The sequence below is a fragment of the Mus musculus genome, chromosome 11 (genome assembly GCF_000001635.26).
Source record: "Mus musculus strain C57BL/6J chromosome 11, GRCm38.p6 C57BL/6J".
In the NCBI taxonomy this organism is placed as follows: domain Eukaryota; kingdom Metazoa; phylum Chordata; class Mammalia; order Rodentia; family Muridae; genus Mus; species Mus musculus.
The window spans coordinates 17,908,114-17,969,061 of record NC_000077.6 but is presented as its reverse complement, the minus strand read 5'-3'; the positions used below and the strand labels follow the sequence as shown (position 1 = coordinate 17,969,061).

The 60,948-nt window shown below is 39.4% G+C and overlaps 1 protein-coding gene and 1 long non-coding RNA gene across 4 annotated transcripts; one reads left to right on the top strand and one right to left on the bottom strand.

Annotated features, from left to right (window-relative positions):
- Positions 1-9,479: 9,479 nt before the first annotated feature.
- Etaa1os (Ewing tumor-associated antigen 1, opposite strand) lies at positions 9,480-15,092 on the bottom strand. Of its 2 annotated transcripts, NR_131915.1 has the most exons (3): positions 14,977-15,092; positions 12,324-12,429; positions 9,480-9,811 (listed from the first exon to the last, which is right to left on the bottom strand). It is a non-coding gene; the product is annotated as an Ewing tumor-associated antigen 1, opposite strand (long non-coding RNA). The 2 variants fall into 2 exon arrangements; NR_131916.1 differs by lacking the exons at positions 9,480-9,811; positions 12,324-12,429 and adding an exon at positions 13,960-14,269.
- A 94-nt stretch (positions 15,093-15,186) lies between these two features.
- Positions 15,187-30,309, top strand: Etaa1 (Ewing tumor-associated antigen 1). Of its 2 annotated transcripts, none has more exons than NM_001362970.1 (6): positions 15,187-15,499; positions 16,359-16,479; positions 16,734-16,810; positions 21,175-21,287; positions 21,495-23,455; positions 28,712-30,309. In NM_001362970.1, the coding sequence occupies exons 4-6, from the start codon at positions 21,199-21,201 to the stop codon at positions 28,834-28,836; spliced, it is 2,175 nt and encodes a 724-aa protein (NP_001349899.1). In that variant the 5' UTR covers positions 15,187-15,499; positions 16,359-16,479; positions 16,734-16,810; positions 21,175-21,198; the 3' UTR covers positions 28,837-30,309. The 2 variants fall into 2 exon arrangements, with proteins under 2 accessions (NP_001349899.1, NP_080852.2); NM_026576.4 differs by having other exon boundaries at positions 16,359-16,484.
- Positions 30,310-60,948: the final 30,639 nt, after the last annotated feature.

The following is a 60,948-nucleotide window of genomic DNA, read 5'->3' as shown; positions in this document are numbered from 1 at the left end:
CCTCTTTCTCCACATCCTCGCCAGCATCTGCTGTCACCTGAATTTTTCATCTTAGCCATTATGACTGGAGTGAAGTGGAATCTCAGGGTTGTTTTGATTTGCATTTCCCTGATGATTAAGGATGTTGAACATTTTTTCAGGTGCTTCTCAGCCATTCAGTATTCCTCAGGTGAGAATTCTTTGTTCACCTCTGAGCCCCATTTTTTAATGGGGTTATTTGATTTTCTGGAGTCCACCTTCTTGAGTTCTTTATATATATTGGATATTAGTCCCCTATCCGATTTGGGATAGGTAAATATCCTTTCCCAATCTGTTGGTGGCCTTTTTGTCTTATTGACGGTGTCTTTTGCCTTGCAGAAGCTTTGCAATTTTATGAGGTCCCATTTATCAATTCTTGATCTTACAGCACAAGCCATTGCTGTTCTATTTAGGAATTTTTCCCCTGTACCCATATCTTCAAGGCTTTTCCCTACTTTCTCCTCTATAAGTTTCAGTGTCTCTGGTTTTATGTGGAGTTCCTTAATCCACTTAGATTTGACCTTAGTACAAGGAGATAGGAATGGATCAATTCATATTTTTCTACATGATAACCACCAGTTGTGCCAGCACCATTTGTTTAAAATGCTGTCTTTTTTCCACTGGATGGTTTTAGCTCCCTTGTCAAAGATCATGTGACCATAGGTGTGTGGGTTCATCTCTGAGTCTTCAATTCTCTTCTATTGGTCTACTTGTCTGTCACTATACCAATACCATGCAGTTTTTATCACAATTGCTCTGTAGTACAGTTTTAGGTCCGGCATGGTGATTCCACCAGAGGTTCTTTTATCCTTGAGAAGAGTTTTTGCTATCCTAGGTTTTTTGTTATTCCAGATGAATCTGCCAATTGCCCTTTCTAATTCGTTGAAGAATTGAGTTGGAATTTTGACGGGGATTGCATTGAATCTGTAGATTGCTTTTGGCAAGATAGCCATTTTTACTATATTGATCCTGCCAATCCATGAGCATGGGAGATCTTTCCATCTTCTGAGATCTTCTTTAATTTCTTTCTTCAGAGACTTGAAGTTCTTATCATACAGATCTTTCACTTCCTTAGTTAGAGTCACGCCAAGGTATTTTATATTATTTGTAACTATTGAGAAGGGTGTTGTTTCCCTAATTTCTTTCTCAGCCTGTTTATCCTTTGTGTACAGAAAGGCCATTGACTTGTTTGAGTTAATTTTATATCTAGCTACTTCATTGAAGCTGTTTATTAGGCTTAGGGGTTCTCTGGTGGAATTTTTAGGTTCACTTATATATACTATCATATCATCTGCAAAAAAGTGATATTTTGACTTCTTCCTTTCCAATTTGTATCCCCTTGATCTCCTTTTGTTGTCTAATTGCTCTGGCTAGGACTTCAAGTACAATGTTGAATAGGTAGGGCGAGAGTGAACAGCCTTGTCTAGTCCCTTATTTTAGTGGGATTACTTCAAGCCTCTCACCATTTACTTTGATGTTGGCTACTGGTTTGCTGTAGATTGCTTTTATCATGTTTAGGTATGGGCCTTGAATTCCTGATCTTTCCAAGACTTTTATCATGAATGGGTGTTGGATTTTGTCAAATGCTTTCTCAGCATCTAACGAGATGATCATGTGGTTTTTGTCTTTGAGTTTGTTTATATACTGGATTACATTGATGGATTTCCGTATATTGAACCATCCCTGCATCCCTGGGATGAAATGTACTTGGTCAGGATGGATGATTGTTTTGATGTGTTATTGGATTCGGTTAGCAAAAACTTTATTGAGGATTTTTCATCGATATTCATAAGGGAAATTGGTCTGAAGTTCTCTATCTTTGTTGGGTCTTTTTGTGGTTTAGGTATCAGAGTAATTGTGGCTTCATAGAATGGGTTGGGTAGAGTACCTTCCGTTTCTATTTTGTGGAAAATTTGTGAAGAACTGGAATTAGGTCTTCTTTGAAGGTCTGATAGAACTCTGCAGTAAACCCGTCTGGTCCTGGGCTTTTTTTGGTTGGGAGACTATTAATGATTGCTTCTATTTCATTAGGGGATATAGGACTGTTCAGATCACAACCTGATCTTGATTTAGCTTTGGTACCTGGTATCTGTCTAGAAACTTGTCCATTTCATCCAGGTTTTCCAGTTTTGTTGAGTACAGCCTTTTGTAGAAGGATCTGATGGTGTTTTGGATTTCTTCAGGATCTGTTGTTATGTCTCCCTTTTCATTTCTGATTTTGTTAATTAGGATGCTTTCCCTGTGCCCTCTAGTGAGTCTGGCTAAGGGTTTATCTATCTTGTTTGTTTTCTCAAAGAACCAGCTCCTTGATTGGTTGATTCTTTGAATGGTTCTTCTTGTTTCCACTTGGTTGATTTCACCCCTGAGTTTGATTATTTCATGCCTTCTACTCCTCTTGGGTTAATTTGTTTCCTTTTGTTCTAGAGCTTTTAGGTGTGTTGTCAAGCTGCTAATGTGTGCTCTCTCTAGTTTCTTTTTGGAGGCACTCAGAGCTATGAGTTTTCCTCTTAGGAATGCTTTCATTGTGTCCCATAAGTTTGGGAATGTTGTGGCTTCGTTTTCATTAAACTCCAAAAAGTCCTTAATTTCTTTCTTTATTCCTTCCTTGACCAAGTTATCATTGAGAAGAGTGTTGTTCAGTTTCCACGTGAATGTTGGCTTTCTATTATTTATTTTGTTATTGAAGATCAGCCTTAGTCCATGGTGGTCTGATAGGATGCATGGGACAATTTCAATATTTTTGTATATGTTGAGGCTTGTTTTGTGACCAATTATGTGGTCGATTTTGGAGAAGGTACCATGGGTGCTGAGAAGAAGGTATATCCTTTTGTTTTAGGATAAAATGTTCTGTAGATATCTGTTAAGTCCATTTGTTTCATCACTTCTGTTAGTTTCAGTGTGTCCCTGTTTAGTTTCTGTTTCCATGATCTGTCCATTGGTGAAAGTGGTGTGTTGAAGTCTCCCACTATTATTGTGTGAGGTGCAATGTGTGCTTTGAGATTTACTAAAGTTTCTTTAATGAATGTGGCTGCCCTTGTATTTGGAGCATAGATATTCAGAATTGATAGTTCCTCTTGGAGGATTTTACCTTTGATGAGTATGAAGTTCCCCTCCTTGTCTTTTTTGATTATTTTGGGTTGGAAGTCGATTTTGTTAGATATTAGAATGACTACTCCAGCTTGTTTCTTCATACCATTTGCTTGGAAAATTGTTTTCCAGCCTTTCATTCTGAGGTAGTGTCTATCTTTTTCTCTGAGATGAGTTTCCTGTAAGCAGCAAAATGTTGGGTCTTGTTTGTGTAGCCAGTTTGTTAGTCTATGTCTTTGTATTGGGGAGTTGAGTCCATTGATATTAAGAGATATTAAGGAAAAGTAATTGTTGCTTCCTGTTATTTTTGTTGTTGAAGTTGGCATTCTGTTCTTGTGGCTGTCTTCTTTTAGGTTTGTTTAGGGATTACCTTCTTGTTTTTTCTAGGGCGTGGTTCCTGTCCTTGTATTGGTTTTTTTCTGTTTTTATCCTTTGAAGGGCTGGATTCGTGGAGAGATAATGGGTGAATTTGGTTTTGTCGTGGAATACTTTGGTTTCTCCATCTATGGTAATTGAGAGTTTGGCTGGGTATAGTAGCCTGGGCTGGAATTTGTGTTCTCTTAGTGTCTGTATAACATTTGTCCATGCTCTTCTGACTTTCATAGTCTCTGGTGAAAAATCTGGTGTAATTCTGATAGGCTTGCCTTTATATATTACTTGACCTTTTTCCCTTACTGCTTTTAGTATTCTATCTTTATTTAGTGCATTTGTTGTTCTGATTATTATGTGTCGGGAGGAATTTCTTTTCTGGTCCAGTCTATTTGGAGTTCTGTAGGCTTCTTGTATGTTCATGGGCATCTCTTTCTTTAGATTTGGGAAGTTTTCTTCAGTAATCTTGTTGAAGATGTTTTCTGGTCCTTTGAGTTGAAAATCTTCATTCTCATCCACTCCTATTATCCGTAGGTTTGGTCTTCTCATTGTGTCCTGGATTTCCTGAATGTTTTGAGTTAGGATCTTTTTGCATTTTCCATTTTCTTTGATTGTTGTGCCGATGTTCTCTATGGAATCTTCTGAACCTGAGATTCTCTCTTCCATCTCTTGTATTCTGTTGCTGATGCTCGTATCTATGGTTCCAGATTTCTTTCCTAGGGTTTCTATCTCCAGTGTTGCCTCACTTTGGGTTTTCTTTATTGTGTCTACTTCCCTTTTTAGGTCTTGGATGGTTTTATTCAATTCCATCATCTGTTTGGTTGTGTTTTCCTGCAATTCTTTAAGGGATTTTTGTGCTTCCTCTTTAATGTCTTCTACTTGTTTTGCAGTGTTCTCCTGTATTTCTTTTAGTGAGTTATTTAAGTCCTTCTTGATGTCCTCTACCATCATCATGAGATATGCTTTTAAATCCAGGTCTAGCTTTTCAGGTGTGTTGGGGTGCCCTGGACTGGGCGAAGTGGGAGTGCTGGGTTCTGATGATGGTGAGTGGTCCTGGTTTCTGTTAGTAAGATTCTTAAGTTTACCTTTCGCCATCTGGTAATCTCTTGAGTTAGTTGTTATAGTTGTCTCTGTTTAGAGATTGTTCCTCTGGTGATTTTGTTACCCTCTATCAGCAGACCAGGGAGACTAGCTCTCTTACCTGAGTTTCAGTGGTCAGAGCAGTCTCTGCAGGCAAGGTTTCCTCTTTCAGGGAGGTGCACAGTTATCTGGTGTTTGGACCTCCTCCTGGCCGAAGATGAAGGCCCAAAACAGGGTCTTTCCCAGAAGCTGTGTTGCTTTGGCCTGTCACAGAAGCCATTGTTTCAGTAGTCAACACTCTCACCTGTGTAGACTACTTTCTGTGGAGTCCTGGAACCAAGTTGGCTACCGCAGAACGTGAGGCAGAAGCCTCTCGGGCCGGGCAGATACCTGTGCTCTGACCAGGAAGGTGGCCAGTTGTCTGGAGCCGAAAATGGCGCCGCCTCAGAGGCTCTGCGGCCCTCGCCTGTCCCAGAAGCCGCCGGCCCCCGTGTTCCACACTCTCACCTGCAGACTGCCCACTGCGGAGTCCTGGAACCAAGGTGGCTCCCGAGGAACGTGAGGCAGAAGCCTCTAGGGCCAGGTGGACACCTGTGCTCTGACCAGGAAGGGGGCCGGTTGTCTGGAGCCGGAAATGGTGCCGTCTCAGAGGCTCTGTGGCTCTCGCCCGTTCCAGAAGCTGCTGGCCTCTGTGTTCCACACTCTCACCCGCAGACTGCTCGCAGCGGAGTCCTGGAACCAAGGTGGCCCCCGCGGAACGTGAGGCAGAAGCCTCTCGGGCCGGGGAGACACCTGTGCTCTGCTTGCTTTTTTCTAGGGTGTAGTTTCGCTCCTTTTGTTGGTTTTTCCATCTATTATTCTTTGTAGGGCTGGATTTATGGAAATATATTGTGTAAATTTGGTTTACTCGTGGAATATCTTGTTTTCTCTGTCTATGGTAATTGAGAGTTTTGCTGTACCCAAAACTCTATAGTAGCCTGGGTTGGCGTTTGTGTTCTCTTGGGGTCTGTAGGACATCTACCCTGGATTTTCTAGCTTTCCTAGTCTCTGGTGAGTAATCTAATGTAATTCTGATAGATCTGGCTTTATATGTTACTTGACCTTTTTCCCTTATTGCTTTTAATATTCTTTCTTTGTTTTGTGCATTTGATGTTTTGACTATTATGTGATTGGAGAAATTTCTTTTCTGGTCCAGTCTATTTGGAATTTTGTAGGCTTCTTGTATGTTCATGGGCATCTCTTTCTTTAGGTTAGGGAAGTTTTCTTCTATAATTTTGTTGAAAATATTTACTGGCCCTTTAAGTTGGGAATCTTGACTCTCTTCTATACCTATTATCCTTAAGTTTGGTCTTCGCATTGTGTCCTGGATTTCCTGGATGTTTTGAGTTAGGGGATTTTTGATTTTTGCATTTTCTTTGACTGTTGTGTCAATGTTTTCTATGGTATCTTCTGCACCTGAGATTCTCTCTTCTGTCTGTTGTATTCTGTTGGTGATGCTTGCATCTATGATTTGTAATCTCTTTCCTAGTTTTTCTAACTCCAGGGTTGTCTCCCTTTGTGATTTTTTTATTGTTTCTATTTCCATTTTTAGATCCTGGATGGTTTTGTTCAGTTCCTTCACCTGTTTGTGTTTTCCTGTAATTCTTTAAGAGAGTTTTGTGTTTCCTCTTTAAGGGCTTCTAACTGTTTACCTGTGTTCTCCTGTATTTCTTTAAGGGAGTTATTTATGTCCTTCTTAATGTCCTCTACCATCATCATGAGAAGTGATTTTAGATCTGAATCTTGCTTTTCCAGTGAGATGGTGTATCAGGGACTTGCTATGGTGGAAGAACTGGTTTCTGATGATGCCAAGTAACCTTGGTTTCTATTGCATATATTCTTACACTCGCCTCATGCCAGCTGATTATGTCTAATGCTACCTGCCCTACCTATATCTGACTGGAGTCTGTCCTTCCTGTGATCCTGGTTATGTCAGAACTCCTCAGAGTTCAGCTGTCTCTGAGATCCTATGATTCTGTGATCCTGAGATCCTTGGTATGTCAGAGCTCATGGGAGTCAAGCTGCCTCTGGGACCCTGAGATCTTGGTGTGACCAAGTTCCTGGGATCCTGGGATTCTGTGGTCCTGGGCGTGTTAGAGTGCTTAGGAGTGGAGTTTCTTTTGGGTGTCGTGGGACTGACTGCAGATTTAGTGCCCAAGGTCTGCTCAGGGCACCTTTGATGCTTTGATCCTGGGCATGTTAGAGTACCTGGGAGTGGAGCTTCCTCTGGGTGTTGTGTTATTAGCTGAGGAGTTCTCAAACAAGTTCTGCTCAAGGCAATGGCCCAAACAGGAAGGAACCTATGCCACTGGTTGGGTGTAGTTCCTGGGTGCTTTGGTCCCTCTGGTCCCAGTTACTTCTGGTGTTGGGGCAGATGTTGTGTCTTCTTCACCTCCTTTCCTATGATCTTGGGAGTGTTAGAGTGCCTGGAAGTGGATTTTCCTCTGGGTGTTGTGGGACTAGCTGAGGAGTTTGCACACAAGGTATGCTCAGGGCACCAGCCCAGACCCGAAGCCCAACATATCTTTCTTACTCCTCTAGGTGTCATTAAATTATTTGGAATTTGTCTTAATTACTTTTTTATTGTTTTAAAGAAGCACTATGGCCAAGACAACTTATAAAAGAGTTTATAGTGGCTTATAATTCTAGAATGTGGGTAAGTTTGCGACCATCATGGCAGGGAGCATGGCAGCTGGCAGACAGGCACGAAAGCCTATATCTGATCCACAGGAACAAGGCAGCCAAACCTCACTCAGAAGGGATGGATTTTGAAAACTCCTGAGGACATACCTCCTCTAACAAGGCCATATCTTTTCCTTCTTCCCAGATAGTTCTGTCAACTGGAGACCAAGCATGTAAACAATATATGTGCTATGGGAGCCATTGTTATTGAAACCACCATAGAGCTATTTAACTACTTTGTAAATGTAAGTTCTGTATTTGGATCAGAGGAGTGTAAATTAAGCCATTATGAATATATACTTCTAGAATCCTTGATCAGTTTGGAGGCAGAAGAGCTCACCAATAGAAACATGTAGAGGCTTGTATTCTCATGCTAATTGTGTCCCCCCCCCAAAAAAAAAAACCTGTTTGTTATGTCCCACACGTAGGCTAAAGGAAACCTGCCCCCAGTTGGCTCTGTTTCAGAAATAAAGTTGCCAATGGTCAATGCCTGGGCAGGGAGAGAGAGGCCGGAGTTTAGATTTTCTGGATAAGAGAAAAGGGACAAGGGAAGAAGAAGGGATTATACCATGAGGGGGATGTAGGGCAGACCACACTGTTGAAGGAGCAGGAGGATAAGATGACAAAATTGTAGATACAAAGGGAGAGTGTCCCCATGGAAGGGCTACACAGAAGAAAACAGGGCAGTAAAGATAACATATGACCCCTGTTGTTGAATTAGGGAAGGCTGAAAGAAGCTGAGGAAAAGGGCGATTCTGTAGGAGGACCAGCAGTCTTAATGAATCTCGACCCCAGAGATCTTTCAAACATTGGACCACCAAACAGACAGCATGCACCAGCTGATATGATGCCCCCAACACACATACCGTAGAGGACTTCCGGGTTTGTGTTCATTTAGTGATGATACACCTAACCCTCAAGAGACTAGAGGCCCCAGGGAGTTTAGAGGTCAGGTGGGGTAGGGGGTGGGGGCATCCACATGGAGATGGGGTGGAGAGGGGTGGAGAGGAGGTGTGGGATTTGAAGCAGTTGAAGGGTGGATTAGGAGGGGCAGGGAATGGAATATGGAGTGTAAAAAATAAATTACAAATAATTTTTTTAAAAGATAACATATAGATTTACTCAGTGTTAACTCAGGAATACGAGAGGGGAGTGTGTGCTAGCCTTGTCAAGGCTCGGAAGTGTGCAGCCACTGAGCAAATTAGGCATATTAAAATATAAAGGGAGAGAAAGAGAGAGAGAGAGAGAGAGAGGGAGGGAGAGAGAGAGAGATTGTTTTTGTTGGTGAATCCAGAGCTCTTAGGCAGGTGCAGAGGTGTGAAAGCACCCGCCAGTAGCTCAGAGTGGATTAACTATTTACCATTACAGAAACATTGATCCCAATAATTTAGACATGAGGATGTTCAAGTAATGCAGTCAAGTACAAAAATGTGATTTACACATAATAGCACAGTAAAGGAAAATATTACTACGATATCAAAAATTGAAGCAAAAAGGATGAAATTCTTTGGGGCACAAATGTCTTACATGTGAATAAGGACTAAAGCTCAAACTTAGTTCTGGGACTCCCATCAACCAAACTGCAGGTGAGACACAAAGAGAGAATAAAGGTATTATTTCCTCTGGAGAACTAGATGTTTAGATTAAAAGCTACAACATGTTTATTGGTAGATATAATGCATGCGTGGAAAGATATATGGACTAAGATGCAGAGTTTACTGAATCAGTACAAGATGGTCACTTCCATGACAGTAAGACGGGTGAGGGAACAGACATGGGAGATGAGCCTTTGTCTTCTAATTGCTGTTCATTTCTTCCATCCAAAAGTCAGATGGCAGATTTGGCCCTTGACAAGGGTAGCATATGGCTTGTGGGGTATATCACACAGGGCAAAGGAAGCAGAGAGACTGGCTGGAGGAGGGGCAGAGCTATAACCTGTGAAGCCCATCCTCTGGGAACCAACTTCCCTCAGGTAGGCACCATCTCTTAAAGGCTCTACATGCCCCACCAGCACTAGCAGATACCTAGTGTTCAAGCCTATGAGTCTGTGGGTGATATACTGCATTCAGACCTGAGCAGGGACCATTATTCTGACTTCTAGGACAATCACTTCTCAGACCTTTCTAAACATTTCAACACTGAGGTTTACACTCATATATCAGCCACTTTTCTGTTTGCTGTGACAAAATTATTGACACATACAATTTAAGGAACTATGGATTTATTTTGGATTAGGAAAACAGTAAAATGCTTTAAGCAGGGCTCAATGGACCACTCCAATGTGAATGTGGAAGACATTGGTGGTAAGGGTAATTTGAACTGTTGGGGCCTGGCTCAAGAGTTTTCTGAGGAGAAGAATCTTAGTATTTTGCCTAGAGATCATTCTTGTGATATTTTGGTGATGAATGTGGCTGCTTTTTGCCCTTGTCTGAAGAGTGTGTCTGAAGTTAAGGTGAGGAGGTTTATATTAATTTTATTGACAAAGAAAATTTCAAAGCTGCCTCGTATGAAGAGAGTATTTTGCAAATGGAGCAAGCTGAAAAACAAAAACAAAAACAAACCACAAATTATATGGTGCAAAACCAGATTATAGATATTAAATGGAATTAAGGCAGTGTTGACTTTGGGGCAAGATCCCACCCAGTGTCCATTTGTATAAAGGAAATAAAGAAAACCTTAAGTACAGGCATGGTCCCAGAACTCAGGGCACAGAAGCCAGCAGATCTCTGAGTTCAAGGCAAGCCTGGACTACAGAGCAAGTGCCAGGAAAGCCAACATTAGTCAGTGAAGGAAGTCACAGAAAAGGAAAACTGATGAAAATATAATTGAGTGAGTGGGCCATGTTCCAGCCCCAGCAAGCAGCAGAACTTGGCAGTTTTGGCCACGTGGCTCTGCCTTAAGAGTCAAGAATAGAAAAGGTTAGAGAATTTCCCTCCATAAATAAGGAAAGGGGTATTCCTGTATGGAAGAGCAGAGAGGCCATATGTATAAATATACACTCCCTTCCATGACTAGGGAAAGCCATTGAGGCCAGGTGTAAGACAGGCTTATCTCTGCGTGGAGAACCAGAGAGACCATTGCATGAAGCTGTAAAGTTGAAGTTGCCTTGGAGACCCTAAGATTTTGGAGATGCCTGAGTCTTGGGATACCTGCCAAGGAAAGCTGCTAACAGGGAATAGAAACAGCCCAAGGGAAAGAACTGTCCTGAAGTTTTGTTTTGTTTTGTTTTTTTATTTTTCTGAGACAGGGTTTCTCTGTGTAGCCCTGGCTGTCCTGGAACTCACTTTGTAGACTAGGCTGGCCTTGAACTCAGAAATCCTCCTGCCTCTGCCCCCCAAGTGCTGGGATTAAAGGCGTGCACCCACACTGCCCGGCTTGGATTTTTTGTTTGTTTTTTGAACTGTACTGACGTTAGTGAAGATGAAAAGAGTTGGAGATCTGACGAGCATTTTGACATCAGACACAGAGTTGCAGAGATTGGAATTTGCCCAGCTCATTTTTAGTCTTGTCTTGTTCCAGTGCTTCCTCATTATGCTTCCTTCCCTACATTTTGGAATGGTAATATATATTCTATCCCATTATATGTAGAACTCATGACTCTTCTAGCATCATGTCTACCTGTATGCTGTCATGCTTCCTGCCATGATGATAATGGACTGAGCCTCTTAAACTGTAAGTCAGACCCTAATTAAATGTTTTCCTTTGTAAGAATTGCCGCCGGGCGTTGGTGGCGCACGCCTTTAATCCCAGCACTCGGGAGGCAGAGGCAGGTGGATTTCTGAGTTCGAGGCCAGCCTGGTCTACAAAGTGAGTTCCAGGACAGCCAGGGCTATACAGAGAAACCTTGTCTTGAAAAACCAAAAAAAAAAAAAAAAAAAAAAAAAAGAATTGCCTTGGCCATGGTATCTCTTCCCAGCAATAAAACTCTAATTAAGACAACCTCCTAATAATGCCTTCAAATCGTAACCTGTTAGTAAGTTAATCTACTCACTGGGCTAGAGACCTCATGATACAGGATGTTAAATGTTGTTCACAGGTTCATATATCTGAATACTTAGTTACCAACAAGTGGTACTACTTGGGGAGACTGTAGAATGATTTGATATATGAGATCTAGGTAGGAGAAATAGGGTTCTAGGGACATGTCCAAGCCTCTCTGTTACCTGCCATGTTTCCCACCATATCAAATAAATCCCATACCATGACTCTCTAGCCAGAAACTGTGAGCTAAAATAAATTATCCTTCCCTTAAGATTCTTATGCAAGATATTTTGTTCTAGAGATGAACAAAGAACATATAACAAGAACTCATATCAGGACTAAGTGCTCTTTTGGAGACATTTTATATCTAAATCATAACAGGGCTCTAAGTTATAGATGGTTTTTTGGTTTGTTTTTTTTTGTTTGTTTGTTTGTTTGGTTGGTTGGTTGGTTGGTTGTTGCAACAGAATCCCTGACAAAGAGAAATTTAAAGGGATGCGAACATTTTGGCTCACAGTTCTAGGATACATCTGCCATGGCTTGGAATTCAGACAGTAGAAACTTGAGGTAGCTGAGGACAATGCTTGTGTTCAGCATACCTTCTCTTTTTAATGCAGTCCACAGCCTCAGCTCTTGTAATGGTGTTATCCACATCAACCTAATCCCTCACAGATGTGTCCGGATGCTAACCTAATCTAGATAATTCTCACAGAAATGCCCGGAGGTCTGTCCCTTTGGTGATTTTAGATCCTGCCAAGTTGATAATCAGTGTTAACCGGCACATCTTATAATTATCAGCTGTGTCCTGACTTTCATTTTCTTTAAATGTGCGTTGTTTCAGTTTTGTCAAGTTGACATAAAAAAGAATCTTAATTATGAAAATGACTTCATCAGACTGCCTGTGAATGAGTTTGGGGGGGGCATTGTTTTGATTACTGATTAATGTGGGATGGCCCAGATCATCATGGGTGATGCCTCCCATGGGCAGATAGATGGTCCTGTGTTGTATCTAAAAGCAGCTGAGCAACCCATGAGTAGAAAGCCAGGAAGCAGCATACAGCTCCTACCTCCAAGTTCTTGCCTTCACTTCCTTTGACAGACTGTGATGTTGAAGAACAAGATGAGACAAACTCTTCCCAAGCTGCTTTTGGTCATATCACAGCAATAGAAACCCTAAGGAGCAAAATGGTGCATTTTGATGGAAAGAAGTTATAAGTTATCAAATTAATGTGTCAGTGTTACGGGATATTTGATTACTGTACATAGAAAAACTTAATGGTTAGCAAAATATATAAACTTAAATAATGTCCGATTCAGTTATGTGTCCTGAAGAGTTGCAGCTTGGGTGGGCCTCTGTAGAAAAGAATGCCAAGGAATGGAAAGTTCCTGCCTATTTTAATGCCTTTTGCTGAGGAGAGTTATTGTGGTCTTTGCTGTATGGCCCCAGGTAAAGTCAGCTGGATAGCCTTGAGCTGCCCCACCAGGCAAGGTGAAATGATTTGGCAACCCAGTGACTTGGTTTGGAGCACCCACAGTGATACCGATGTGGTTTACCCTGCCAAGGGTGTAGAGGAGAAGCTAGAGACGTCCGTGGTAAGCAATCAGACCTTTGAGATCTAACTCTCTTTAGGCTTGGAGGAGCCTTGTGGAAGAAGCTCCTGGTAGTAAGGATTTTCTCTTTGGGCTTGCAGGATCAGGAGAGAAGCAGCTGGCAGGACACAGATAAAACAGTATTCTAGAAAAGAGAGGTAAGAAGCCCTCTTGGGTTTGGAAGACATCAAGAGAAAGGTAGATTAGCTTCATAGAATGATACAGATAGAACAGTATTTCTAAAGAGCTAGCAGTTTAGTTGTAGAATCAGGCTTGTACATAGATGTTTTGTAAATAGTTAAGAAAATAAAATTACATCGCTTAGTTAGCAGGTTTTACCTCAGTTTCTGCCTCTTGTGTCTTTATTGGCATAAATATATTTTTTCTGTCATGATGACAGTATACATAATTTTATAAAATAAAAACTATTTTACAATTAAAAATAGAACCAATTTGATTTGATTTAGGGATATGGATTGAGACAAAGTCACCTCATTTTTTTCCATGTGTGATTCATATCGATGTAAATTATATATAATCCATATATATAATACACATATAAATGTACTTTTTCAGTTATCATTTGTATTTTCTGAGATAAGATCACTCAATATAACCCAGGTGGCCTCAAACTCTCAATCCTCCTGCTTCTGCCCTCTGCATGCTGGGAGGATTGCACATATGAGCTACCATTCCATCTGGCTATACTGTTTATCTCCCATAGTCCTTCCTCATTATTTAAATGGCTTTTATTTGTATTATACAAAGCCTGTACTTAGGTGTAAGTCAGTGCTTCCACCTAAGCACTTTATCTGTCCCATCCATTTATTTGTCTGTCCCTTCACCGCTAGAACATTGTTGTAAGTCTTAACCACTCTCCTGACATTTGGGTGAGATTCAGCTTCATTATGCTTCAAGAGATCAAGAAATTTCTTGTCTCTTTTTCCTTTTTCATTCCATGTCTTAGAGTAAAGGTATCCTCCCTTTGCACAGGCATGTGCCTCCCGCTCTGAGACTAAGGGCATCAGCACTGACTATACACCAGTTTGGGAAGAATTGACTCTTTAACAGTAGTGAGTGACACAGACCACAAACACAGCATAGCCCTTTTTATTTTGGCCTTCAATTTATTTCTAAGGTGTTTTATAGTTCTCTCTGTAGAGTTGGCACTCTTTTGTTTTACTATTTATCGCAAATCATATTCTTTAAAAACTTAGAATTTGGTTTATTACTAATCTATTAAAGCACAATTAACCTCCGAGTTTCACTTTATTTGGGGCATGGAAGAAGGCACAACTACGCTGATGATTCTGTTCAGGACCTAGACCTGTGGTCCTAGCACTGACAAGCTTGAGACAGGAAGACCAGGAGTTCACAGCGAGACTGCATTAAATAAGGAGGCAGGGCACACATAAGACACTGTCTGAAAAACAAAAAGACAGACACACTTCATGATAAGGAAACTGGAGTGTTACAGATATAAAACCAAATAATCTTTATGGCTATCTTTAGTGCCCTAAGTAGCCATTAAGGACCCAGCTGTCAGGATTGGCATCCTGAAGGCTAGCAGGTAAAAACTTTGGAATGCACTGTTACCAGATCACTAACTTCCATCAACGAAAGGATGGGTCTCATAAATTATATCCTTACCTAAAGCCTATGGACGAATCATCTCCTGCTTTGCTGTAACCCACCTACTACCTGTTGTCCCCAACAAAGCGCCTGGCAAATGCTTTGTTTTTTGTTCTGTGACTGTTAAAGTCTGTGCGATTGCTTTTATATTGAAACATGTTTTTAGGCCAACCTGAATCAATGCTCCCTGGCCATGGAAATTATTACTTGATTCAAAATAAACACTATTTTATTCCTACTAAGATGACAGCTCTGTTTTGCATGTACAGTTTCCAGCGACTGTTAGTTTATTAAATTAATACGTTTTCCTACATTTTGGAGCTACGCACATAACAGAACATCTATGAACTATTGCGTTTATTACCTCCTAAACTATAGTCTTTATTTTCTCATATTATCGAATAACACACCATCATTTGAATCTTAGAAATAATCAATTAAATTTTAAATTCAATAAGAATCTGTCATTGTATATGAACTCTTTACTGTCTCACATACCAAGTTCCTGTCACAGATCCAGAAAAGGGTCCTGCAGTTCCTGCTAAGTTGGACGAGTCTGATGGTAGACCTCAGAAAACTCCTGTTTCCTCAGCCCTGGCCGCAGCCTTCTAACCCCGCCCCTCACACTGACGCAGCCAATCCGCACCATGCGTAGTAACCCGCCCCTAGACGGAGGCAGCCAATTAGAAGCAGCGTATTTTGCGCGCCCGACTTGCAAAGATGGCGCTGCACGGTGGCGCGCGGGCTCTCTGTCGAGCAGTTGCCCTGCTCCGCTGTAGCAAAATGTGAATGCAGCTGAAGGACGGTGGCACGGGAATGAGTCGGCGAAGGAAGCATGCGGACAGCCCTGCCCGGAGGAGCACGCCGCACAGGGCGGCTGCTAAGAACTGCCGCCCGGCGGCAGAGCCGTGGCTGCGGGAGTCCAGGGCGGCCTGCAGCTCCCAGCTCCGCCGGGCGGGAACGCGGTCTGCGCGGCGGGCGCAGCGGCAGGCAGCGGCTGACGGCGGGCGCAGTCCCCGGGGTGAGGAGAGGGCGGGGAGCGGAGCCTGGCGGTGCAGACCGGGCGGGAGGCCTGGGGCTGCAGAGCCGAGTCCGGTAAACCGGGCCTTTTCTGAACGTCTGGTTGTGGGCGGGGCCTGTGCCGTGGACTGTGTTCCGGAAACTGGGCACCTACGCTGGTTGTTGTTGTTTTCCTCGCTGTTTTGTTTTGCAAAAAGGGCCACCTCAGAAACCGTAGTGTGCTCCCGGAACTTGCTAGGTGTAACATCCGGTTAGCCCAGCAAACCGATGGCGCGTTCATTTCTGTAAACTTGGAGTTAAGAGATATCTATCCCAATAAGGACCAAACTCATAACCTCTATCCTAGGGTGTGTCCGTAAAATACAATGTCTGTTACCTTGCTTGTTTCTGCTATGAATAAAACGAGGCTGGGAAAGAAAAATAACATTGTAAACCTTCAAGTGATTCTAGACAGAGCTTCCCTAGAAACAAATCACTATTGGTTTTGGGGTGTATGGAGTAAAAAAAAAATTGGGTCGAGTTTACAGGAGGGGCCTTGTGAGAGTTTAGCTTGGCTTTCTGTTTGGATGCATTTCCTGTACATCTGCTGACGTCATGGAGGTACCTAAAGCCTGGTGATAGTAATTCAGTGATCAGATGGTATCATTCCTGGGCCTATGGAATTTTCAAAGAACACTTCCTAACTACAGTGCTAAACTTATGAAGTATTAAGATATTATTTTCATTGAAACATTTCTATTGTGGTTAAAGTAACTGTCTTTAGGAGACAAGCTTTGTATTGGACATGAAAATTAATTGTTTGACTTTAGCTTTTATGAAGTAACGTAACACTTAGAAGCAATGATTGTCATCTTATGCAGGAAAGGAGACGCCAGTACAAATCGTGAAAATGGATTTATTATCCTGTACCTTCAGTTCTCCAAATGATCCAGATGGACAAACTGATATCTTCTGGGATCAAAATTCTCCAATGACAAAGCAGTTAGGTAATCTGTTGTTATTTTTATGTGGGTAGGTGCTTGAAGAATTATTGTCGGTAAAATTTTAGTCTGGTAACATCATAATACAACGGTTTTGGGTTTTTTGTTTTGTTTTTTAGAACCTCATGTGTGATTTTTCTGTCTGATTCTAGGGTGGAGTCATTAAGTTGTACTGATTACAATTGTTTCCTAAAAAGTGACAACTGATTTTAGAATTCTTGGTCTAAAATTCATAGAAATGTCTTGTTTCTTTAGGTAAAGGAAGAAAAAAGCAGATTTCCAGTGCATACAGTGATGAGATTTCACATATTGTTAACCGTATTGCTCCTCAGGTAAGTATGGCAAATCTCATAGTTTATCAAACAGCAAAGATTGTATGTGGTGTACTTGCGTGGTTCTTTCATATGTAAAGTAACATGTTTATAGAGCAACCAAGGTTACATTTGGCTTTTCTGACTGCATGCCTTGAAAAAAGGAACAAACTGTAGAATGTGCAATATGGTCATATATCATAATCCATGGGAGATGGTTTCATGACCCCTTTGGATAACCAAATCTCCTGATTGTGAAGTTCTTTGCATAAAGTGGTGTGGTTTTGTATGGTACCCTGTGTGTGGCTGTCTCTCCTTTTCTTCATTTATTCTTTCATTCATGTGATAATGCTGAAACTCAAACTTGGGGACTCACTTTTACTGGGCCTGTGCTCTGCCACAAAGCTAGCCTCCATTCCTTCCCAATTGTTTAAGTCATCTCTAGGTTATTTATTCCTTAAATAATGTAGTTAGTTGCTATGGTGTACTGAAGTTTTTATTGTTTGTGCTTTATTGATTAGTGTCAGTCATAAGTGCCACAGTAGAGAGAGAAGCTCACCAAGGTGCTAAATCTTCATTTTCGAAAGAGCAGAGGGGTTCAGCTTTCTTGGGAAAGACTGACACCCAGCTAGCTCACTCCAGTTACTTTATTCAAACATTATGCAAGGTTAATTGGGGCTGGGAAAGGTTCCAGCTGCCTGTGGCAGACAGCCCACTCAGATCTCCATCCCTTTTGGCCACAGCCAGCCATAATCAAAAGTAAGAACTCAAGATGTGCCAGGAGTGTCTTAGGACCAAGGTTGGTGTAGCTGCCAGCAAGCTCACAATGAGCAGACTCACTAGCGAGACATTTCTTCCAGGTTTCAGCAGACTCAAAACAGTTTCTCAGCCTTTACTGATTGACCAAAACATGGCAGAGGCTTTGCTGAAGCGTTTCACTCTGAGCCAGACACAAGGGCTTTACTGTGCATATCTCTACCGTGCTTCTTCATTGTCCGTAGTAAAAAGTTTCCCTCTTGCAGTTTCTTTTCTTAGTATTCTTAACGACTTAGAAAATCATCCAGGAACACTGTAAAATCAGGGAGGTCGCTGGATTTAGATGTAGCCCTTATGAAGCCTCTTGTGCTGTGACACCTAGGGAGTCCGTTAAATGTTCCTAACCCAATCCACTCAACCATAAAGTAGAATTATTACCAGCTTTGCTTTCTTCAGTGGATTATTAGGATTAAGGTGCATAAAATCTTAATGCTAATGGTGATTTACTTATTTTAGGTTTTTTTTTTCTTTAGTTTTTGTGCCCCTTGAGTGAAGAAGTTTCAATCATTTATCACAAAAGAGTCCAGTAACTGATTCCTTTTATTAGTCCTGAGTTTCTTTTCTGTCTTTTTCTTACTTATTTTTTTTTACGTTTTAAAAAGTATGTGTGTATATGTATCTTTAAGTATACATTGTATGTACTTATGTATGTATGTGCTTGCCTGCCCACGCCCACAGCATGTGTGTGGGAGAGGTCACCTTGCCAGAGTCAGTTCTCTTCTTTGGCTTATGGTTGTCCTAGGGAATGAGCTCAGGTCACAAGACTTGATAGCATGCTGAGCCATTTTGCCAGCCCTCTTTTTCTTAATTAACAACACTTAAATTCAAAGAATATCTAAGTTTTGTTTACTGTTGTCTTTGAGGAAATTGTTGTATTTTCCCTTAATATGCCCTAGGATAGTGTATTATTGGCCTGTAGTAATGACCCACAGATCTCACTGGTTCAAAATGTGATTATGAGGAATCAACATATCCAAAAAGAGAAGATAGGTACAACTTGTCTCCGGCTATAGAAATCTAGACATATAATCAGTAGTCAGTACAGCTTTGTAGCTGGTATCTCTGCTTCCCATGTTGTCATGCCGTAGGATTCATTGTATTTACTCTTTATGGCTGAAGTACATATATGCTATATTATTACTGTGTGCTAACAATATGTCTTGAGCCGGGCGTGGTGGCGCACACCTTTAATCCCAGCACTTGGGAGGCAGAGGCAGGCGAATTTCTGAGTTCGAGGCCAGCCTGGTCTACAGAGTGAGTTCCAGGACTACACAGAGAAACCCTGTTTCAAAAAACCAAAACCAAAAACAAAAACAAAACAAAACAAAACAAAAAAACAATATGTCTTTATTAACTACATCAAAGCACAGTTAAGCATGTTTGGGCTGACTAGCCTGACATGAGTGATACAAAGTTGAGTGTCCTGTTGGCTCCATAACTAAATGGGCTGGAAAGAGCAGCTCACGTAAAGACAGCAGTGCTAGGATTATACAGTCAGTGTCTTCTGCTCGACATTCTTTTTGTATTTTTGAGACAGGGTTTCTCTGTGTAGCCCTGGCTGTCCTGGAACTCACTTTGTAGACCAGGCTGTCCTGGAACTCAGAAATCTGCCTGCCTCTGCCTCCCGAGTGCTGGGATTAAAGGTGAGCGCCACCACCACCTAGCTATTCTGCCGGACATTCTTTTTTTTTTTTTTTTTTTTTTTTTTTTTAAAGATTTATTTATTTATTATATGTAAGTACACTGTAGCTGTCTTCAGACGCACCAGAAGAGGGCATCAGATCTCTGTTACAGGTGGTTGTGAGCCACCATGTGGTTGCTGGGATTTGAACTTGGGACCTTTGGAAGAGCAGTCGGGTGCTCTTACCCCCTGAGCCATCTCACCAGCCCCTCTGCCGGACATTCTTAAAACAGGTTAATTGTTGGCAGCATTAAGATTTCTCAGAAAATGTCATGCTCTTCATATTTGTGTTTTTCTTAGTTATCTTCAAATCATTTAATTTCTTCCAAATGGTTTCTGATTTCAGTTTTTAAGAAATACATTTGCGTATTAGATACTCATTTCATTTCCTGTAGTGATTTCTTCTGTGATGTTTAAGGTCTTTATTTGCCTTATTTATATAACTTTATACAACGCTAAGATCAATTGAAGGCTTAGACAACTTGTATGGCACCTAGAATGTACTTAGGGTTCAGCAAATTATGTAATAATCATAATTTAAAATAAGCACAAGTAGCTCATAAATATACAGAGGACTCTTGATATATATGCTTGAGAGGCTATGTAAAATTGTTATGACTTTCTGAAACTTTATATGAATTTAATTTATTTGGACAGATTCCAAAATTAAGTCATTAAGGATGTTACTTAAGAGTGTTATACAAACAACTCAGAAAATATTGAGTCTTCCAATGAAATTAACTGGTTTTATGATTTTATAAAACTAAATATCTTTTCACCCAAATCTTCAAGCAATGTAAAATGACCCTTTTTTAAAAAAATGCTGTTTCCATGGATACGTGCAAGCAGGCACATACTTTGTAAAGATCAGAGGACGTCAGTGAAGCCTTCTCCCACTCTAGACCCAAATTAGAATACCCTATAGTCTCGTAGTTTTAACTTTGTATCATGTTTTATACTTCTATTCTTTCTAGCTACTGTAAACAAATAAGATTGATTAAGTAATTTGGTTTGCTAGTTTGGTTTATGTCAGTGGTTCTCAATCTTCCTAATGCTGTGACTCTAATACAGTTCCACATGTTGTGGTGATCCTCAAACAAAATTATTTTTGTTGCTTACTTCATAGCTAATTTTGCTACTGTTACGAATCATAATGCAAACATTTTTGGAGATAGAGAGCTGCCAAAGGAGTCATGACCCACAGGTTGAGAACAACTGGTTTATAATATAAAGCTCATTTTATAACTTTGTGATTAAGGAACTAAAGACATACAGCAAAAATAAGTTGATTTTTTTTTTCATACTTGAAGTTTTCTGCTTTTGTCTTTTTTTCTAGTTGTCCATTCTTAGCTTTTGCTTTGACCTTGCGGTAAAATCTCTATAATCTGTTTTGACATTACTTAGACTCTCAGTCTAAGTCAAGGTAGAGCTCCCAAGTTTTAGTTAAGACTTTATGAGGATAAGAAAACTTGGAGAATCACTACTGCAGAAAAAATTCTGAATATATTCTTATTTTCAGGTCTGATAGTTGTATGTAGTTTGTTTCTGGTTTTGTGAACATCTTACAACTAAAATGTTATTTTTCCTTCTACCAAATATTATATGTATGTAACATCAAAATGTATTTGATATAGGTAATGTACTTCAAACCTTGGTTTTTATAAACATGGAATTCCTAAGTTCGAATATTACTTTTTAGTTGTGGGAATATAAATGGATCATAGCTTCTGACATAATGCCTTTCTCCAGCTTCTCATTGTTTGAGTTTGTTGAGTGCTTACAACAGAATTTCCCCCTCTAGTCTCATCTCTCTCTCTCTCCTGAGAGAGGGAGGGGTGGTTATTTGTTTTATAAGGCTCTTATGCTTCTCTTTTTTCGTCTTTCGAAGGACGAGAAACCAGTGACAAATTCCATGCTGGGAGTATGGATTGGTGAAACTGCTATTCCTTGTACTCCTGGCGTAGCAAAAGAGAAGTCAAGAGTGAAAGCCAGCTGCACAAAGTGAGTTCACCCTCCTCCTGAAAGTCAGTGAGGCAGGCGCTCCATTCTTGCTCATAGTCTTGGGTTTCTGTTTCAATATGTGAGTTAAAAACATAGTATTCTGAGAGTTAAAATTTTGGTGTTTCGTCACACGAAACTATACTAAACAGTAATCTAGTAGTTATTAAACAATTTTTTAATCAAAATGTTTCAATGTTTTTTTAATAGATTAAAAACAAAAAATCGAGAAAAAGAACTTATGAAATTGGCCCAACAGTTTGATAAAAATATGGAAGAACTTGATGTGATCCAAGAGCAAGATGGGAAGAATCATGATTTTATCCAGATGACTTCAAAAATGGGACATTTAGATAACCATAAAGATTCTGTGCAGAAGCCGTCAGGTGATGTAGTTCCTGAAATCACTTGTACTCCTGTGAAGAAGCAAATGAAAGGAGACAGTAGAATATCCTTGGCAAAGGCACAAGACAGCAGTCAGAAACCCTTTGACCAAAATGTTGAAGCAGCCTTTAATGCTATATTTGATGGTTCCACTCAGATGTGTAGTGGACAGCTAAGCCAAGATCTGTTAGATGCTTTTTTGAACAATAGTAAAACTTCCTTGAGAAAGAAAAATGCCTTACTACAAGAGGAAATAATTACTACTGAAACTTTGCTCACTGAAAACCTGCTAAATAAAACTCCAATATCACTTTCCCCTCAAATAGATACTACCGTAATACTAAACTCATGTGTGACTCCCTGTCCTAAGACACCAGCAGCACCTGATACACAGCTTGATGAGTTGACCGCTAATGATTTTGAGGATGATTGGGAAAGCTTACTAGGCAGTGAACCCTTCCTTATGGAAAATGCTGAAATGCTTGAATTCGTTCCTTCTACAACTGCCCAAGATACTTGTCAGAAGGCAATTTGTACCTCAGTTGGTGAAAATGATACAATCACATCAAGAACAAATATGAATCTAGGTGGAAGGTTAAGAGATTCAAAAGTAACACTGGATCTTCCCTCAAAGACACGAAACGGAGAGCTAAGAAATGCTGGAGAACATAGGTTTTCATCACATCCAGGTGATGAATCAAGGAAGGTACCATTCACAGGAAATAAAGTGAGTTTTGAGAAATCTGTCACTAGCATAGTTAGTAAAGATGAAGATTATGTTGCTGTCTCTAATCTTGAAAAAGTGAAAGAAGATAGTCGCAATAAGTGCATACTTAATAAACATTCCTCTAACAAGTCTAGTTCGTACACAAGGTATCCTAGTAAACAAAGTTCCGAGCTTGGTGTTAATCTGCCTTTGCAAGTACCCACTACTGATCCATTTGATTCTGTGTTCTTGGGCAAAGAAAATATTGTGTGTAGCACAAATCAGTCTCATGGATCAAAGTTGAATTCTTCCTTTGACGACTGGAATGATCCGCTGTTGGCCAGTGAAATGGTTGAAGCATGCCATCGGTTAGAGGCTACCTGGGACGCAGGCGAGGTAGATGATGATTTGTTCTGTCAGGCTTGTGATGACATTGAAAGACTAACTCAGCAAGAAAACAAGGGCAGCGAGGAGTCAGAGAGTGTAAGTTATACTTCCACTCGTGGGTCCAGAAGTAGCTCTACTGCATCTAAACAAGCAAGCCAGTCGGCGCCATCTAAACATTGGAATGTTGTCAGCTCTGCAGTGCCATTGTCTTTAGCAAATAAATCACAGATGAGTAAGCCAGTGACAGTACAGAAAAGAGGCAGATGTGGAGATGGGCCCAATATTTTGGATGCTACAAATTTGTCTGTGTGTTCTAAGAATTCAAGTGATAATAAGCGTGGACCAGTACAAGTGAATAGCTCAAAATTTGTTCTTGGAGGAAGTTCAAATTTGAATGTAAATTTAGGTCTTATGAGCACAAAAATTGCTACTAATATGAAGTTGAGTACTCAGCAGCTATCCCACAACAGCTTAGCAGATACAGCTCAGAATGACAACAAAATACTGAAGTTACCAAAATTCACATTTAAGAAGAAAAATCCTCAGTTAAATCAAAATCATCTAGTGGGAAGTGTGCCTGTTGGCAAAATCTCAGAGGATTTAGGAAAAAGGGAAACTGTCAATTCATTGCTTGAAGCTAATCAGCAGCAATCTTCAATAAACTATTCTGAGTCTTTGAAACCATCTTCCCCAGGTATGTAGAAAGTAGTTTCCTTCGAAAAGTATTATTGTTTCTTGTTTTAACTATCAAAAGAAAATACAATGCTAGTTGTGACAACTTATGAGTTATTTGATTGCTACCCTTTTAATTTTTCCAATTATCTTTCCTTGGATTGTTATTCTTTCAATACATATATTTCATTAATCATACCTCAAAAGGTGCATCTTGAGACTGCTTACAGCATTGCCGCCACCCTAAATTCAACTTTGTCCCTTTAGATTCCAGTCTTTTTTAAAAAAAACATATTTGAAATATTTAATACACAGAAGAGTGTAAGATCAGAAGAACAATCTATATATTTTTGTACAGCACTTTTACTTTGCTTTTTCTCATGGTTTTTCATCATCAGGAGTCTTCAAAACAGCAAAATAATCTTTTAAACCCACATAAGAAGGCATTTATCCTCTCTTCCTCCTCCTCCTCTTACACCTCTTCTTCCTTCTCTTTCTGCACATATGCCCTTTCTCCTCACTCACACCCACCCTACATGTGACTCCCCTGGCCTCAATCCTTAGGGCCAGTAAACTCACCTGAGAGCAGCTTCCCAATAAACTTGCCTTTAATGTAATCTTTTAAAAAAAGAAAAACACAGAGGGAAGGAAATATATATATATGTAAAACAAGCTTCAGTGGATGGTTCTTTTTATATAAAATCTAAAGCTTAAACCATAGTCTGAAAATTATTCTTTCTCCTTAAGCTGTCTTACCTACTAAAATTAAAATGTAGGAATACAATGGTATGTAGTAATTTGGACTAATTGCTTTGAGAGCACCACTGTTATTAGTTTGGTATATGTCCTGAAACTTTAATTCATCTTATATTGTAAAAAGTGATATTTGATTATGACATTTTCATACTTACACAGTTTTATCTTAGTTGTTGCATCCCATTACCCCTTTGCTACTGGTCCCCTCCTCTTCTCAAATGGTCACCCTTCATGTCATTTGTTGTTGTTCACTACATTCTTTAGTCATTCATTGGTGGGCACTAAGGTTGCTTACATGACTTAGCTGTTGTGTATGTCTATTTCGGTAATAAACATGGCTATACACGCCTATCTATTGCTTATTCACCTTGAATCCTTCAGTAATGTCTCAACAACAGTATAACTAGTCTTAGCCTTTGAAGACCCTTTGTACCGATTGTCCTAGTGACCACACTAATTTGTGTGTGTGTGTTTGTGTGTGTGTGTGTGTGTGTGTGTGTATCTGGCTATACCCACCAACAGTGCGTAAAGGTTTCTCCCACCTAGATAACCATTCTAGTTTAGGTAAGCTAAAATGCAAGAGTAGTTTTGATTTGTATTTCCTTGATGGATAATGATGTTGAACATTATTTTAAATGTGTTAATTTCTTGGCTTATTTACACTTGTTTGGGGAGTGCTTATTTAATTTGTCACTTGTTCTCTGGATTATCTGTGTACCTTTTGTATTTAGTTGTTGAACCTGTTATATTTTCTGGATATTAGTCCCTATCTTTAAGTATACGGCAAAAGTATTCTTCAGTTATCTAGTTTGTGTATTCACTGTGGTTACTAATTTCTTCTGTTGTGCAAACTCTTCATAATTTCATACAGTCCTGCATCTCAATTCTGGCTATTTTTTCCCTTAGCTATTTTAGTCCTTTCCAGAATTTGCTATCCATTGCCTGTATTTTGAAATGTTTTACCTGATTTCCAGTAGTTCAAACAGAACTTATTTTTAATCCATATTTAATTGATTTTCTAAAAGGGTGAAAGATACTATATACATATGTATATCCAATTTTTCCAGCATCATTTGTTAAAAAGCTATCTTTAAGTTTTTAGATCCTTAGAGAATCAGCCGCATTCAGATGTTTGCGTGTCTTTGTGACAGCACTGGGCTGATTGTGTTACTCTTACTCTGTGACAGAGTTTGAGATTAGGTGGTTTTGGTGCCTCTGGCATTATTTGTTTTACTTAGGATTGCTTTAGCTGTGTGTGTTTGAGGGTGTGTGTCCATCCATGTCCCTGCATAAGTTTCTATATAAATTTTAGAATGTCTTTTTCTAGTTCTCTGAAGTATGTCATTGGAGTTTTGATGGGGATTACACTGAATGTGCAAACCCATTTTGGTGATAGGGCCATTTTCACAGCTTTAATTCTTCTTGTGCATGAATATTGGAAATATATTCATCTTCTAGTGTTTTAAATTTCTTCTTAGTTCTATAGTTGTCATTGTATAGGTCTTTCACAACCTTGATAGTTTTACTCCTAGAGTTTTGTTGATTGTTTTATAGTGAGTTTGATATATAGAAGACTTATGTATTAGGATTTTTTTATACTGTTACATTACTGAAAATGTTTATCTGATCTAATGATGTCTTTGGAGCCCTTTAGATATATGATCATATAGTTAGCAAATGGCTATAATCTGGTGGCTTCTGTTGTTTGTATTCCCTCTTAGTGTGTTATTGTTAAGACATCGAGCACTGTGTTGAATAAGAGCAGAAAGGATAACTTTCTTTCATATCCAATTTCAACATGGAAATGGTATCACTTTTCCAGCAGTGTAATGTTAACTGTTCTCAGATTTTTTATTGTGTTGAGGTATGATCCTTATGTTCCTAGATTCCTTAGGGTTGGCATCATGAAGGACTGTTCAGTTCTATTTAAAACTTTCTTTCCAGAAAGATGATCATGTTGAGATGATCATGTGATTTTTTTTAAGCCTTGATTTTATTTATGTGTTATGTTTATTGATTTGCTTAGGCTGAGTCACGTCTGCATTCCTGTACTGAATTCAGCCTAATCATGATCTTGTTACTATGTTAGTGAATTTGATTTGCAAGTATTTTATTGAGTGAATTTTGCCGTGTTCATTCAGGAAATGTATTGTTGTATCCTTATCTAGTTTTAATATCAAGGTAATACTAACTTTGTAGAATGAACTTGAATAACTTAAGATCTCTGATTTTTTTTTTTTAAATACAGGTAACTCAAAGCTATAGACTTTTCTCTCTTAGCAGTGACTTAGATGTATTCTAAATGTTCTGTAGTACATTGTGTTTTTATTTTTACTTGATTCTAGACATTTCTAAACTTTCCTTCTGATTTCTTAAGTGACCTACTTTTTCCCACGTGGGTCTGGTAAGAGAAGAAATCCACCAGCTGATAATCTTAAAGGGAATTATCCCCACCTCGTGTGTGTGTGTGTGTGTGTGTGTGTGTGTGTGTGTGTGTAAGTGTTAAGACATATGACATCTGTTTTGGAGAAAGCTTAGTGGGTTAGGAGAATTTCTGCTATGATTAAATTGAATTATTTCCATTAAATTAACTTAATCTATGAAATAGTTTAATTTAGGGGAGATAAGTTGGATGAGTGTCAGCCATTTCATCTCCTGGTTTTAGTTTTTTCTGAGAGGTCTGTTCTCAGAGGTTTACCTTTGCATAGTGATTTGGCACTTCCTTCTGTCACTTCTCAGTATTTCTTTTTCTAGATTTAGTAAATTTTATGCATTAATTTTATTGAGTGGCCTTTCAATGCCTTTAGTCTGTTTCCTCTCTTGTAGACAACAAATGCTTTGGTTTGGTCTATTATTATGTCTCTATGTCTCTTTTTTTTTTCATTTCCTTAATAAATTATAGTTGTCATTTTTTTTGTTAGTATCTGTAGGTTTTCTTTGGTTTGCATATCGCATGTTAGACTGTTGTTTGTGTTAGACACTGTGTTTCTATAATGATGGAGCTTGGTTGGGTTAGTTTTTGCAGTTACAGCAGCAGTTCAGTAGGATTTCTCCTCCTTTACAGATCTTGTGTAATTGTATCTGTTAATTCTGAAAAGCATAATGTAAGAATGGTGTCAATTTTGACAGATAATACCAAAGTTCCTTCAAATGACTAGACAAATTTTGATTTTGTTTTTATTATTAACAATGAGTATATTTCATATATGTTACATCCCAGTGTGTCTTAAAACATTAAAATTTGTTGATAGTTTATTAAAGTTGCAAATATTATATAAGTTTATTTTAAACTCAATATATTATAACTAATTAGGTAAGGTTTCTAAAGTGAATTGCATATACTTTAAATTTCAATAAAGATTTAATCCTGACTGCATTTTTAGGTAGATGTATTATTTGCCTTTTATCCTAGCAATTTTTCTTTTAGGTTTGTTCATAATGCTTAATTTTCCTGGTTAACATTAGCCTCACCCTTGTTTTGTATTATTTTCTATTCACTTTTCCTTTGATGTGTCTGTCACAAGCTGGTCTCCAAGTTATATCCTTGAAATAAAAAACTTTTAGTAGCTTAAGTTAGTCAAGTTGTAGCCTGTTTTTATATAACTAGTACATTAAATCTCATTTTTAAAATGTAAAAATTTAGTGCTTTTTAAAAAAAAAATACATGAGCATAACAACTGATTTGAAAATGTGAATTGTATAGAGTTCATTGAATTGTACCTGTAAATGGCTTACATATTATACATGACTATTTTCGTATAAAATGAATATAGAGTCAGCAGCTGGAACGATAACATTTTGCAATAAAAGTTAACTTTGAGGGCGGCTTCCTATAGAGAATAACAATTGCTGGCCCTTACGCTTAAAAAAAATTACGTCACTTAGTTGCTTAGTACTCTGTAGCAATAGTACTGTGCAGCAATTTGACTTTGTGTTTGATGTTATATACATACACATAATAGAGAGAGAGTGTGTGTGTGTTTGTGTGTATTTGTGTGTATGTGTGTGTTAGTGAAAAGGTAGATGGGAAAGTGTTTAACTCTTCCTAAATCAGAATTTTATAGTGTGATTTCATACATTTGAAATGATTTTCCGTATTATTAAACCCATTTTAAAGACATTTTATTTGTCTTTGTCATTGTAGACTAGTAGCTTGTTTTTTATAAAATGTATTTTGGTATTTCTCTGGTATGGAAAATAGCTAAAGTCTAGCTTAGAAAATAATAGACATCAGAGTTATCTTAGGAGTTGATTTGAAATAAATAATTCTTGAGTATTCTCTCCCATTTCTGCTTATACCAAGAAACAAAGTTGATGGATAATATATTTTGAGAAATATGTTCCTTCATTAACATTCTATTTATTATGTATGTACTTGTAATTGTGGAATATGCATACATAATATACATATTTGTTTGGTTTAATAGTCAGACCAGAGTGATGAAGAAGCAAAGATCATAGCAGATATTCAGAATGACTTAAAGGTTATAAGATTAATTCCTATGCTTTGTTTAATTTTTAGATGAAGAAGAGAGAAATAGGAAGTATTCTCCTGAAGAAATTCAACGAAAAAGGCAGGAAGCACTGGTTCGAAGAAAGGCCAAAGCTTTGCATACTGTGCAGTCAGCTCCCATTTCACTGCCTTGATGAAAGTCGAGTTAGATGGTTTCACAACTATTAATAACTATCTGTGATAGGACTTTTGTTCTGATTTCTCTGTGAGAAATGTAATACTGACTTATAAAGCCTGAGCTTCTACTTTATTATTTAATAAATCAATGTTTACAGTGGTAAATGAAACCTTTTCAGAGATGTATGTGAATTATGTATATAAGTTTTTGAAAAGTTAGCAGTTATGTATATACAGAGGAAAGTACTTGTCTTTATTAAATGGTAGCAGATGAGCATCGAAAATAGCTATAAAGCTTCTGTCGAACGAAGGCTTTCTCTAGCACAAAGATTAAAATTGCTAAGTAAACAACAACTTGGTTTTTTGTGTCATTATCAGTTAAGGTTTTTTATACATTGTCAATTTTTAACTAATATTCCCATAGTCTAACTGGTCTTGCTGAAAAGTAGAGAATTTCTTTTTATTTTCAAAAAAATTGTGTTTAATTGCTGCCCAGAAGTAGCTAACTTTAATATTTCTAACATGTGATTCAATAGGAAAATATTTCACTGTTAGGAAACCCACAGACTAGGCATTAAGTCTAGTTTAGCAAAAAGAAAAAAAAAGCTTTATTATGTAAGTAATAAAGCATCGTTGACATTTAGAATTGGTAGAAACATCGCCTCTGGTCGAGCTTCTCTATCATATAGGTTAGACAGAACAATTCAAGCTGTTCTTTTTCTTTGTGTACATGTGTGTTTGAGTCAGGGTCTTGCTCTGTGGCCCAGACTGGCCTTCAACTCTCTCTGTTACCCAAATGGCCCCACACTATCAGTGATCCTCTTGCCTCAGCCTCCCTGTGCTTTTAAGTACAGATGTGTGCCACCATGCCCAACTTACTGTGCTACTTTCAGAGTCACAGACAAGGTCAGCCTGTCCTTGTGTGAGACAATCTTAACTGTTGCATGACTTGCTTCAGTCTGTTCGTACTTAAAATAACTGGAAGGCACAGAAACACTTTAAAGTACATTAAAGGCTGCTTGTTAGCAGTACTTACATACATTCTTTATCTTAAAGAACTAACTAATCTTTCCAGGATTCAAAATTAGACTTTCTATTCTCACTTTTCTTATCACTCTAATTTCCCTTCTAATTAATTATTTAACTTAAGTGTTTTTCCCTCTGTCATCCCCCCCTCCCTCCCCTTTTGGCTTTTAAACAATGAGCCAGTAATAAAGCCTTTAAACTAAAGGGGGCGGGGGTGGCAGTAAGGATGCTAGTAGTTTTTTAAATGCTTTTTAAATAATATGAAGAAAATTATAGATATGAAGTATTCATTTTGATCTGATGTTCACTACTGTTCAGGTGTCTTAGAGCTTTGACAAACTGATAGTTATGTATCATTTTTCAAATGTTATTTTTATATATACAGTAAAACAGATTTTAGTTTCCCTGTATTATCAAAGAGTATATTATAAAGACCTAAATAAATGTTTTAAGTTATTATGTAAGAGAGTGAAGAGACTAGATTCCTTTTCGGTTTTTTTCTTTTTTTTTTTTTTTTTTTTTTGGTTTTTCGAGACAGGGTTTCTCTGTGTAGCCCTGGCTGTCCTGGAACTCACTCTGTGGACCAGGCTGGCCTGAACTCAGAAATCCGCCTGCCTCTGCCTCCCAAGTGCTGAGATTAAAGGCGTACGCCACCACACTCGGTTTATATTGCTTTTCTAGTGAGTCTGAATTCAATCTGTTCTAAGTCTCTCTTTGCTCAAGTTCTCCCATCACTTATTTTCTGTAGAATTCTTTTAAGTCATCCTGCCCATCCTTTTACACTTGGCCTGGTGAGTCTGTTTTTTTGTTTTTTGGTTTTTTTTTTTGAAATTTATACCTGACCATCCTCACTGAAATTGATACTAAGTGACTTGTGTTATCTTTCTAAGGAAACATAAAAACACTTCTGGATAGTGGAGATGTGCTGGTCCAGCAGGCTACCCCTCTCTGCCTTTCATACCACTCTGCTATCCTCATTCTTTAGTGTCTTTGGAAGGACTAGTATGCAAAGGGCCACCTAGTTTGCATGAGTTGGCACTTTTCCTGTCTCCCTGGGATGTTGTGTAGTGGGTTGGCTTGATGCTGCTTATATTCTTATGCTAATATTGAGCCCCATGACATGGTTGTCCCAGAGGAGATAATCTGTATGTAAACCTAGGTGATACTGTGACCTTGCCCTTAAGTTATTTTTGATTTGTAAATAAAGATGACAACAGCCAGTAGCAGGGCAGAAGAGACATAGGTGGGTTTTAGGGTTCCTGGGCTTGGGGTTGGAGAAGTACCACAAAAGGGAGAAGAAGGTGAAGGAGGAAGGAGAAGACACCATGGGTTAAGGGAATTCATGAAAGCATGGCCCTGAGGGCTAGTCATTTGGAGTTAAGAGTAGCCCAGATGAAATGTAGTGAAAGACCCACAACGTGAGGACTCCCCCACATTCTGACTCAGGAGAGGCGACACCCCAAAATCACCCACAAGAAACAGTCTTGCTGCAAACTGCAAGAGGATTTTTATTCAAGAGCGCTCTCGGGCCCATGGTCATACACCACGCAGGGGTAGAGGACCGGACCGTGCCCCCCCCTCCCCCGTAGCTGGGTCAGGGGGTATTTAAAGGAAGAAACCACAACTCAAGGAGGTGGGAAGGGTGTTGTTGGAAAATACCAAAAATACCAGTTAAGAGTCATAAGGAAGTGCAAAGTTACAAGAGTTACAAGGAATACCTGGTAATTGTGAGGGTTATTTCTCAAGACAGTTTCTAAGAGCCCTTAACAATAGCACATTTGCATAGCGGGTTCCAGAAATGGTCAGGGTGGGTCAGGGTGACTTTCTTTGAGTGAATACTGCTTGAACCCAGGAAGTGGGTGGGTGGAGGGATGTCACTATCTGTTTTATGATTAGCATACCTTGGAGCATTGAGCCACAAAGATCACATTCCCAAGCCTGGGCCCAAAGGCCTAGAATTTTGTTTTTACTACTCTTTCATTAGTACATGGTAATTCAGGGTTGTTGATAGGAAAGTAAAATCTAATAGCATAGAGGGTAGATAATCTGCCCAGCTCTTGTGCTGTTTAAGGCTTACTGTAAATAATAAAAGTTGTGTGTCTTTTGTCCAGGAACTGAATGAACAAGGTGGGGTAGAAACTCCAGGTTGGGATTAACTTCTATAACAAATGTCTTCAAAAGACAAACCGCTTGGTCGGCCTGGCACCAGTAGTGTTTCAAGCTCTTTGGCTATTTTTGTTTCACTGAAAGTTTAATTCAGCATGACCTTATTAGAGAAAAGAGCACCCATACCTGCTCCTTCTCTCCTTTTTTCCAGACCCCCTCAGAGTTCCTGGGGACCAAAGAGCATACATTGGCTGGTCCAAAAGGAAGGGGATCACTTGGTACTGTGGAGACTTGACTCCCCAGAGAAGGGGGATGCTAGAGGGGAGAAGTGGGAGTGGGTGAGTGGGTGGGGGAACACCCTCTTAGAGGCAAAGGGGAGGGACATTAGGGTGGAGGGGAGACCAGGAAGGGGAACATTTGAAATGTAAGTAAAATAATAAAGAACAAATACCTTTCTGCCTCTGCTTACTACTGCTCTGTGATGGCTGCTAATTATATTTTGAATGATTTTAACTCAGATTCTAGTTGTGGACTTTTTGTCGTGTTCCACTTAAATCATTGTAATTCCTATTCATTGAGCTGTTAGAAAATGTTTTCTGGGAACAGTTGACATTTTATTTAACACATAGTTGATTGAAGTGTTAAACTGAATTTAAATGGATCAAAACTTGATGTTCAGCTTTTCCCAGTGTGATCATAAGCACTGGATTCATAAAAAACACCAAATGTCTTCTCATAGGTGTTCCTAGTAAACACATGTAGCTGTTGGTTTTACAAGTTTCTCTTTCTAAAGTCCATTGGATAATAAATCATAATTAGTGAGCTGCATTTAACATTGCTGAATATTTTACTTACATGAATAGCTTTAAGCTTTGTATTTAACACTACTCAATACAGTGATATAACACTTCTTTTTATTATTATCATTATTTTCTTTATTTACATTTCAAATGTTATCCCGAAAGTTCCCTATACCCTGCTCCCTTACCCACCCACTCCCACTTCTTGGCCCTGGCATTCCCCTGTACTGGGGCATATAAAGTTTGCAATACCAAGGGGCTTCTCTTCCCAATGATGGCCGACTAGGCCATCTTCTGCTGCATATGCAGCTAGAGACACGAGCTCTGGGGGTACTGGTTAGTTCATATTGTTGTTCCACCTATAGGGTTGCAGACCCCTTTAGCTCCTTGGGTGCTTTCTCTAGCTTCTCCATTGGGGGCCCTGTTTTCCATCTTATAGATGACTGTGAGCATCCACTTCTGTATTTGCCAGGCACTGGCATAGCCTTATATGAGACAGCAATATCAGGGTCACTTCAGCAAAATCTTGCTGGCATATGCAATAGTGTCTGGGTTTGGTGGCTGATTATGGGATGGATCCCCAGGTGGGATAGTCTCTGGATAGTCCATCCTTTCTTATTAGCTCCAAACTTTTTCTCTGTAACTCCTTTCATGGGTATTTTGTTCCCTATTCTAAGGAGGAATGAAGTATCCACAAGTTGCTCTTCCTTATTGATTTTCTTGTGTTTTGCAAACTGTATCTGTGGTATTCTAAGTTTCTGAACTAATATCCACTTATCAGTGAGTGCATATCTAATGACTTCTTTTGTGATTGGGTTACCTCACTAAGGATGATATCCTCCAGATACATCCATTTGCCCAAGAATTTCATAAATTCATTGTTTTAAATAGCTGAGTAGTACTCCATTGAGTAAATGTACCACATTTTCTGAATCCATTCCTTTGTTGAGGGACATCTGGGTTCTTTCTAGCTTCTATTATAAACAAGGCTGCTATGAACATAGTGGAGCATGTGTTCCAGTTGGAACATGTTCTGGGTATATGCCCAGGAGAGGTACTGCTGGATCTTCTGGTAGTACTATGTCCAATTTTCTGAGGAAACTCCAGACTGACTTTGAGAGTGGTTGTACAAGCTTGCAATCCTACCAGCAATGGAGGAGTGTTCCTCTTTCTCTACATCCTTGCCAGCATCTGCTGTCACCTGAATTTTTGATCTTAGCCATTTGTGTGAGGTGGAATCTCAAGGTTGTTTTGATTTGCATTTCCCTGATGATTAAGGATGCTGAACATGTTTTCTTGTGCTTCTCTGCCATTCGGTATTCCTCAGGTGAGAATTCTTTGTTTAGCTCTGTGCCCCATTTTTTAATGGGGTTATTTGAATTTCTGGAGTCCAGCTTCTTGAGCTCTTTGTATATATTGGATATTAGTCCCCTATCAGATTTAGGATTAGTAAAAATCCTTTCCCAATCTGTTGGTGGCCTTTTTGTTTTATTGACAGTGTCTTTGGCGTTACAGAAGCTTTGAAATTTTATGAAGTCCCATTTGTCAATTCTTGATCTTACAGCACAAGCCATTGCTGTTCTGTTTAGGAATTTTTCCCCTGTGCCCAAATCTTCGAGACTTTTCCCCACTTTCTCTATTAACTTCAGTGTCTCTGGTTTTATGTGGAGGTCTTTGATCCACTTACACTTGAGCTTTGTACAAGGAGATAAAAAGGGATCAATTCACATTCTTCTACATGATAACTGCCAGTTGTACCAGAACCATTTGTTGAAATGCTGTCCTTTTATTCCACTGGATGGTTTTAGCTCCCTTGTCAAAGATCAAGTGACCATAGGTGTGTGGGTTCATTTCTGGGTCTCCAATTCTATTCCATTGATCTACCTGTCTAGTCACTGTACCAGTACCATGGAGTTTTTATCAGAATTGCTCTGTAGTACAGCTTAATGTCAGGCATGGGGATTCCCCCAGAATTTCTTTTATTGTTGAGAATAGTTTTTGATATCCTAGGTTTTTATTATTCCAGATGAATTTGCAAATTGCCTTTTCTAACTCAGTGAAGAATTGAATTGGAATTTTGATCGGGATTACATTGAGTCAGTAGATTGCTTTTGGCAGGATAGCCATTTTTACTATATTAATCCTGCCAGTCCATGAGCATGGGAGGTCTTTCAATCTTCTGAGATCTTCAATTTCTTTCTTCAGAGACTTCAAGTTCTTATCATACAGATCTTTCACTTCCTTAGTTAGAGTCACACCAAGATGTTTCATATTATTTGTAACTATTGTGAAGGATGTTGTTTCCCTAATTTCTTTCTCGTCACGTTTATCCTTTGTGTAGAGAAAGGCCATTGATTTTTTTGAGTTAATTTTATATCGAGCTACTTCACTGAAGCTGTTTATAAGGTTTAGGAGTTCTCTGGAATTTTTAGGGTCACTTATATATATTATCCTATCATCTGCAAATAGTGATATTTTGACTTATTCCTTTGCAATATGTATCCCCTTCATCTCCTTTTGTTTTCGAATTGCTCTGGCTAGGACTTCCAAGTACTATATTGAATAGATAAGGAGAAAGTGGGCAGCCTTATCTACTCCCTGATTTTAGTGGGATTGCTTTTAGTTTCTCTTCGTTTAATTTGATGTTGGCTACTGGTTTGCTGTATATTGCTTTTTTATGTTTAGGTATGGGTCTTTAATTCCTGGTCTTTCCAAGACTTTTATCATAAAGGGGTGTTGGTTTTGTCAAATGCTTTCTCAGCATCTAATGATATGATCATGTGGTTTTTGCCTTTGAGTTTGTTTATATAGTGGATTATGTTGATGGATTTCCATATATTAAACCATCCCTGCATCCCTGGGATGAAGCCTAGTTGGTCAAGATGGATTATCGTTTTGATGTGTTCTTGGATTCGGTTTGCAAGGATTTTATTGAGTAGTTTTGCATCGATATTCATAAGGGAAATTGGTCTGAAGTTCTCTTTCTTTGTTGGATCTTTATGTGATTTAGGTATCAGAGTAATTGTGGCTTCAGAGAATGAATTGAGTAGAGTACCTTCTGTTTCTATTTTGTGGAATAGATTGAGGAGAGTTGGAATTAGGTCTTTTCTGAAGGTCTGATAGAAGACTGCAATAAACCCATCTGGTCCTGGGCTTTTTTTGTTTGGGAGACTATTGATGACTGCTTCTATTTCTTTAGGGGAAATGGGATTGTTTAGATCCTTAATCTGATCCTGATTTAACTTTGGTGCCTAGTATCTGTCTAGGAATTTGTCTATTTCATCCATGTTTTCTAGTTTTGTCGAGTATAGCCGTTTTTAGTATGATCTGATGATGTTTTGGATTTCCTCAGGTTCTGTTGTTATGTCTCCTTTTTCATTTCTGATTTTGTTAATTAGGATACTGTCCCTGTGCCCTCTAGTTAGTCTGACTAAGAGTTTATTTATCTTGTTGATTTTCTCAAAGAACCAGATCCTGGTTTGTTTGAATCTTTGAATAGTTCTTCTTGTTTCCACTTGGTTGATTTCAGCCCTGTGTTTATTTCCTGCCATCTACTCCTCTTGGGTGAATTTGCTTCCTTTAGTTCTAGATTTTCTGGGTGTGCTGTCAGGCTGCTAGTGTATGCTCTCTCTAGTTTCTTTTTGAAGGCACTCAGGGTTATGAATTTTCCTCTTAGAAATGCTTTCATTGTGTCCCATAAGTTTGGGTAGGTTGTGGCTTTGTTTTCATTAAACTCTAAAAAGTCTTTAATTTCTTTATTTCATCCTTGACCAAGGAATCATTGAGTAGAGTGTTGTTCAGTTTCCACGTGAATGTTGGCTTTCTATTATTTATGTTGTTATTGAAGATCAGCCTTTATCCATGGTGATCAGATAGGATGGATGAGATAATTTCAATATTTTTGTATCTGTGGAGGCCTGTTTTGTGACCAGTTATATTGTCAATTTTGGAGGAGGTACCATGTGGTGCTGAGAAGAAGGTATATCCCATTGTTTTAGAATAAAATGTTCTGTAGATATCTATTAAATCCATTTGTTTCATAACTTCTCTTAGTGTCCATGTATCTCTGTTTAGTTTCTGTTTCCAGGATCTGTCCATTGATGAGAGTGGGGTGTTGAAGTCTCCCACTATTATTGTGTGAGGTGCAATGTGTGCTTTGACCTTTACTAAAGTTTCTTTAATGGAAGTAGCTGCCCTTGTATTTGGAGCATAAATATTCAGAATTTAGAGTTCATCTTGGTAGATTTTACCTTTGATAAGTATGAAGTGTCCATCCTTGTTTTTTTTTTTTTTTAATAACTTTGGGTTGGAAGTCAATTTTATTCAATATGAGAATGAGAATGGCTACTTTAGCTTGTTTCTTCGGACCATTTGCTTGGAAATTTTTTTTCCTGCCTTTTGCTCTGAGGTAGTGTCTGTCTTTTTCCCTAAGGTGAGTTTCCTGTAAGCAGCAAAATGTTGGGTCCTGTTTGTGTATCCAGTCTATTAGTCTATGTCTTTTTATTGGGGAATTGAGTCTATTGATCTTAAGAGAAATTAAAGAAAAGTAATTGTTACTTCCTGTTATTTTTGTTGTTAAAGTTGGGATTCTGCTCTGTGGCTTTCTTCTTTTAGGTTTGTTGAAGGATTACTTTCTTGCTTTTTCTAGGGTGTAATTTCTGTCCTTGTGTTGGTGTTTTCCCTTTGAAGGGCTGGATTCTTGGAAAGGCATTGTGTGAATTTGGTTTTATCATGGGATACTTTGGTTTCTCCCTCTATGGTAATTGAGAGTTGTGCTGGGTATAGTAGCCTGTGCTGGTATTTGTGTTCTCTTAGGGTCTACATAACATCTGTCCAGGATCTTCTGGCTTTCATAGTCTCTGGTGAGAAGTCTGGTGTAATTCTAATATGTCTACCTTTATATGTTACTCGACCTTTTTCCCTTACTGCTTTCAATATTCGTTCCTAGGGTTTCTATCTCCAGAGTTGTCTCACTTTGGGTTTTCTTTATTTTTTTCTTCTTCCCTTTTTAGGTCTTGGCTGGTTTTATTCAATTCCATCAACTGTTTGGTTGTGTTTTCCTGTAGCTCACTAAGGGATTTTTGTGTTTCCTCTTTACGGACTTCTACCTCTTTAGCACTGTTCTCCTGTATTTCTTTAAGTGAGTTATTAATGCCCTTCTTGATGTCCTCTACCAGCATCATGAGATATGATTTTAAATCCAAGTCTTGCTTTTTTGTGTGTTGGGGTATCCAGGACTGGCTGTGGTAGGAGTGCTGGGTTCTGATGATGGTGAGTGGTCTTGGTTTCTGTTAGTAAGATTCTTATCTTTGCCTTTCAACATCTTGTAATTTCTGGAATTAGTTGTTATAGTTGTCTCTGGCTGGAGCCTGTTCCTCCTGTAATTCTGTTAGCCTCTGTCAGCAGTCCTGGGAGTCCAGCTCTCTCCTGAGTCTCAGTAGTCAGAGTACTCTCTGCTGGCAAGCTCTCCTCTTGCAGGGATGGTGCACAGAGGTTTGGTGTTCAGACCTGCCTTCTGGCTGAAGATGAAGACCCGAAACAATGCCTGTCCCAGAAGATGTGTTGCCTCTGCAGTCTGCATGCTCACCTGCACAGACTGGTCTCTGAGGAATGCGGGACACAAGATGGCTCTCTCACCTGCTCTGGTGGTCAGAGCCCTCCTGGAAGGACACCTCTCCTCTGGTGGGGAAGATGCCGGGATGTCTGGAGCCCGAAATGGTGTCTGTCCCAGAGGCTGTGTCGATTCTGCCTGTCTCAGAAGCTGTGTTGCTTCTGTAGTCCACACTCTCACTTGTGCTGACTGGTCTCTGAGGGACCTGGGTCCCAAGATGGCTCCCTCACCTGCTCAGGCAGTGAGAGCTCTCCTGGGCGGGCACCTGTCCTCTGGCTGGGAAGGTGCTGGGATGTCTGGAGCCCGAAAAGGGGTCTGTCCCAGAGGCTGTGTCACTTCTGCCTGTCCCAGAAGCTGTGTTGCTTCTGTAGTCCGCACTCTCACCTGAGCAGACTGGTCTCTGAGGGACCCGGGACCAAAGATGGCCCCCTCACATGCTCTGGCAGTCAGAGCCTTCCTGGGCGGAAGCTCTCCTCTGGTGGGGAAGGTGCCCAGATGTCTGGAGCCTGAAACTGTGTCCCAGAAGCTGTGTCACTTCTGCCTGTCTAAGAAGCATTGTCACTTCTGCAGTCTGCACTCTCACTAGTGCAGACTGGTCTCTGATATAACACTTCTGTTCCCATTTTCTATGTGATGGAAATCTAGTTAAATAGATTAAATGACTTTCTTGAACCCAGAAAGTTAGGAGTTGGTGTTGGAATTTGAACTCCTATAAATAGTATAATATCAAATGTTGGGATTAAAAAAAATCTGTAATCAAAACTTGGAAACTTGATGCCACAATAGGAAATCATAATTGTGTATCTTACAAGAGCAAATGTAAAGGCTTTGTGGGGAGTATCTGGACTTACAAGTAAGGCTGTTGTAACAAGACACAGGCAGTAAGGAAGTCGTTAGGCAGTGGTTTTACTCTTTTAAATGATCAGCTTTCTGTGAAGCTAGCCTTTCCTCCTGTCACGTCACGTAGCACCCTACACAAAGCCTGACTGAAAACTATGAAAATCTTGTAGCAACATGGAAATTTTAATCTAGCCATTTTCCTTTTATGATTTATTTTTCTTTTTAAGGACATATAGTAATACTAGTCGAAGGCAAGACTAGCCATATAAGGTTGTGGTTTTTTTTTTTTAAGTAAAATTTATGAAGTTAGAGCACAATGAAAAATTGAAATATCCAAATAGTTGAATTTCATATTTCAGAAAAAAAATGCCTTTATGAACCTGAAATCATTTCTTCCCTTAGTAGCACAGGAGCCTATTAGAGGAAAAAGGGGAAGATTTCTTGCCAGAGGTTGCATTTGGTTTTGGGTTTGGGGATATTCTCCGGTTTTCAAAGCCTTCTCCAATGCTTTTGGTCAGTACTTTATAGTGAGTGAAGTTTGACTATGACCTGTCCGCAAGGCAGTGGCCAGTGTGCATTGTTATCTGTGTTTCTGGTGTCTCATTGGGAATAGAAGGGTACAGCTAACAGCAACCTCCCAAGTTCTTGCTACCTTTTGTTTCTCATGGACTTTTGAAAAAAAATTCTCCTGAAGCCTGGAATGCTGTAAGAACTGGGGCTGACACCCTTATAAGAGTTAAAGGTGCTGCAGTAGCCATATTATAATCAACTCCAACCAAAATTATTGAGTGATTGACATCTGTGGTAGGACTTTCAAATTTGCAACACCTATTCACCTGAGAAGTTTTAAGTAACCTGCAGACTAAAAAATACAGGTCAAACATTTATAAATAAATCTTCAAAGAATTTATTTTTAAAATAAATAAATTCTTAGATTGTGTGTGTGTGTGTGTAATTTTGCCATTTATTAGAGATGAAAGCAAATTTACATATTGAAATTAATGTACTTTTCATAACTAAATCTTGCCTGAGTAGTACTGTAGAATATACATTTTTCAAAGTCTTTGTTTCTCTGATGAAGCCACTATTTCTATAAAGAGGAAACATGTACTTTGTATGTTACATTTGTACTTTAGTACTTCCATATATGAGAAAAAAATACAAAAGGTGACTGTTGGGATTTCAGTTATGTGAGCACTATGACTCTAATGCTAATGTGCAGAAGAGAAGAGACTGAACCCCATCAGCCTAAACACCAAATACTTCAGCTGGAGTCTAGACTGTGGAGCTTGCATTACAATTAATTTTGTGGCCTCCAAAGTTGAAAGCCCCGAACCTGCAGCACACAATGGTCATGGAATGTTCCTACTCCATGGCTGCAGCTTTCAAGCCTCAGTACACATCCCATAGTTGTGGCATCGTCAGTCTCCGAGGATCTCCATTACAACATTGGCTTCATCTTATATATTCTCCCAAATGACCCTTGCAGGGTCTTATTGAAGAACCCTAACCCTGCCACATAGCCTAACCTCAGCAGCTCTCTGGAAACATGGTGCAAGCATATGGACCCTCCCAAGACTGCATCTTCTATACTTGCAGAACCAGGACAATGTGGCTGATGTCATCAGTTTCTGCTGCCAGCTCAGGATCACTGTTACCTTTTCTTCTGTGTGCTGACCCCAGGGAAACACAGGAATATTTTCGAGAAACTCTTCCCTGGTGAGTTTAGACTTTTTCAAATCAGTTTCAACTTTCATAAAATGGATTCTTTAATGGATGGAGACTTACTCGTCGGCGCAGCTTTTCTATTGTACCACAGCAGTGTCAAGCATGTCTTTAATGACACAAGTTGTTGAATGTATTCTGGGATCGGCGGCTTGGCTTCCTTTTCTACCCGCCTTTGCTCCAGAAGGGCTCGAGTTACCAGCCCACTCCAATGATGCCTGAATCCACGTATAAAAGACACATAGACAGCTTTAATATTTTCAAACTTGCCTGCTATGCACAATTGCTGGTCACAAATACCTCCCTCCAATTCATTTTCTCCATCTTTCCTTCTACCCTAAACTTAGTGGCTCAGTGTCAGGTAGCCCCCTTGCCAATATCCTTGCCCATCCACCAGTAGCAGAGGCCACAGGCCCTAGCTGCCCTGAGACCTTACATTATTGTTCCCTTCTTTTCATTGCAAAGCATGGCAGAAAAAAAAAAAAAAAAAAACCTCTCTCCATCCTTGTATCTACATTTTTCCTCCTGGGTCCCAGAAGTCCTACCTCTACCTTCTGCCCAGCAATTGACTCCTGGCTTCTATTGACAAATCCAGAACCAATTAAGGAACTAGCACTTAGTATCAGAACCCTCACAATAAGTAATTTAATATCTTATCTGAAGGTTAAATTATACGCTTTTCACCAAATTGCACACCTGCTGTTTATCAGAATAATAAACAGTAGTCATGTAAAAATTTGAACACTATCCTGCCTTGAAATTTCTTCCACCAAACAAATTAGTTCATTATTCCTGTAATAATCTTTGTTCCAGTTCTTGGGGCAGAATGCATCCTCTCAGACCCCATAACTTAATGGCCTGTAGCACAGTTTCAAATGCAGTCCTTGATGTCTGAAACTTGATTTTGTATCTTCCTTTTGAATCACTGATATACATGCATCACCATTCACCCAACAGCCCTTCAAATTTCTGTTTACATGGTGTTAGGAGTCTCTAGAAAACAGCACAATGTTTATGGTTGTAAAAAGGATTGGATTTTATGCTGAAAGGGTAGACAGTTTCATGATAGCCATCTCATTGGGTAACCAGTATTTGTTCTGCCCCAGAATCTGATACCTAAGAAAGAGAAATCAACCAAACAGCCCCAGGGTGAGGTTACTGCCTTAGGGGCTCCTGGAGAGTAGCTAGTGTGAAGCCACACTTAGAGACTGAGGGAATTGGAGACTGATGCGGTGGCTAATCTTGGTTGCCATCTTAGCTGGATATGAAATCAGCTAAAGCACAAGACCCTGGAGATTCCTATGAGAGTCTTTGTTAACTAAATATTTGAAGTGGGAAGACCTACCTTAAATGTGGTTGGCACCTGGTAGAAGCCCAGAAAAATAGACATGGAAGAAGAAAACTGCTTTTTACCTCCCTGCCTTCACTATTGCTAGCAATCTATCAGTGATACGCATTTTTCACTGATATACAAACAGCTTCTTCAGGTTTCCATTGGTATAAGGAAGACCACCAGTTCTCCATGACTACAGACCTCCAGTGCCAGATTGGAACCGTTGAGACATTTAGCCTCATGGACTAAACAATTACCGCTTCTTGGCCTCAGTGTTATGAGACAGCCATTGTTAGATTACCTGGACCTTATCATGTAAACCAGTGTAATCCACTTTTAAGATGTTTATCTAATCAGTTCCATCTCTCCAGAAAACACTAGCACATAATGTGTATGGACAATACCAATAGCAAAATGGCCATACTCTTATTTATTTATTTATTTATTTAGCAAAAAAAATTTTTATTACGTATTTTCCTCAATTACATTTCCAATGCTATCCCAAAAGTCCCCCATACCCTCCCCTCCACTTCCCTACCCACCCATTCGGGCCAGGACCTAAGCCGCGCCAGGCGAGGGACGGACATTCATGGCATACTCTTATTTATAATGTTCAAAGAAATGGGTATTTCTGGTTTTCTCTTTTTGTTCCACTCTGATTCCAAACTCCTGGCTAATTGTATATAATTCAGGATAAGTCTTCATTGGTTGTTGACCCACATGACAAATATCTCCACTAACACTCTTTCATGCACACCCAAAGTGTATTTTACCAATGTTTTTTAGATGTTTAAGTTGATAACCAATAATTGACAATCCCATTCATGAGATGGATCTTTCTCAAAAGAACTAGACTATAGCTTGCTCAGGCCTTAGGTCATTTGCATACATGATGTGAATCATAACGAGAGAGTACTATTTCACTTCTGGCAGAGATCTGTTTCTGCTCACCTTCGATTCATCTGAAGCAAAGCCTGTTTTTTTTTTTTCTTCATTTTCTTTTAGTAAGAAGTCCATGTTCCTATAGATATAGGAAATTGAAATGAAATGAACCAATAAAATGGATGTATAGCAAAACTTAAGGATTATGAACATTAGAAATGAATAAGTCCAACAGAAATAGATTGATAAAAGAAATAGCTGTGAGTGGGAATGTTAACATCATTTAGACCTAAGCGATCAGTCATTGAGTGAGGTAACTGTATCCACATGATAGGGTATAACTATTAAGTGAAAGAATAACATCCCAGAGGAAGTAACTCCATCTTGGTTCCTTTCAGATACGTGTATATTTTAGTATACTTACAGTAGTAAGTTTCCATGTAGTTTTTCAAATAGACTTTGTGTGAATTGTTCCTCCTCATAACTACTCTTATCTCACCCTCCCATGCTCTTTCCTATTTAATTCCCCTAGCCTTCTTTGCCCTTTTCTCTCTGTAACACTAGTGTGGTGGTTTGAATAGGAATGTCCCCCAGTAGACTCATGGATTTGAATCCTTGGGCCATATGGAGTGGATCTACTAGGAGTTATGGCCTTGTTGGAGTTTCACCAAGGTTTCAGGGCACAAAATTAATACACAAAAATCAGTAGTCTTCCTACATACAAATGATAGACAGACGGAAAAGGAAATCAGAGAAGCAATGTCTTTCAGAATAGTTTCAAAAATATCATGGAGTAACTTTAACTAAGCAAATGAAAGATTTTTATCATAAAATCTTTAAGATACTGAATAAAGAAGTTGAAGAAGATACAAGAAGATGGAACATTATCATATGCTCATAGACCAGTAAGACTAATATTGCAAAAAAAATTTTTTTTTACAAAAGCAATCTATAGATTCAATGCAATCCCCATCAAAATTCTAGCATAATTTTTCATACATGGTATAAAAAATATTCAACTTCACATGAAAACACACCACACACAGTGTTACGGTGGCATCAGGCTTTGAAGAAGGTCTCAGATGCTCAAACTAGGTCTAATTTCATTTCTGATGCCTTCAGATCAAGATGTAGAATTCTCAGCTTCTTCAACAGCATCGTGTTTATTTACACACCATCTACCATGAAAATAATGAACTAATTCTAGAGTTCTAATATTGTACGCCAGCCCCAGTTAAGTGTTATCCTTTATAAGAGCTGCTGTGGTCATGGTATCTCTTCATAGCAATGGAAACCCTCACTAACACAATCATATTCTAGTTTTCACTTCTTTGGTGATCCTCTCTTGCCCTTATTCCCTTACTAGGTACATTACCTCTAGGATTATCTAAATTGTAGCACACACTTTGAAAATCAACATCCCCATATAAGAAAAGAACATGATATTTGTCTTTTGGGGGCTGAGTTACCATACTCTGAATGATTTTTTTCTTTTCTTTTTCTTTTTTTTTTTTCTCTTTGATTTTTTTATAGCCCCATTTACTCGAGAACCTCATAATTTCATTTTTAACAATTGAATAGTATTCCATTGTATAAATATACCACTATTTCATTATTTATTCATCAGTTGATGAACATATAGGCTGTTTCCAGTTTCTGGCTTCCATGAATAGTTTACTAGTAGAGTCTTGAATCTTGAGGTAGATCAATTCACAACTTCCTGGGGAAACCACCATACTAATTTCAACAGTGGCTGTATCAGTTTTCACTCTAATGAGCAAAGAATAAGTAATTCCCTTCCCAACATCCTCATGACCATGTGCTGTTGTTAGTTTTATAGATCCTAGCCATTATGAATGGACTAGAAGAAATTTCAAAGTAGTATTAATTTGTACTTCTCTGATGACTAAGGATGATTGAACATTTCAATTTTATGCAGATTGATAGATATGAATCTATTTTCATTTTTCTATATGTAGCCATTTAGTTTAACAAGCATAATTTTTGAAGGTACCATTTTTTCTTCAGATTTTTTTTAAATGAAGTGTTTCTATGTGTGTGATTTTTTTTTTCAGTTTGATTACATTTATCAGGGTGTTTGTTTTTGTGTCAGCAATATGTTTTTTGCACTGCTATAGTTCTGTGATACAACTTGAAATCTAGGATGGTGGTACCTCTAGCAGTTCTCTTACTTGTCAGCATTATTTTTAGCTATGCTGGTGTGTGTGTACATGCACGAGCATGTGAGTGTGTGTGTGTGTGTGTGTGTGTGTGTGTGTGTGTGTGTGTGGCATGTTTTCATGTGAAGTTGAATATTTTTTACACCATCTACAAATAGTTATATTAAAATTTTGATGGGAATTGCATTGAATCTATATATTGCTTTTGATAATTTTTTTTTGTAGTATTAATCTTACTGGTCCATGAGCATAGGAGAGTGTTCTATCTACTGGTGTCTTCTTCATCGTCTTTCTTCAGTATCTTAAAGATTTATTATAAAAATCTTTCATTTGCTTGGTTAAAATCGTTCCATGATATTTTTTTGAGACTATCGTGAAATACATTGTTTCTCTGATTTCTTTCTGTTTGTCATTTGTATGTAAGAAGGCTACTGATTTTTGTGTATTAGTTTTGTACCCTGCTACTTTTCTGAAAGTGTTGATCAGCTATAGAAACTTAGAAGTTTCCTGTTAGACGCTTTAAAGTCTCATGTATACCATCATATCAACTGCAAATTTAGATATTTTGACTTCCTTCTTTCTTATTTGTATTTCCTTAATCTTCTTCAGTTGTCTTGTTGCTCTAGCTAAGCCTTAAAGTACTATATTGAATAGGTATGGAGAGTGGACATCCTTTTCTTGTTCTTAGTTTTAGAAAAACTACTTTAGATTTTTCTCTCCATTTAGATTGAGGTTGGCTCTAAGCATTTTATATATTATTGCCTTTTTATTGTTAAGACATGTCCCTTGTACCCCTCATCTTTCCAGGACTTTTATCATGAAGAGATGTTGGATTTGTTGAAGTCCTTCTCTATATCTAGTGAGATGATCATGTGGTTTTGTCTTTTAGGCTGTTTTGTGTGGTGAAGTGAGTTTATTGATTTACATATATATTGCACCATCCTTGCTTCTCTGGGATCAATCCAACTTGATCAATAATCTTTTTGATGTGTTCTTGGATTCAGTTTACAAGTATTTTATTGATAATAAGAGATATTGCCTATAATTTTTGTTGGCTATTTGTTTGGTTTTGTAATTAGAGCAATAGTCATTTTATAAAAGGAATTAGGAAATATTCCCTCATTTCTACTTTGTGAAATAATTTAAGGAGTATTGGCCTTAATTTTCTGTTGAAGGTCTGATAGAATTCTTTCCTAAAACTATGTGGATATTTTTCTTGTTGTGAGGTTTTCACTAGAGGTTGTGATTGTAGGTCTGCTTAAATTGCTTGTTTGATCTTGATTTAACTTGTATATCATGAAATTCATCTATTTATTTGATGTTTTTCAATTTGATAGAATAAACATTTTTAAGGTATGTTCTTACAATTCTCTGAATTTCCTCAGTGTCTGTCATTTTGTTCCCTCTTCATACCTACTTTTATCAACTTCTATCTTCTCTCCATGTTTTAGTTAATTTGGTCAGAGGTTTCTTAGTCTTGCTCATTTTCTTCAAAGTACCAATTCTTCAAAATTGATTCTTTATATTGTTTTCTGTTTGCATCTACTTTTTGATTTCAAGCCTATATTTGATTATTTCCTCCTATTTACTCTTTTTGGGTATTATTTCTCCTGATTGTTGGGAAATATGCTGTTTAGTTATTTAGATGAAATCTGACCAGTTCTTCTTCCTTTCTTTTCTTTTCTTTTTGTTAAATGTGGTGTTTAGTGCTATTAACTTGCATCTTAGAACTGTTTTCCTTGAGTCCATACTTTTAGATATGGTGTCTTTTCATTTTAATTCAATCTAAAAAGTTTTTAATTTCCTTCCTGATTTCTGTTTTTGTTTTTGTTTTTGTTTTTTCGAGACAGAATTTCTCTGTATAGCCTTGGCTGTCCTGGAAATCACTTTGTAGACCAGGCTGGCCTCGAACTCAGAAATCTGCCTGCCTCTGCCTCCCGAGTGCTGGGATTAAAAGTGTGCTCCACCACGCCCGGCTCCTTCTTGATTTCTGTCTTGACTGTTTTTTCATTCAGTAGTGCATTGTTTAGTCTCCACATGTCTGTATACTCTCTGTTGTTTCTGTTGATATCTAGCTTTAATCTATGGTCATCATAGAGGATACAGGATGTTATTTCATTTTCTTATATCTGTTGAGACTACCTCTGTTTGCTGGTAAGTCCCCAGTTTTGGGGACTGTTCCATGAGTTCCTGAGAATACATTTTGTTCTTTAGTATTTGGAAAGAATGTTCTGTAGATTTCTGCAAAGATTTTATCCAGCATTTTTCTTTTTAGTTTTTGTTTGGATGACATCTGGAGTAACTGAAAATCTCATGTGTCCCTTTATGAATGAAAATAGTTTTAAAGTAAATAATGTAGAAATATGTTTATGATTTATATAAAACTCCAGAAATTCATTCACAGTAGCAATCATTACTTAAGGATGGGAGAAATAAGTATGGGTACATAAAATTAACTGCCAAGAAGAGAGTTTTTGGTTGGAAAAGGTACATTTATCATGACCTTGGTGTTTTCATGGCTTTAGTAGCATGAAACTTTTTCAATTGTACAACTTCATTTTCCACATGTGTTTATTACTCAGCTAAAACTATTTAAATTAAAATTGGAGGTGCTAGAGAGATGGTCCAAAAGACAAATCTCTAGCCATTCAGGCATAAGGAAGGACCTGAGTTCAAAGTCCAAGAACCCACATAAAGTCGGACACTGTAGTGCACATTGGAAATGCCAGTGGTTGTAAGGAGAAATTGGAGGTACAGACAAAATAATAATAATAACACCCAAATGAGGAGGGAGACAAACAAAGGCACAGGCAGAGAGAGATTATTTAAAAAATAAAATATAGAGGCTGAGAACATGGCTCAGAACCTAACATCACTGGCTTCTGTTATACTCGGGTTCCTGGGAATTCTTTTGGCTCCTTAGACACCAGGAATTCAGGTGGTGCAAGTGTACACAAGCAAAGCCTCCATAAGCACAAATTGCAATTCACATGAGAAAAGCAAATCCTTGCCTACTTGTGTTTTGCTCACTTCCACACTCCTCTCTGCCTTCTTGCCCTCCCTGCTTTGATTTCTTTTGAGCGCTAATGATTCTAATTGACTTTCAGGCTTCCTAGTTCTCCACATGTGATGCTTGTTTGTCTCTCTGAGTCTGAGGCATGCCACTCCATGAAATGTTTTTCAATTCTCCCCACTTGCTTGCACAGGAAAAGATTTATAGCTGAATGATACTCGTGTATGTATATTGTCTTTACTTATTCACCTGTCAACAAGCACCTGGGCTGATTTTGTATCTTGGCAACTGTGACCAGTGCTGCACTAAACATGGGTATGCAGGTATCTCTACTGTGTGTTGGTTTTATTCCTAGGACTGGTATCTATGGATTACACTATACTTTAATACAGCTTTTTGAGCAACCTCTAGATGGTTTTCAGCAGGCTGTACTGGTTTACAGACCCTCCAGTAGTGTACTGTTCCATTTATCTCACCTTTGTTTTTTCTTTCATATTTGTTTTTGTTTGTTTCTCTTTATGTATTCCTGGCTGTACTGGAACTTACATTGTAGACCAGGCTGACCTTGAACTCACAAAGATCTGCCTGCCTGAGCCTTCTGAGAGCTGGGATTAAAGATGGGAATCCCCACAACCCAGCTTGTTATGTTTTCTTAATGATAGACAATCTAAGTGGCGTGTGATGGTATGTAGTGGAATGAGAAATTTTCATTGCTCTGATGCCTAAGACAATGAACATATTTTTTCATGTAAATATGGCAATTTTAAATTCTTTAGAGAAGTGTTTATTTTGACCATTTGCTCATTTTTTTGACTGTTTTTTTCTTTTAGTGTTGCTTTCTTTTTCTTTATGTATAATATTTTGCATACTAGTTCTCTGTTAGGTGGAGAAGTGACAAATAATTTCTCCTATTCTGTAGGTTATTTTTTCACTCTGCTGATTTTTCCTTTGCTATAAAGAAACTGTTTAACTTGATATGATTCATTTGTTAATTCATGCTTTCATTTCCTTAGCTGTTGGAGTCCTACCAGAAAATCATCACTTGTGACAACTAGTTGAAGTATTTCTCCTATGTTTTTATCTAGCTGTTTCAAAGCTTCAGGCCTTACATAAAGCCTTACATTAAGGGCTGGTCTGTTCTGGGTTAAAAGATAGGGATCTAAAGCTGGGCAGTAGTAGCATATGTCTTTAATACCAGCACTTAGGAGGCAGAGACAGACAGATCTCTATGAGCTCCAGGCCAACCTGGTCTACAGAGAAAAACCTTGTCTGAAAAAAACAGACAAACAAGCAAAAATCAACAAATAAACAAACAAAAGAGTTAAAGGTTTAGTTTTTTTTTTTAGCAGTACTTGTTCAACACATTGTTGCAGTATACTTGAACAAATACACTCTCTCCAGTGTATTTCAAGAATCTCTTGCCTGAAGATGCCTTGATTTTTTTCTGCATCCTACATTCTATTTCATTAATTCACCTCTGTATATATTTTATGCTGGTAGCATATTGTTTTTGTTACCTATGGCTATGTAAATCTGTAATCAGATAGTCTTCATCCATTGATTTACCTGATTCATCTCTAATCTCTTGTGGCATGCCCCTTCTTTTTCTTTTATGGACTTGACATAGATTGGGACTCTTTAAATTTTTTGATAACATAATTGATAAAAAATTAATATAAGTTGCATTTAGTTGAAGTTCAATAGTATCAAGTAACTTCATTTATCTCTGCTCATTTTGATCTGAGGTCTACTTTGTTAGGCGTTAGTATCACTATACCTGGTTCCATATGCTTGGGCTGAATTATTTCCATCTCCTATTAGCTCTGTCATTGCTAGTGAGGTAATTGTTTTAGACAACAAATATATCAGTCTTGGTTTTCATCTAGGCTAGTCTATGTCTTGATTGATAAGTTGAGAGCATTAACTTCTGAGTTTCTATTGAAAGGTATATACCAATTCCTATCATTTGGGCTTTTCCTCTAGTGTTTGATACTCTCCCATTGTGTATCCACTCATTCACTGTCCTTGCTTGGTTTGTGCCTTTGTATAGTGTTGTGGATATTCTTATTTTTCTCCCCAGGATGCGGGATTTCTCCAAGTGTCTTCAGCAGGATTCCTTCAATAGTTATCGTTTTCTTTTGTTGTGTTTGAAGGGGCAACATAAACCCCATTTGTTTCATTTAAGAACCAGGCCTGATTTCAAAATGTTTTCCTGGCCAACCACGTTAATATCGGCACTGGTGGGACCAATTTCGCTCTTGCTAACTGTTCTACCTTGTGGACCTTGTGTGGTAAATAATGTGTTTTACCAGTGGTATGTTTTGTAGAGCGAGGTATGATATGGTAGGACTGGGTACCTCAGCAGGCCCATGCTGAGGCATCCCCCTCCCCCTCCCAGGTACCAGCCATACAATGGGTGTAGTATAAAATAGTTTCTTTTGGAGCATGGGAAGGGGAATTGAGAAGGGAGTAGAAGCAGAGAGAAAAAAAGAGAAAGAAAAGAGCCCGGCCAGGAACACGTGAAGAGAGACAGGGAAGAGGAGAGGGGAGAGGGGGGGGGGACGTCAGAGAGAGAAAAGAAAGGGAGGAGGGACAAACAGTCCCTTGTACTGCAAAGCAGGCCTACCTGACTGTTGCTAAGTAACTGTTGGGCAGATCTTAGAAGGAATGTCAACAGTAAGCACTCTAGTTAAATTCATAAGAGAACCAACCTTTAGCGTCCAGTTCATGATTCTTAAGGAGCAATGTCAGCCCATGGAGATATCTCAAAGATTTGAGATGGGCCTTTTTCTCAAGGGGGGGGGGGGCTGAAAGGGCAACATAAACCTCATTTGACTCCATTTAAGGACCCCATTTGTTTCCATTTAAGAGCTAGGCTTGATTTCAAAAAAGGCCATAAGAATAGACTGTAAGTAAGTCCCAGAAACTAAATCATAAGACGCCAGCTCTAGGAACAGACCATAAAATCCAGAACAAGATCATAAAACCCCCTCCCAAAGAACAGCCTGGGGATAACCACAAAAACAGGGAAATATCTTATCTCAGAATGAGCCATCTGTGCTGGGCAGCCCTATTTCATCACTTGGTTGAACATGCTTGACATAGGAATGCAGACCACTGACCACCTATGATCCCCTAGCATACACCAATGAAATTTTAGATTACCTAATCCTTCAAGAGAGTTGTCCTGGTTCCCTATAAGAAGGCCTGTGTGCCTTTGTCTGGGGTCGACATTTTAGAGAATGGTTGACCCCCGCACGCTGGTTGTTTCTGCTTTTGCATATTATCAGAGTCTGGAGACTTCCTTCAGCTATTTTTGGACACTTACAGTATATAGTGTGAAGATTCTTCTTTCTGTGTCAATTATGAAGTATAGCTTTTCTGTATATAGCCATCTGTACTAGGAGTTACTATCATCCAGGGCTTGCCATACTGCCAACGATCATCCTCCGCTTGGAGAGGGGTTTTGAGAGGAGGGGTGTCTGGGCATGGTGAAAAGAATGACTGTAAAATCATGAATCCAAGTTGACTACATGTGTTCTGCTTAATACAGCTTTTCCAGTCTGCTTCTCTCTATGTTCTGCTTTCTCTCTGGAGATTTCTCTGTCTATATTCTGCTTGCTTGCTATATTATGATATCTCTCTGTCTCTGTCCGGCTTGCTTGTGTGTGGGGATTCGGTGGGATTGGGGGGGGGTGGGTCTGTGTATATATAGGTATGTTCTCCGTGCAGTTCTTTTTATTCTAAAAAAAAAAAGTCTCTGGATAGCTCATCTCCTGCAGAACACATGTCCAGTTTTTATTTTACATATCATTTACTCCAGGTTTTCCTTTTTATTAACTTATAAATCAATACCCCATGACCTCAGCCCTTTGATTTTTAGGAGACAACAAGCATAAATTTTTTTTCTTAACATTACAAAAGAATTCAGAGATCTGTCTGCCTTGGTCAAGCACAAAAGATAAACTAGTTGGGTGTGACCATGTCCTGAAATTATCATTTCTACCACGCCCAAGCCTAACCTTGCTCTGTCCTAGGCTGATCCTGAACTCAGGAGTCTATCTGCTTTTGTAAGCATAAACAAAGAAACTCAGCTGGGTGGGATCTCCTTTGATCACAATTTCCTAAATCTCTTCATCTCCTTCCTCAGTAATTTTTTAAAATCTTGCCTCACAGGACAGCTGCCTTTGTTCCTTTAGACTCATGAAGCCCCTCATAATTCATAATACATCATTATTTTTTTGCAGAGTTGAGAAATTATACATTTTCAAACTCATGTATTTAGAGCTCTTTCCCATAGCCTTAAGGGCTGTCCTGAAGTCCCAGTATTTATCATTTTGCTGAGATTTAGCCACAACCTCAACTCCTGGAATTGTGCTGTTTGTAATTGTCATGGGGTTATTAACATTAATGAGGAGGACATTCCTGGAAAGACTCCTCCACTGCTACTGGGTACAGAAAATATGTATGTTATTACATAAACAAACCTTATACTCACAACAACCATTGACAATCATGGAGGCTCACACAAGGGCCCTGTCCCAGGGGCAGGAATCATGTCACTGTGTCCCCATCAGGGCCACTCTGGGCTCAACATCATACATTGTGCCTTTATTATCTAACCTTTATAGTGTGTAGTTAAAAATCTGCTTTTATAGCCTGGTGTGGTGGCGCACGCCTTTTAATCTCAGCACTCGGGAGGCAGAGGCAGATTTCTGAGTTCGAGGCCAGCCTGGTCTACAAAGTGAGTTCCAGGACAGCCAGGGCTATATAGAAAAACCCTGCCTCGAAAAACCAAAAATAAATCTGCTTTTATTCTGAAAATTTTCAATATGCTTCATTCTATATTCTTAGTGCTCTATACTTTCAGTGTGCACTTCTCTTTCTATGCCCATTTTCAATGGTATAAATCTTGCATGTTCTATTTTTATTTTTGGTTTATTTTATTTTTTCTCTTGTCTGACTATTCTAGTTCATCTATGTTGTCTCAAGCCCTTATATACTATCATCTAATTGATACTTTTACTGGTGAAGATTTTCACTGAGTTTTTATTTGACCTTTAAAAAATCAAATAAAACTTTAATATTTCATAATCAAAATTTAAATTTGGTTCTTTCCAGTATTTATATATTTTTTCTAAACCACTATGTCTTGTATTTACTTCTTTATTTCATTAAAATCTTTATATTCTCTTTGAACTTATTCAGTGTACTCTTTTTTTGTTGTTGAACATTGTTATAATCACTCTTTTGAATTATTTGTTTGCAGTTTTATTTAGGTCATTTATTGTGGTGCATTACTGTGGAATCAGTACTTTCAGAAAGAGTCATGTTGCTTTGTTTTTTCATGCTTCTTGTGTTTCTGTATTGGGATGCACATAGTCAGGGGTTTACTGCTGTGAAGAGAAACCATGACCAAGGCAACTCTTGTAAGGACATTTAATTGGGGATACAGAGGTTCATTATCATGAAGGTGGGGGTATGGCAGCATCTAGGCAGGCATGGTGCAGGCAGAGCTGAGAGTTCTATATCATCATCTGAAGACTATTAGCAGAATACTGGCTTCCAGGCAGCTAGGATGAAGATCTTATAGCCCACACAGACAGTGACACACCTATTCCAACAGGGCTACACCTTTTAATAGTGCCAATCCCTGAGCCAAGCATACATAAACCATCACAGCATCTCAGTTTACTTGGTATTGAATGGACTCCTCCTCCTCCTCCTCCTCCTCCTCCTCCTCCTCCTCCTCCTTCTCCTCCTCTTCTTCTCCTTCTCCTTCCTCTTCTCCTCCTCCTCTTCCTCCTCCTCCTCTTTCTCCTCCTCTCCTCATCTTCCTCTTCCTTCTCCTCTCTGCTCTCAAATTATTTTTGAGACCAATTTTTGTAGCTTACATTGGACTTGAACACAATGGTATAGTACCTAAGTGATCCTGAATATCTGTTCTCTCTTTCTCCATCTCCTAAGATTAAAGGAGTGTGCCACCTTAACCAGTTTATGCAGTGCTGGGTATTGAACCTAGGGCTTCAAGTATGCCAGGCAAGCAAGCACATTACCAACTGGACCACATCCTTAGCCATGGGTTTGTTTTTATTCATCAATAATCATTAATCTTTCAGTGAAAGCATTTGAAATATTTAAATGTGACTAAGTTATATTTGACTTGAGGTGCCCTTTTACTTTACTGGCCTTGCTATTTTAGCTCATTAGATAAGCCTTCCTTCCATTCTTCTAGGCACTAGATTATATTATTTTCAACTCTATTCTGAAAGCCAACTATTATCTGCATAAGTAATCACAACAGATGGGTAGTATCTCAGGATTTTCCCTGTCCAATTACATTAGTGTAGAGTAGACCTGAGACTGAATAGAGAAAGGGAGGCAGAGCTAAGTGTTTCAGAGACAGAGATAGAGTCTCAGAGTAGGGGGAGAAACAATATGGCTGCAGATGTGTACCCACATGGCGGTTTCCAAAAACTAGTAGCAATAATTTCACAAGGCTAGATATATGGCGATAAAGCTTTTATCATTATCAATTGGCTCTGAAATTATTATATTGGCACCTTATACATTGTGATATTATTGATACATAAATCTGATTGGTTAATTAAGCATTAAGAGTCTTGATTCTACCAAGGTACTGGATATTAGGATGTGATGGTTGACTGTGGGTTGTGGTAGCAAGAGTAACTCAGAGGCCACCTCTGGAGAGATGGCCCAGTGGGAGCCCTGTAGTTCATCATGGCCCAAGAGTGGGTGGGCCAGAGAGTTGGCAGGTTCATTTTTTAAATATTTCCCGCAACAGGGTAGACCCACTATGATAATAAATAACCATTAAAAATATTTGTTAACTCAACTCCAATAATTTTGGGGAGAAAGAAAGAGCATATATAGTATGATGTGTGTATGATATTAATTACAGAAGATAGGAACAAAAGAAAAATAAGCAAAGTAGAGTAATTAGTATTCAAGCAGTGGATAAAAAAGAAAAGGAGAAAAAAATTAACAGAGACAGGAATAATACAGGAGACAAGGAAGTTCTAGCTAAAGTAGAATGAAAATAGAAAGACATAAAGAAATTTCAATACCCAGAAGGCTATGGCAGGTCTAACCTATGTTCTTTGAAAAGCCCCATCCACAAATTAATTAATTAATTAATTAATTAATTTAATTTATTTAATTAATTAATTAATTAAAAGAGGATGTGAGAGAAAGAGAACAGAACAAAGCAAAGCTAGTTTATTTAGCTGACATTAGATATGAAAAGTAAGTAGAATAGTGACCCAGAAACTTAGAATACCCAAGATACAAGTTGCAAAACACATGAAACTCAAGAAGAATGAAGACCAAAGTGTGGTCACTTTGCCCCTTCTTAGAATTGGGAACAAAACACCCATGGAAAGAGTTACAGAGACAAAGTTTGGAGCTGAGACGAAAGGATGGACCATCTAGAGACTGTCACACTGAAAGACCCACAATGTGAGGACTCCCCCACGTTCTGACTCAGGAGAGGCGACACCCCAAAATCACCCACAAGAAACGGTCTTGCTGCAAAATGCAAGAGGATTTTTATTCAAGAGCATTCTCGGGCCCACGGTCATACACCACGCAGGGGTAGAGGACCGTGGCGCCCCGAGTAGCTGGGTAAGGGGGTATTTAAAGGAAGAAACCACAACTCAAGGAAGTGGGGAGGGCGTTGTTGGAAAAAAAAACAAAGATACCAGTTAAGAGTCACAAGGAAGTCACAAGTGTCACAAGGAATACCTGGTGATTGTTCAGGTTATCTCTCAAGACAGTTTCTAAGAGCCCCTAACAATAGCACCTTTGCATAGCGGGTTCCAGCAATGGTTAGGGTGGGTCAGGGTGACTTTCTTTGAATGAATACTCCTTGAACCCAGGAAGTGGGTGGGTGGAGGGATGTAGCTATCTGTTTTATGACCTGCACACCTCAGAGCACTGAGCCACAAAGGCTACACTCCCAAGCCTGGGCCCAAAGGCCTAGAATTTTGTTGGAGGACAGAGAGCCCCACTGCCAATTGATTGTGTGCCTGTTGCTACCCTGGGCAACCAGTAATGTCAAGACCGATATTTTCGTTTTGATTTTGTTGCCAAGGGCACCACAGCTGTCTTGTTAAGTTTTGTCTTTCTTGTCTGTCTTTCTGTGTGTTTGTTAATCTATGTTTTCTTTCAGACTGTGACAGTGACAAATGCCATGGGGTAGACTATCTCCCATCCCCTAGACTTAATCATGGCCCATTTTAGAATTGTGAGATAGAGAGCCTAAAATCTTTGTAGATGTTAAGAAGGAAAAGATGGTGACTTCTGCAGTTCTGAGTGACCAGCCCTAAATGGCAACTAGCCCCTGAGAGAATATTTTACTTCCCCTACATCTTAGCAGTTGAATCCATGGTTTTCACGAGGGCCCATGGACACCCTGACCAGGTTCCATACATTATTGTTCAGGAGGATCTGGTCACCCAACCTCCTTCATGAATCAAATATTTCCTAGACCGATCTACATACCTCCAGAGACTTCACCTGCCTTGGTGATGAAACATGAAGACCACTGGGCTGTAATACCTATGGCTCCCCTCTACCTCATATAACTCTTTGCCAAAGGAAGTCCTTTTTCCATCCCTACCCTACCAGCCTCCTTCTCCTCTGAAATCTCCTTCCCCAAACTCTGAGCTAACACCATTCCTGCAGCCCAATGCCACCATCCACCCACAACCAGCTCAAATCTGGATGGAGGGACAGGCCCAGGGATCTTGGAGCAGGAGGGGAAGGTAGAGGAGGAAAGGCTTCCTAGGAACTTGAGGTCCCTGAGGAAGAGACCCCTGTCCTCCTCCTTCAGGCATCAGGACCTGTCAAGTAACTAACAATGGAATTAAGCCCACCATTACTGGCCCTTTGCAGCTGCAGACCTCTATAATTGGAGGATCAAAACACCCCATTCTCTGATAACCCAAAGGAATGAATAAGTCTCTTAGAAACTGTTCTCGTCATCCACCAACCCACAAAGGGTGATTGTCAACAGATCTTACAGATCCTCTTTCCCACCAAAGAGAGAGAGAAAGGATTCTTCTAGAGGCTCAGAAATTCATCTGAGGAGAGATGGGGGTTCCAACCCAGAACCCTGTCCTGATTGATGCTGCCTTTCCCCTCACATGACCTGTCTGGGATTACAATACAGGTGAAGGTAAGGGGCATCTTCAGGTCTACTGTTAGACTCTAGTGGCAGGTCTTTGAACAACGTCCAGATGGCCCAATAATTTGGCCAAGGTATATGATGTTAGACAGAGACCTGAAGAGAGCCCAGCAGCCTTTGCAAAACAAATAATGGAAGCCTATAGGTGATACAGGCCTTACAACCCTGTACAACCAGAGCAAAAATCCTCAGTGCCATCGGCCTTTATCAATCAGTCTGATCCAGACATTAAAAAGAAACAAGAGAGGCTGGGGGAGAAGTTTTTGAGGGACCTTGTTGAGATCACAGAGAAAGTTTACAATAATCGTGACAGCGTGGAAGAAAAGCAGATAAAGAGAGAAAAGAAGTAAAACAGGGACTTGGCTCCTGGCAGCCACAGCAGACCAGGGAGAAAGAAGTAGACAATTTCAACAATTCACCAATGGCTGGACTCCAGGGCATCACCAGACATTAGGTAAGGATCAGTGTGCATACTGTAAAGAAGAAGGCCACTGGGCAGCGGAGTGCCCAAAGAAGAAGAATTGACCTATGATCACAGTAACCAAGAAAGGGGACAGTTGAAGGGGAGGGGGTTAGGAACCCCACCCCAAACTCAGGGTAACTCAAGGTGGAACGAAGCCCATGGGCTTTCTGGTAGATAGCAGCACCCACCATTTGGCACTCCTAGAGGTAGGTGGGCCTCTGGCATCAAGAAAATCCTGAGTCCAAGGGCTATAGGCACTAAACAATACTCATGGACTACCCAAAGATCTGTGGACTTAGGGGTGGGATGGGTTACTCACTCTTTCATGGTCATCCCTGAGTGTCCATATCTGGTCTTGGGTAGGAATTTACTCACCAAAATGAGAGCACAAATTCATTTTGGAACCAAGGGAACTCAACTGCTGGACAGGAAGGGGAACCCAATCCAGTTCCTAACTCTAAATCTGAATACTGGCTGTTTGAACAACCATCCCAGGAGATTAAGCTGTCCCCTTGGCTGCAAGAATTTTCCAAGGCATAGTGGAAACAGAAGGAATGGGATTGGCTAGATATTACCTCCTGGTGTTCTAAAGTGGGTGTAGAACCAAATTGGGGTTCACCAATACCCTATGTCTTTGGAGGTTCTGTGGAGGATCCCCCCCCCCCCCATATCTGCAGGCTACTAAACCTGGGGATGCTCAGGTACTGCCAGTCTGCATGGAATACCCCATTGTTGTCTGTCAAAAATCCAAGCTCAAGTGATTACCACCTGGTGCAAGACCTCCAAGAGGTCAACAGACAGGTAGTTGATATCCACCCCATCATACCCAACCTCTATACCTTATTAAGCAGCCTCCCCCCCCAGACTGTGTATGGTACACTGTTTTGGACTTAAAGACACCCTTTTCAACCTTTCTTTGACACCAAAGGACCAGATGTACTTTTCCTTTGAATGGCATGATCCTGATATTGAGATCAACAGGCAGCAGTCATGGACATGGTTACACCAGGGCTTCAAGAACTCTCCCGTTATTTTCGACAACGTGCTACATGAGGACTTAAGCCAATATCTAGTGAGGTAACCAGAGGTCACCTTGATCCAGTATGTAGACGATCTTCTGATCACTCCCAGGGACATAGAGACCTGTGTCACAGGTACTAGGGCATTGCTACAGGAGCTCGGGGACATGAGGTACCCAGCCTCTGCCAAAAATGGCCCAGATATGCAAAGAGGAGGTTAAATGTAACTAAACTACATTTTATGGATAGGTAAGCAGTAGTTATCCCACACATGTAAAAACACAGTTCTTAGCATCCCAGAACCAAAAACTATCCAACAGGTGAGAGAATTCTTGGGATCGAACTATTGTATGAGGCCACCAAAGAGACCAAAAACTTTGTCTGAACCTTAGAACAGTAAAAGGCATTTAGCAAGATGAAATGGGCCCTGCTGTCAACATCTCCTCTGGGATTACCTGACATGACAAAGTCCTTTCACCTATATATAGATGAAAACAAGGGAATGGCAAAAGGGGTCTTAACTCAGATTCTAGGACTCTGTAAATGCTGGCAGTAAACTTGTCAAAGAAGCGAGATCCGGTGGCAGTAGAGTGGCCTCCCAGCTTACATGTCATAACCAGCCTTGCTGGTTAAAGATGCTGATAAGCTCACTCTGGAACAGACACTGATTATCAGCATCTCTCATGTGATTGAGGGGGTGCTCAGGCAACCCCAGACAGATGGCTTAGTAATGACAGGGTGACCCACTACCAGACCCTCCGACATAAGCCCTGGCATAATAATCTTCCAGCTACCCACTACCTTGAATCCTGCCACCCTCCTGTAAGACCTGGACCTCAGCCAGCCAATACATGAATGTGCAGAGGTCCTCACCCCGGTCTGCTGTAATCAGCCAGATTTGATGGGTATGCCACTACCCAACACAGATCAGACTTGGTTCATTGATGGTAGCAGTTTCCTGCCTAATGGGAAGTGTCATGTGGGGAGTGGCAGTGACTATAGAAAAGGAGGTAATCTGTTCTCAGCCTCTTCCCCCAGGAACCTCAGCACAGAAAGCCGAGTTGATAGTACTAGCTCAAGAGGTCCTGGCAGTCAACATCTACACAGTCAGTGTGCTTTTGCTACTGCTTATACTCATGGTGCCATCTACTGAGAGCGAGGACTTGATGATTGGAGGAAAGACAATCAAAAGCAAGGAGGAGATCCTCCACCTGCTATGAGCTTTATGGTTACCCTAAAAGCTCACTATCATCCACTGCCCACCACAAGTGAGCTGCCATGCCCATGGCCAGAGGAAACAACTTAGCCAACCAGATGGCTAGAGAGATGACCTTAAAACCCTTAGAAACCTTTGTAATTACTCTACTGGACAACCCCCTACTCCAGACCCCAACCTGCTGACCAAGCCAAAACACAGCCAAGAGGAACTGAAGTGGGCAAGGAACCTACATAACAGCAAGTGCCTAGAGAGCTGGTAGCACTCAGGGGACAGTTAGGTCATCCTTCCTGAGTCTTTAGCCCAATAGATCCTTAAGAAGTTACACAGGACCACTCACATCACATGGGTGCCCATCGGATGGTGCATGTATTAAGACAATCGCATGTTATGTTCCAAAACACTCAAGAAAAGATTATCTAGTAGTGACCAGTTGTAAAGCCTGTCCAGTGACCAATGCTGCTACCCACCCTCAATCTGAGGTAAGAAACCAGGGGCTTATTGGGAAGTGGATTTCACATTAGTTAAGCCAGGGAAAAATGGATACAAATACCTATTAGTCTTTGTAGATACCTTCTCAGGATGGACTGGGGCATTTCTTACCAAATCTGAAATTTCTACCATAGTGGCTTAAAAAACTACTAGAAGAGATCTTACCCAGGTACAGCTTTCCTAATCTGTTAAGGTCAGATAATGGACCAGCTTTT

Bases quoted from the DNA above. Each gene is read 5' to 3' on its own strand.
- Etaa1 (NM_026576.4), top strand. From the start codon at position 15,268: ATGCAGCTGAAGGACGGTGGCACGGGAATGAGTCGGCGAAGGAAGCAT. The intron at 16,485-16,733 runs GTAATCTGTTGT...TTGTTTCTTTAG, and splicing joins TCCAATGACAAAGCAGTTAG to GTAAAGGAAGAAAAAAGCAG. The intron at 16,811-21,174 runs GTAAGTATGGCA...CGTCTTTCGAAG, and splicing joins TTAACCGTATTGCTCCTCAG to GACGAGAAACCAGTGACAAA.